Source organism: Prunus persica, chromosome G2 (assembly GCF_000346465.2).
Source record: "Prunus persica cultivar Lovell chromosome G2, Prunus_persica_NCBIv2, whole genome shotgun sequence".
NCBI lineage: Eukaryota > Viridiplantae > Streptophyta > Magnoliopsida > Rosales > Rosaceae > Prunus > Prunus persica.
In genome coordinates this window covers 13,143,509-13,215,597 of record NC_034010.1, presented here as the reverse complement: position 1 = coordinate 13,215,597, position 72,089 = coordinate 13,143,509, and the positions used below count along the sequence as shown (strand labels likewise).

Sequence of the window (72,089 nt, the reverse complement as noted above, 5' to 3'; positions counted from 1 at the left end):
ATGACCTTATAGCAGTAGGTCCCTCTCTCGATGATGAAAGAGGTTTTCTCCTTGTCATCGTCGTACATCATAATTTGATTATAGCCGGAGTAGGCATCCATGAAGCTGAGCAGCTGGTTGCCGGAAGTTGAATCCACGAGCTGGTCGATCCTCGGCAATGGGAAGTTGTCTTTAGGGCTGCTTTGTTGAGGTCGGTATAATCGACGCATACTCTCCATTTGCCCTTTTCTTGTTTTGCCACCAGAACAACGTTGGCCAGCCATTCTGAGTAGGAGACCTCTTCAATAAATTCAGCGGCTAGAAGCTTGTCGATCTCGGCTTCAATGATCGCGACTCGCTTGGGAGCGTAGTTGCGTCTCTTCTGCACCACGGGCTTGCTGGCAGGGTTGACATGAAGGCGGTGGCAGATGATGTTTGGGTCGATGCCGGGCATGTCAGATGGTGACCACGCGAACATGTCTTTGTTGTTTTGGGGGAAGGTGGTAAGCTCCACCTTCTCGTCTGGGCTTAGGCGCGAGCCGATCCGCGCTTTCTTATCTGGCTGGTTAGGATCGAGGGGTACTAACTAAACGTCTTTCTCAAGCTTCCAACCTTCTTCAAGGGAGCCTTCCGGGCGGATTCCCTCCTCTCGATCCTTCTTGTTTGGATTCTGGCGCGAGCCGATCTGCACTTCTTTGTCTGGCTGGCCAAGATCAGGGGATACTAACTCAACGTCATCCTCAGACTTCCAACCCTTTTCAGGGGAGTCTTCCGGGTTGATTCCCTCGCCTTGATCTTTCTTGTTTGGATTCTGGCGCGAGCCGATCTGCGCTTCTTTGTCTGGTTGGCCAAGATCAAGGGGTACTAACTCAACGTCATCCTCAGACTTCCAACCCTTTTCAGGGGAGTCACCCGGGCGGATTCCCTCGCCTTGATCCTGGCTCATTAATTGCTATTGTGGGGTATCAGCTCCCTTCTCGTTCGAGCTTGCTTGTCTGCTGGGAGCGCTTCGTGCCTCGTTGGCAGCTTGCATTACTAGTGTGAACTGCACCTGCTTGCTCTTCTTGAGTCCGTGAGCTGTGCATCTTCTTGCCATGGCTTGGTCACTATTGATCTGCCTGATTCCGCCTCCAGGGATGGGGTAGCGAATCTTCTGGTGTAGAGCAGATGTGATGGCCTTGATCTTGCTGATCCACGGTCGGCCCAAGATTTCGTTGTCGGGGAGATCTCGTTGATGACCATAAAGGTTTGCGAGCAGACTACTGGGGGTGAGTGGACGTCAAGGTCGATCAGTCCAACAGTGATTGATGTGGCCCCATTGAAGCCAGTGAGCGACCTTGCAAGTTTGCCAATCTTGGGCTCCAATCCCATCTTTTGGATGACAGATAGTTGCAGGATGTTGGCTGCGCTGCCCTCATCCACATGAACTCGCTCGATCATAGCTTGTTCAATCTGAATGCAGATGACTAGGGCGTCATTATGCGGCAGGTCAAGCCCGATCGAGTCTTTCTTCTGGAAACCAATGATGGGTGTATCCACGATAACTGGTACTCCTGTTGTGACTTGGGAGACATAAGTCGCCTGCGCGATCTTCCTCTTGCTCTCCTTGGTGGTCAGCCCGGACTCCTGAGAGTCAGCTAGAATGGTGTTGATTCGAATGACCTTTTGGGGAGGTTCCTTGGCAGCCGCATCACGATCCTCGATCTGTTGGATGGCCTTCTTTGCGACAAATTCTGTGCAATGACCTTCTCTGACCAGCTCCTCAAGCATTGCAATTGTTGGTGTATTGACCGTGCTTTCCGTGGAATGCGCAGTATTTACTGGTGTCCCTCTTAGAGGGGTCTCCTTTTATGGGTGGCGGTCTCCTCACCCACGGCTTGTCCTTCACTTGAGCCAGGATCTGATGAATTGGGATAGCGAACTCAGTGAAGGTCCCAATTTATGAGCTTCCCTCTCAGGGCTGCGATCTGCGCTTATCTCGGGCTTTTTGCTCGAACTGGTTGCTCTTTTGGCTTGCCTGCTTCGTCGGGTGATCAACTTGCTTGCTGGCTTTCTTTGCGGCGATTCGATCATCGTCCCAAAGTGCGTAGCGTTCTGCCGTCACGAACACTTCTGCCAAGGTTTGACTTGGTGTTATGGCCAGTTCTCGGTATAGCTCGTGCTCGGTTGGCAAGCCCTTCTTGAAAGCTGATTATGCAACTTGGTCATTGCATCCTATGATGTTAGCCTTTTCAGCCTTAAACCTTCTCAGGTAGTCTCGTAGAGACTCGTCTGGCTTCTTGCGCAGGTTGAACAGATGGTCTGCATGCTTTCTAACCGTCTTGTAGGAGGTGTACTCCTTTGTGAAGATGAAGGCCAACTCCTTGAAGTTTCCTATCAACGCGGACGGTAGAGTGTGGAACCAGTCTTGAGCTACTCCTCGCAGGGTTATCGCGAACACTTTGCACATCAGGGCATCATCTGCCTTGTACAGGATCATGGCACTCTTGAAGTGCCTCAAATGGCTCTCAGGGTCAGAGTCCCCCTTGAATGGAGTGATGGATGGAGTTGTGAACCGCTTCGGTGGGGGAGCTCGTTCCACTTTGTCGGTAAAGGGCGAGCAGTCAACTCGATCAATTTCCTTATGCAGGGCCTCCTCTACGCTTCCTTTAAGTTAGAGAGCTTGGAGTCGGTCATTTACTAGCTTCTTGACGTCCTCTGCTCGCAGGACTGGAGTCTCGGGCCGGCGTCTTCGGTGCCTCGAGCGCAACCGGCTAACTTCTTCCTCGGTTCCCAAGGGTCGATCCCCTTCGGTGTTCTGCCCGTAGGGCAGATTAGGAGATTGAACTTCTGAGGATTCCTCTACATCTTGTCGCCGCGTGTTGGTCCTCGAGCAGGTTGGTGGGCGTCGATCATCATCTTCTGCCCGCAAGGAGGGTCGCTCAAGTCGACGTCTTTGGTGTCTCGGACGTGACTGGCTAACTCCTTCCTCGGTCCCCAAGGGTCGATCCCCTTGGGTGCCCTGCTCGTGGGGCAGATTAGGAGATTGAGCTTGGAAGGATCCCTCGACAGCTTGCCGCCGCGTGTTGGCCCTCGAGCGGGTTAGTGGGCGTCGGTCGTTGCGCTCGTCACGCGACGGCTCACGAACTCGAGCTCCTTGTCGGCCCAAGCGGGCGTGGACATTAGACTGTGGGCCTAGCCTCTCGAGCACATTGGTCCTTGGTTCTAGCCCCGAATGGCTTAGAGTACGGCTCGCGGCTGTCTGCGTCTCATCTGCTCAATCTCGATCTCTCCTGTGCCGGTTTGCCCTTGTCTGACCAGCTTGGGACCTCTCGAACTGCTGCCGGCATGCTGGTGTGCCCTCCTCTCCAAGGTTAGGGCCTTGATTCAAGTTGATCTGCCTGAGTGGTTGGCCAATTAGGTTGTTCTGATCATCGACCTTCTGTGTGAGTTGATAGACCCGTGAGTTAAGGTCCACCTGACTGTGCGGGTCAAGTACAGTGTTGTGCATCGGGCCCAACGGCACGTGGGCTAGGGCTCCATTAGACACGTACACAGGTGCACATGTCAAATGTGATCGCAGAGGAGGGAGAGAATAGATCTGCTCCAAGACTGGGACGACGTCGGAGTAGCCATGGGGCTGCGCAGCAAATCCGGTAGTTGAGTGGTGTGGCTGCTGTTGTGCTCCAACAGTAGGACAGCGAGGCAGAGCAGCTCCTGTAATCGGCGCTGGCAACTGCAAGGCTGTAGAGGTCCCAGGGTCATGTGGCGGCTGTTCTGCAATTCCAGCAGCTGAAGGCGGCTGCAAAGCACTAGAGGACGACTGCAAGGCGTTGGCAGCCACGATTCCGTGCGGTTGCATTGAGGTTTCCACCACGAAACCATGAGATGGGCCCATCATGGTGGCGTTACTCTTCGTACGTCATGTACCAACCATGGTTGTTTGAAAAAAAAAAGTGTGAAAGATGGATTTGGAGCACGCTTTGAATATATCTCGCGCTCTCAATGAAAGCACCAATTTGTGGGAGCAAATTTTCGCCCCACGAGAATATTCGTCAAAGATTCCTTTGTCTTCTCTGCTTTTCTCTCTCCCTGCAAAACAGATCGGAGTAAAAGGACCACACCTGGGGGGGTGTTGGCCAAAGGCCCTCCGATGCCTAAGTCAGGTAGGGTGTTTCAAGGAAAACCGGGTGGCCGGAGCCGTGTGTGGTGGCCGGAGCCTTGTGGGAGAGAGAGAAAGAGAGGAGGTGGCTATGCAGAGTTTCAGTAGGAATTTAGACGTACCTCATCCTTGTGCGTAACCGAGTATTTATAGTGGCCTTGAAGAGGTTGGTGGGGTTGGTGTAGTTGATGAGGTTGGTGTGGTTGGTGTATTTAGGGATTATGGATTTAACCGAATCCCTAATTAAGGCGAGGATCAAGTAACCCCCAATTTGATTAGGTAATTCCCAATTAGGTTAGGTAACTCCTAATTAGGTCAAATAATTCTCAAATTGATTGGCCTAATTATTTGACCTAGGGTTTTGATTTAATTAGGTTCCCACAATTGTAAATGTGAATATATGATAAAATACCTTGTTATTTGTCAAGACAGACATCCCCAACACTGAACAACCTAAGCCAAACAAACTCAAAAAGCATCCTCAGCCATAAGTTTTGCAAACAGCTCAAATAAAATGAAAATTTGAATTTAGGGATATTGGCTTGATCTACAAAGCCCTCTGCTTTATCATCTCAGCGTCTTTGCCATACAACAGACATATCCCACACTTTTCCACAGGAAGGGGTTGGTCATAAACAGTCAATACGTTGAAGTCAACATTGACCTCAGTAACAAGTTTGTAAAACGCAGTGGGGCTTTGAGCTCCTTCTACAACTTCTTCGAAGACATTATTATACCACCACACAAACACCTCATCAAGAGAATATTCTTGGCTTTCAAACCTATAATTCAAACGATGGTTGATTTTATGGCTTTCGCCATTACTAGTTTTGAAGTTGTACTTGCATCCAATCTTCATATAACCTGTAGTAGCAGCAACAACAAGAGATAGAGCGAAACCCAAGAAATCTGTGCTAAACCAATCACGAGGAAGCTCAATCTTTATTGAAGATCCCTCACTTTGATGACTGAACCAATTTGGAATTTCATTCGCAGAACAAGTAATGGCAATGAAAGATTCCTGTACCATGAATATGGACATCATAGTTATTAAACTCGTGAAAAAAAGAGAGCAACTTCTTCAACAGAAGTGAGCTAGACAGACAAAGTGTGTGCGTGAGAGAGAGAGAGAGAGAGAGACCTCATCTGAATTATATGATGCTTCTTCAATTTTGTCTTGTTTAAACTTTGACGACGCAATTGCCAATCGCATAATTCTGAGCTGTGCATCACCCATTATGTTGTTTCGTGCATTCTCATCCAACTTTGGGCAATCAGAAAATATATGTTTCTCATGAAGCCCTCGAGAAAATATATATTCTTCCCAACCTTGTGTGATTGCAGGGCTTGAACTAGACACTGTCTTTAGTGACGTGCAAGCATGTGCTTCAAGATATTGCAGCAATGAGGGGAGCTCTGGTAAAAATTCAAGGCTCTTGCAACCGTTGAGGAACAGGCGAGACAGCTGAGCAGCTTGTTTGATGCTTGCAGGTATGTTCTTAATTTCGGTCCAACTCAGATTTAACTCTTGTAATGAGGTTAAGCGAAAGAGGTCGTCAGGGATAACCTCAAGGTTGTTGCAATAGGTCTCTCATATCAATCGCAAAAGAAGGATGGTCAAAAGGACAGATAGAGATGCATGATTTGGTGCAAGAAATGGGTAGGGAAATTGCTCGAGAACAATGCAGTAGGTTGTTCATTACAGAGGATGTCTATCAAGTATTGACAAATAATCAGGTATTTTAATTATTCACATTTACAATAAACAAATCACATTATTCCTACAAATGTAATTTTGATTAAACTTTTTTCGTTATATTATATTTATATTTATATTTTGCTCTTTATTGTCAGAGAGACGGATATGTTCAAGCCATATCCATTGACTGGTTTGAGATTGAAAGCCTACACTTGAAAGATGCAAACTTCGAAAAGATGTATCAACTGAGGTGGCTACGTGTCGGTTATTGTCATCTTCTGTGTGGCAATTCAAGTCTCCAGAAGTACCCATTAATTGTTTCCCTTGATTTTCCCAATTCTCTTAGATATCTTGACTGGTACTACAAATATCCTTTGAAATCTTTGCCATCAAAATTTTCTGCTCAAAATCTTGTTGTCCTTGAAATGTCGTACAGCCAAGTTGTGGGGCAACTTTGGAATGAAGACCAGGTATGTTATATATGCTTATTTAAGTTCTTGTATAACATGTGGACTAGAAAGTAATAATCTGCAAGCTAAGTTATTAATTCTTGTCATTTCTCTTTAATTTTGTTGTAGAGTCCTGCGAACTTAAAATGGATCAATCTTGGTTTCTCCAAACATCTAATTGAAGTCCCAAATCTATCTCGAAGTCCAAAAATTGAGCATATAAATCTGAATGGCTGTCAAAGTTTGGTTGAAATTCCTTCATATTTTCAACATCTTAGCAAGCTTACTTATCTTGACCTCGAGTGGTGCACAAATCTCAAAAATCTTCCCGAGATGCCATGCAATCTTGAATTCTTAAATTTATGTCAGACAGCAATAGAGGAATTGCCTTCATCAGTTTGGTCCCATGAAAAAATATCTCACTTAGATATTACATATTGTGAATACCTTTAAGAGTCTTCCAAGCAACACTTGTAAGCTGAAACTCTCGGGTTCTTTTAGTCTAGAGGGCTGCGAATCACTTCGTGAGTTTTGGGAGCTTCCCAGGAATACAACAGTGCTAGATTTGAGTAAGTTGTTGGCTTGTGAAAGCCTTGTGAGTCTCCCAGTGAACATTTGGAAGTTGAAATATCTGGAGAGCCTTGATCTCAGTGGTTGCTATAACTTTCAACACTTCCCAGAAATATCGGAGGCTATGGAACATCTGGAGTTTCTAAATTTATCAGGTACAGCGGTTAAAGAGCTACACCCATCAATTGGAAATCTAGTTGCGCTTCGAAAATAAGATCATTGATTCCTGTTTCCCCAAAGAAATCACATGTATCTAACATTCTTTCTACATCATTCCTCTTATAGCCTTTATGAAAACATGCTATATCAAGAAATATCTCCTTCTCATTGTCATCTAATCCATCGTAACTTACTCTCAACACCTTATGGATTTCTCCGATGGGAACTCGTTTCAGTTTTTTCCATTGAACTTCCCACTCTTGTTTGCTCTTGCAATGAAGGAATGAGGACCCCATAACTTTAAGAGCTAATGGATTGCCCTTACTATACTCTGCCACCTCTCTCGACAACTGAAGAGCTTCATCAGTTGGAGACTTATTTTTAAAAGCATGCGAATGAAAGAGCTGAAGAGCTTCATCAGAACCTAATCCCTCAACTTTGATTATCTTCGCATGGTCAACTTTTTGCTCAAGTGGGCCTGTATCTCTTGCTGTTATAATGATTCGACTTCCTTGGCAGAACTGATCATGATCACCAACAAGAACTTCTAGTTGTTTTTTAGCATTCACATCATCAAGAACAATGAGCGCCTTGGTACGCCTGAGCCTATCCTGAATATGAAGTGGTATATATAGATGGAGTGTTGATATTAAAGGAATTCTTTAATATTTCACCAAGAAGTGTATTTCGCAATTGTTTTAGTCCATCCGTTTGTTCTGATTTCTCCCTAACATTTGGAAGAAAACAACAAGCTTCAAATTTAGAGGATAACCTGTGAAATACAGCATCAGCAAGGGTGGTCTTGCCAATACCACCCATGCCCCAAATACCTACACAGCAAACACCTGGTGAATCCAAGCATAATAACGACTCAATTTTCTCAATTTTCTTTTCAATTCCAACCAGACCCTTTAAATCACTGGAAAATTTGCGATTCAACTTTGTCAAAACATCGTGAACAACTTTCTCAACAAACTCAGCCTCTGTCCTCCTGTCAAATATCATTATGAAAAAGTATATGAATCAAATTATCACAAAAATAAATTGATGCAAGTTAGAGATTTAGTATACCCGGTTTTGCTTGAATAATAAAACCCAGACATATTGGCTGCTTCCTCCAAAGCAGCCCTCCAGTTGGCCACCTCATCCCTACTGCGCTTAAGTGGACGATCTTCAAGTGCATAAGTTCCCTGCTGCTTTCGTACATGTGATGGATCTATGCGATAAAAAATGGGTATAACAATCTGTCCATAGCTTTTCTTGCATTCAAGTATATGCACTAGTTCTTTCAAACACCATGTAGAAGAAGTGTAGTCTTTTGAGAAAATGACTATTGCAATTTTAGATTTCTCGATTGCTTCTCGAAGGGTAGGTCCAATGTCGTCTCCTTTCTCAAGTCTGTTATCGATGTAGGTGTCAATGTTCTTCCGAAGTAAAGCCACGTGAAGATGGCTGGTAAAAGCATCGCGTGTGTCCTCACCTCTGAAACTAAGAAACACATCGTACATTTTTTGAAGGGGGTCAGCCAAAGGAGGAGGAGGAGGAGAAGAAAAATTCATATTCCTATCCACAACCTGAACCTCTGCATAATTACTGCTCTTTTGCATGGTAGAATCTATTCCAACTTGTTTGCTGGCTATGTCTAAGCATGTGCTCTTCAACTTTTGAGTGACCTTACCAATAATTTCACTGATAAACCTTCCTTCATACCTGGTAAGATTTAGCAAAAGTAAGATTTATTATTAGGCAACGACAAGATTAAATTGAACTAATTAATATCTTACTCAATACGAATACAGAGCTTGGTATTAAATAAGATTTGAATATTATATTAGTTCAACATGGATTCAGAAATTGCTGAACCAAAATTTTAGAATCTCACTAAATTTATTTTGTAAACATTATTAGAAATATATTTGATATTGTAAGGAGGAGTGACTGAAACACTAACAAAATGAAGAAAAGAAAAACAAAGAAATCCAAATAAGTACCCATCATTGTTGCTTAAGCCGTCCAGACCTGCAGCTTCAGTTAGACACTTTCTCCAAGACAGTATCTTTTCTTCCTTATCTTTAACTCCGTGGAAGCGCACTTCATGTGTCTGGAATGCTTCTGCAAAACTACCAGTTTGTTTCTTGACATCTTTAGAATCAACATGGTAGAAAATTGGCAAAACCATTCTCCCCAGTGTTCTTCTACACTCCATGATCTTCTCCAGCACCTCAAGACACCTTATGGAATCTGCATACCTCCTTGAGAAGATGATGACAGCGATCTTGGACTGTTCGATTACTTGCTTGAGTTCGTCTGGTATAATTTCCCCTTCTCTTAGTTCGTTCTCGTCAATAAAGACGTCGACTCAGGCTGTTTTTAACCTCCAGTAGAGGTGGTCCGTGAAGGTGTTGCGTGTGTCTTGACATCTACAGCTCAAGAACACGTCGTACATCTCATCGTCTAAGGAGAAGGATGAAGAGGATGAAAAGGTTGGAGAGGAGGGTTCAGCGGCTGTACTGGTATCCATTAATTGTTCCTGCAGAATTTATGAAGTCTTCACTTGAATGGAAACGTACAAGTTTATCACAACCAGACTAATTTAGCTAAAATCTGATCTCGCTTAATTAGTCTCTGCAACCAACTGCTTTCTAAGAAACCCCTGCTCAAGGAGGAGAAGAAGAAGAAGAATTCATATCCTATACACAACCTGCAAACGTACAAGTCAAAACATGCATTACATGTATCCAACCCTAAGATTTAAATCAAAATATAAAAATAACTAAGTACACCGTATTTGAATGACTTTAATGAAAAGAAACAGGTTAATCGGCCTAGAAATTAATTTCTACCGTAGATGATCTTTTGAAGCTGTCATTGATCATGGGATGAGCAATTAGTTCATTAAATTCGATCAATGGATATCACTACTGTCTACTTCTCCTTTCCTACTTGCTTTACAAAATTATATTGCCATACGGACTTTCTTTTGGTTCTGATTTCTTTCTTTTCAGCAATAAGTTGTGTTCTTATATATGTTTGCCCTTGTTTTTTCTTCTTCCTCTTCTCAGGGCATCGTTGGGCAGTATGCGGTACCCATATATTAGAAGAGAAATCAGTTTGGGGAACAGATGCTCCCACAAGAATTGCGTACATACATGGACACTCAGGCTGGTCTTTTGATAGAGAATTGATTCCTAAAGTGTTGTAACCTGTAAGTCTGTGGGATTGCCCCCAGATCAAGAACCAAGTTACAGAGAGATTATAAATACTATTTAAAAAAAATGGATTGTTACGAAAAACAAAAACCTGTGAAAAAGATGTGGTGCGCGACTCTTGTGTCGTCTTGCAGGATTCCATTACCCACTGTACACTTTTTTATATTGCAAAGAACCCAAATAAGTACGTTAAATTATCACTTGTATAATAATAAAATACTAATTTAACGCAACATTTTCTAACATCAATTTTGTTTTCAATTTTTTGCTTGGAGCTGACTCGACCTTTTGTGTCTTGAAATTGGTCTGATTATGTGGGAGTAAGCAAATATATGCACAGGTTGACCAAAAAAAAAAAAAGAAGCAAATATATGCACAGGTATCGAATTTCAAATGGAATTGAGTTTTTTTTTTCTTTTTTAACAATTATTTATAGTACATGGGATGGAATGGGAGAAGACTTAAAATTGAGTTTCTTTCTATAATAAAAATAGGATAAATTTTACTTTATTATCCGGAAGTTTTTCGAAATTCAAACTTTTCTACCTAAAGTTTTTTTTGTATCAACTTCGTACCAAAAGTTTCCGTCAAATACTCTGTTAAATGATGACGTAGTAATCAAAGGTCCCACGTGAATTGGCTTATATTGTGCCATGTCGACGGAAGAAAATGAAAATCCAAGTAAAATAATTAAAACAAAATAAAAACTATTTTAATAATTTTTTGTCCAAGTGGAAGTCCATGTCATTAAAAAAAAGTAGATCCCACTTTTGATACACAGACATCTAATAGATTCACTTATGTAACGGAGAAAGTAAATTAAAGATTTTCCGGGAGTGTGTGTATGTAATTGTAAATATTCCCAAAAATAGATATGAACTTGAAAATAACCCCATAATTTGAGAATCTTTTGTAATCTGTCCTTTTAAAAACAACTTGCTATTAACAAAAATGAATATATATATATATATATATATATATATATCCTGTGAAAAGATGTGTTGTGTGTGACTCTTATGTCGTCTTGGTCTGGATTCCATTACCTACTATACATTTTTTATATTGCAAAGATCCAGATAGTCTTCGTGTTTAAATTTCTTTAATTCCTCCAGTATAGACGTTACCATCTAGTTGCATATATTAAACAACCAAGTAGACACTGAAGGCGCAGACACAATCAAATAGATATTGAACATTCAAGACGTGGGAGTCCGTCTGGTTATACTCAAATTTGAATATATAATTTGAATTAATTTAAACTATTGCTTATATATTAATAAATAATAAAAAGTAGACCTTGAATGCAAATTTTTATAAGACACTAATTTTGTTTTCAACCTTTTGTCTTTGTACAAATGTGTATGTTGTGATTATTCTGGGGATGTAGGAGTAAGCAAATATATTTGCACAAGTGCCGAATTTCAAATGGAATTGAGGTTTATTTATATATTTGGTACATGGATGATGGTGTTTGGGCTCAATTTCTGCAGGCCAACCCATCTGACTATCGGGTTATTTTTAACAAAACAAACTTGGACTCTATTTGCCAAAATTGAAAAATAACCCAGGTCATTTCAAAGGAGGAGGATTAAAATAAACCAATTACCTAAAGTAATTTTCACATGATAGATTTTAATTACCACCAATGGTCAACTTTTTGCTCAAGTAGGCCTTTATGTCTTGCTGTTATAATGATTCAACTTCCTTGGCAGAACTAATCATGATCACCAACAGGAACTTCTAGTTGTTTTCGAGCATTCACATCATCAAGAACAATGACCGCCTTCGTAGGCCTGAGCCTATCTTGAATATGAGTGCCGATGTTTATATCTCTGTCCTTAATATCTCACCAACAAGTTTATTTCGCAATTGATGTAGTCCATCCGTTTGTTCTGATTTCTCCTTGACATTTGCAAGAAAACAACAAACTTCAAATTTAGAGGACTGCCTGTGAAATACATCATCGTGTCACGGGATGACTTTTTCGGAGTCTTCCTTCCGTGCCACCTTAGACTTGATCGCTTTTGAACAAGCTAAGTCAGCCTCCTTCCTACAATACAAGATTGAACCAAGCAAAGAACAATCGCAAGAGCAAGAACACAGTAAGAACGCTTAAGAAAGTTTGGAAGAATATATGCTTGTATTGCTACTCAATGCTTTACAAGTTGTGAGGTGAGGATTCACAATGTGACATCCTCCTTATATACATTCCCTATCCCACCTACCATCATGGTAGGTGGATAAGATACAATGTCACCTACCGGTATCTACCAACTACTGCCACCAACCGTAGTCTACCTACTACTGTACAACAAATCTGGACATGTGGGCTAAGAGGTCTAACATGATCAATCCAACAGGTTGGGCCTTGAACATGCGGGCCGTGACATTCTCCCCCACCTAATCCAGTAAGGTCCTCGTTGCCGCGGTAGATCCGTCTCGTTCGAATGCTTCGATGATGTCCTTATACTTCCACAAGGACTCTTGTTTCTCCCAATTGCCTTCGGACTCTGGCAGGCTCTTCCATTTGACAAAGTACTCAAAGCACCTTGGTACACTCTTGCGTCACACCTCTGCAACATCCAACAACGTTGCCCAATCTCGCTGGTTGGCACTCACATAGTGCCTTAGGTATAGCTCCAATAGCACATTCAGCCGCTCCGTCTGACCATCTGTCTGTGGGTGAAAGCTGGTAGAAAAGTTCAACTGTGAGCCAAGTAGCCTGAAGAGCTCCGTCCACAGTTTACCAGTGAAGCGAGTGTCACGGTCACTGATAATACTCTTGGGGATCCCCCAATACTTCACCACATGCTTCAGAAACAAGCTTCAGAAACAAGCGTGCAGCTTCCTCCGCATTGCAATCTACCGGTTCGGGGATGAAGGTAGCATACTTGATGAACCTGTCGACCACCACCAAAATTGAGCCACACCCTTCTGACTTGGGTAGACTCACAATGAAGTCCATGGACAAACTCTCTCATGGTCTGGTTGGAACGAGAAGTGGCTCTAGCAACCCGCTCGGCTGCTTCTGCAATGTCTTGTCTTGTTGGCATACAAGGCAAGTCCGCACGAACGAGTCTACATCTTCCCGCATCTGTGGCCAATAGTAAGCTTCACTCATCAAGGCTAATGTTCGATGAGTGCCCGGATGTCCCGCCCACTTCGAGTCATGACACTCCTTCAGTAGTTCTCGCCTCAGATTGTCCCACCTTTGAACATAGATCTTCTTCCCTGTTGCATAGAGAACCCCATAAAGTGTTGGAGGAACCCCATCTTTGACAAGCTCCAACAGACTTTTGGCTTGGGGATCATGCAACAAGACCTCTCGTATCCTCTGCATGAGAGAACTCTGGGGTTGTGTGACAGCTGCTAGTGCGGCCTTCCTGCTTAAGGCATCGGCAACGACATTTGTCATCCCTTGCTTGTACTCCAGTTTGTAGTCGAACTCTGCCAAGAAGTCTTGCCACCTAGCCTGCTTGGGTGACAACTTCTGTTGGGACTGAAAGTAGCTTGTGGCAACATTGTCAGTCTTGACCACGAACTGAGAACCAAGTAAGTAGTGCCTCAAAGTCCGCAAGCAATGCACTACGGCTCTCATCTCCTTCTTTTGAACGGTATACCTCTGCTTCGTGTCATTGAGCTTCCGACTCTCGAAAGCCAATAGGTGTCCATCCTGCATGAGTACACCACCAAAATCAAAATCTGATGCATCAGTGTGTACCTCAAAAGGTTTGCTCAGATCCGGAAGTCTCAGCACTGGTTCCTCCATAAGAGCCCTCTTCAACTCATCGAAGGCATGCTGGCATCAGGGTGTCCATTCCCACGTCTTGTTCTTCTTTAGCAAATCGGTCAAGGGGTGGGCTATGGCTGAATATCCCTTGATGAACCTGCGATAGTAGTTCACCAATCCCAGGAAAGACCACAACTCTGGTACCTTGATTGGTGGTTCCCATTAAACTTGTCCAAGAAAGGATGGAATACCTTGTTCATAAGAGTGCAAAATGTTGCAGGGGCTTTAGTCAAGCCGAACGGCATGACAAGGAACTCGTAAGACCCATATCTCATCACACATGCGGTCTTTGGTTCATCTCCCGGTGCGATCCTCACTTGATAGTATCCTGAGCGCAAGTCCAACTTGGTGAAGTACTTCGCTCCTCCCAACTGATCAAACAAATCTACAATCAAAGGGATTGGATACTTGTTTTTGATGGTCACCTTGTTTAGCGTCATGTAGTCGGTGCACAATCTCAGTGTTCCCTCCCTCTTCTTCTGGAAATGAACTAGGGCACCATAAGGGGCCTTGGACAGTTGGATGTACCCAGCGTCCAACAACTACTTTAACTGCTTCCTGAATTCCTCCAACTCAGGAGGTGTCATCCGGTACGACGCTTTGGCAGGGGGTTTGGCACCCAGTTCCAACTCAATGGCATGATCCACCTCTCTCCTAGCTGGTAAGGTTTTGGGCAGCTCCTTGGGCATGACATCTGCAAATTCTTTAAGGATTGCATACACAACTTTCAGGACTGGTTGGACTTCCTTCTCAACTACATCCATCTTCATAGTTGCAAGGAACGTTGGTTCGCCCTTCTTCCAAGACTTGGAAAATTGCATGGCTGACAAAAGCTTTGTCTCGCTTTGTTGCCTCACTATTGGCACTATGCATGGCATTGTTCCACCCTGTGCAATGCACATAGTATTGTAAAATGGGATGGGAAATGCCTTTACCTTGTCCATGAACTCCATTCCTAGCACGACATCGTAGTCATCCATCAAGATCATGGAGAAGTCAGCTACTCCCTTCCAAGTGGCAATGTGTAGCTCCACAGCACGAGCTACTCCATCAATAGGCTTGGCAGTTGAATTCACCGTCTTCATACTGCCTGCTTCCTTCGAGACTCGACACCCAAGTCTCTTTGATTCCTGCAAGGAGATAAAGTTGTGCGAAGCACCTATATCCACTAGGCAACGGGTTGTCTTGCCATTCACCATGGCGTCGACGAACATCACTCATTTAGCTTGAACCTGTGGTTGAGCTCCTTTGGCTTGCAAGGCATTGAAGCGGTGAATGGCCCTCATTCCTGCTTCCCTCTCGGCCTTCTCTTACTTCTCTTGGTTCATAGCATTCAGAGCTTTCTTTTTTGGACAATCCCGCATCATGTGCGCTCCATCGCACAAGTAGCAAGCTAGCTTCGACTTGTCTTTCCCCTTATCACCTTTGTCATTCTTCTTATAGGATGACTTGTGACCGTCAGAATTATCTCCTGACTTGCTACCCTCTTTTGGCTTGTTGCCTCCCCCATCGGATCCACTGCCACCTTTCTTTCCTTTGAACTTGGAGTCGCCTTGATCACTCCTCTTGAACTCAATAAGAGACTCAGCTGCAGCAATTGCCTCTGACAAGGTTTGGACGTGTCTCCTTTGTAACTTTAGCTCGGCCCAATTCTGTAGGCCACTCATGAAGTACATGAGCTTGTCTTCATCTGTCATGCTAGGCACCTCGAACAACAGGTTGGTGAACGTGGCGACATAGTCCTTCACACTCCCAATTTGCTTTTGCCATCTCAGCTTCTCCTTTGCCTCATACTTGGCATTCTCTGGATAGAAATGCAACATAATATCCTTCTTAAAATCATCCCAAGTCTCAAGTGTAAACATACCTTGTTCGATCTCCATAGATCGACGACGCCACCACATCAGAGCATTGTCGGCGAGAAACAACGTTGCCGTATTGATCTTGGGCTCATCATCCTCGAGCTTCAGATACTTGAAATACCTTTCGATATTCCACAAGAAAGTGTCCAGCTCCTTCGCCTTCCTCTTCCCATTATAAGATTTGGGCTTGAAAGAATCTAGCACCTTGGGTTTCTTCGGAGTCCGGGACTTGTTCAAGACAGCTTCCTTGCACAAAGCCCAATCTCCCTTCACATCCTTCACCTCGTCACGAAGCGAAGTAAGCTCCACTAAGAAGTGATCCATCTTGGTTTGAACATCTAGCTTGATGTTGTCTAACGCAGAGTTGAGGGCTCACTGGAATTGGCCTTGAAGCTCTTCCACCACAGCTTCGAAGCCCGTCTTCGTAAGGACATCCTCCTCGAGTCGCTGATCGAACTCGACCACGACAATCTCCATGTTAGAAAGCCGCTTCTCCATCATGGCTACCACATCTCTAGATTGTTCCCTCTTTGATTTTCCACCACGATCCATGTTGACCTTGGACAAGTCTGTCTCCACATCTAATCCGCTCTTCGACATGCTTCTTCGAATGATTCGAGCTTTCACTCTGATACCAACTGTCACGGGATGACTTTTTCGGAGTCATCCTTCCTTGTGGCCTTAGACTTGATTGCCTCTCGAACAAGCTAAGTCAGCCTCCTTCTTACAATACAAGATCGAACTAAGCAAAGAACAATCGCAAGAGCAAGAACATAGTAAGAACGGTTAAGAAAGTTTGGGAGAATATATGCTTGTATTGCTACTCAATGCTTTACAAGTTGTGAGGTGAGGATTCACAATGTGACATCCTCCTTATATACATTCCCTATCCCACCTACCATCATGGTAGGTGGCTAAGATACAATGTCACCTACCGGCATCTACCAACTACTGCCACCAACCGTAGTCTACCTACTACTGTACAACAAATCTAGACATGTGGGCTAAGAGGTCTAGCATGATCAATCCAACGGGTTGGGCCTTGAACATGAGGGTCGTACGGGTGGTCTTGCCAACACCACCCATGCCCCAAATGCCTACACAGCAAACATCTGGTGAATTCAAGCATAATAACGACTCAATTTTCTCAAATTTCTTTTTAATTCCAACCAGACCCTTTCAATTCCTTGACAATTTACGATTCAATTTTGTCAAAATATCTTGAACAACTTCCTCAACAAAATCGGCCTCTGTCCTCCTGGCAAATATTGTTTGGAAGACAGACAATAGTAAGTATGAATCAAATGATAAAAAGTAGGAATTGATACAAGTTAGAGATTTAGTATACTTTGTTTTGCTGGAATAAGGAAACCCAGACATATTGGATGCTTCCTCCAAAGAAGCCTTCCAGTTGGCCACCTTATCCCTAGTGTGCTTAGGTGGACGATCTTCAAGTGCATAAGTTCCCAGTTATTTTTGTACATGTGATGGATCTATGCGATAAAAAATGGGTATAAGAATCTGTCCATAGCTTTTCTTGCATTCTAATATATTCACAAGTTCTTTCAAACACCATGTGGAAGAAGCATAGTCTTTTGAGAAAATGACTAATGCAATTTTCGATTTCTCGATTGCTTCTAGAAGGGTAGGTCCAATGTCGTCTCCTTTCTCAAGTCTGTTATCTATGTATGTGTCAATGTTCTTCCCAAGTAAAGCCTTGTGAAGATGGCTGGTAAAAGCATCGCGTGTGTCCTCACGTCTGAAACTAATAAACTGTTCACCCATTTTTTATCTAATCATGTGATGGTAGGGTAAAGTTCCCCATTGACTTGAAAACCATTGTCTGGTCAACAAGTCAACTTTGTTTCGTGTATAGCGAGCCACTGCTAGCAATAAAAACCCTAGCAGACTTCTTAAAAATAGATAACTTGCGCCCCAAGTTACTTATTCTAAACAAGCGATTGTGAATTTAGATGAGGAATATCTCCCAAGTAAGTTCTTTTCCTGCCTCAGATTGGTGACGACTTTCACAATTTTTCACAATACAAAACTGGTAGTTTTGGCCAGAATAAATGAAAGGAAAGCAAACCTGTTTTAAGCAGAACTGCCTATTACAGAACTTAACAAAGAAATGTCAAGTCCAAAAAAGAGAACAGAACGTTGGACTTCATTTTCTGCCTAGGTAGCTGCCTCTGAACGAGACTGGATTGGATGTGTTTATGTTGGATTGAATTGTCATCACTTTCAATTGATGAGTTTCAGCTAGAAATCGATACTAATGTTTGAGTTTGGCAGAGCTTCGATCTATTTCAGGCCCTGGAAGACCTTTTGAACGGGCATAATTGGAGACTCTTTGGTCTGAGAAGGGCAAAAGTGGCTGGATTGATGATAATTGGGCTGGAGTTGGACTATAGTACCTGTTCAGCTTGATCATGACTTTCTGTAAATTTGTTGAGGTTTTCATATTGTAAAAACCCAGACTCTGCCTGACTTGGCTTTGTGCTAAACCATATTTGTAACGAGAGAAATCTCGCTTTGTAAAATTGTTTCTCTGAATTGAACTAAAATCAGATATTTGAATTCTAGTTGATTTGTTCTAGTGGATCAAAGAGCTTTGGTTGCTTCAGTGTCTGAGGCTTTTTGAGATCAATTGATCTTTGTGAGTTTGTCAGTTATGACTTTGAGAGTTTTTGTCTTGATTGATTTTTTCGGCTGTCCTTGAACTGTTCACCCCCTCTCCCGTTTATAGAAAAACTGATGGAGTGGGGTTTTTAATCTTTAATACTGGGCGGCATATCTTTCAAAAATATTTTCTCTTTTTAATGCCACAAAAAGGGGAGTTATTTTATTTTTTTGGTAGAGAAGAGCCATCAATAGCCAGCTTTCATGGTGGTCTTTTCCTTGCTTTTTCCTAAAAGAAATCCAACTCTTCTTGTTTCTCTATTTTGTTCATTTGTAAGAATCCAATCTGCCATAATGGTCAATTTGCTTCATATGGTGAACAATTCCCTTGCTCCCTGTTCTCTCTTGGAAATATAACTTGCTTAGGTGCAGAGCCTTTCTGCATTTTGAGAAGGGATTTTGATCTTTTTTCCCTGGCTAAAGAAATGGAGAAGTTTCTCCTATAAGAACTGTCTTCATTAACTCTCTGTCACTTCTTCCGTGATAGTTGAAAATTTTGACTTTTCCAAAGTCAAAGTCACGTGGAGCTCTCTTGAGAAAACTTTCTTTAGTAAAAAGATCTGCTGGCTTTCTTTTGGGTTTTGAAATCAAGTGATGAGAATTTTTCAGAGGCTGGGCTTAATCCAATTTTGGAGGTCTTTGATCTGCTTTGGTATTAAGTTACCATTAAATGGCAATTGTGATTGTAATTTTCGTATTTTTTGAACCTTTGCCATTTATTTTTGAAAGTATGGGCTTCTAAGTCATTTGGGCTGATTTCTGGAGATAAGGCCCATCCTTCAGTCATTTGATATGGGCCAGTGTTTAATTGGGCTGGGGTGTGGAATTTTTAGGCCCAAACAAAAACACACCGTATTTTTCTTGAAGGGGAGCTGGAAAAGGAAGAGGAGAAGAAGAAGAAGAATTCATATCCCTATCCAAAACCTACAAACTTTCAAGTCAAAACATATATATATATATGTTATTTAGAACAAGTGGCTGAATAGATTGAAGAATGAACACATCGGGAATTTACAGATTGGGTCGCATAATACCTTCTCGAAAAGGGAACGACTCCATGCCTCCAACCCACAGCAATGCTGTGACATATGGTGGATTTTGGACTTCTGAGGTTGTTTGGGGTTCCGAAAGTGCATTTAAAGAATGTATTCACACTACTACAAAAAAGCAAAAAGACGACGGTAAATCACCGTCGTGTATTCGGTTTTTCAATGGTCGTGGAATCCACCGTCATCTTTTCCCTCATAAACCACGACGCTAAATCACCGTCGTTGTTAAAATATACAACGTCATCAACAAATACAAAACGACGTCTTTGTACTGCAAAAAGATCTAAAAAAGCAGTCGAGGATGAGAATAGACGACCAACTCTCTAAAAAAACCGTCGTTAAAAAGGAAAAATATGACACATATTAACAGAACAAGGCCGCAAGATAGACATACAACGACGAACATTAAAATAAGACGCCGTTAAATATCATTTTCACGACAATAAAAAATATGACGTCTTTAAATACATTAGAAGACGACGTTATTGATACCTACTACGTCGCCTATATAAAAACATCCGTCGTAAAATAAATTTTCCACTTCGATTTTTCTATAAAAGATGACGTGGAAATAGTTGTCAGTGTCATTATTTACGACCTATGTATTTATAGAGTAGACGTTGAACAACGAAACAACGTCGGTTACAAATATATGAGAGTCGTATTACAAAATTTATACGTCCTATTTTCAGAAACAAACAACGATGATAAATATTAGACGTTGTTAAATAAAACAACGTCGAAAACAAATAAAAACAGACGTGTTTAGTCTGCTAAAGTTCTAAAAAATAGTCGAGGATGAGAATAGACGACCAACTCAAACAAATCACCGTCGTTAAAAAGGAAAAATATGACACATATTAAAAGAACAAGGCCGCAAGATAGACGTATAACGACGACAACTAAAACACTATGCCGTTAAATATAATTTTCACGACAAGAAAAAATATGACGTCTTTAAATACATGAGAAGACAACGTTATTGAAATCTACTACGTCTCTTATTTACAAACAACCGTCGTGAAATAAATTTTCCACTTCGATTTTTCTAAAAAAGATGACGTGGAAATAGTTGTTAGTGTCATTATTTACGACGTATGTATTTATATAGTTGACGTTGAAATGTGAAACAACGTCGGTGGCATTTATATTGTCGACGTTGTATTTATATGTATTCATTACTCACGACGCACTTATTAATATAGATGACGTTGAACTTCTAAACAACGTCGGTTCTAAATAAATGAGAGCCGTATTACAGAACATATAGATGGCGTTGATTATGATGAGAGCCGTATTACAAATAACGTCGTTTAATTAATATTAGATGGCGGTTATAATGAATTACCGTCGGAATTCATTTCGTTCCTCTTCGTTTATAAAAGAACTTGCGACGTGGAAAATGTATGATGACGTCGTATTTTTTAACGTTCAGATTATATATCTCGTTTTTTAGACGTCGGTATTATGGGATTGGAGTCGTGTTATTTTGAATTACATGGTGGTTCTTAATCCTTCCCCGACGTGATATCCTGAATAATTGCTTCACAATAGCGTCGTGGTTCTTCATTGTTACGTTGCTTTAAGACGTCGGTAAATATGCTGAATAACTGGTTCACAATAACGTCATGTTTTATTTGAACGTAGAAAGTGAAGAAATCACATTACAATATATTACAAAATTAATGTCATACACTGCCAATTACATAAGCATCATTCAATCCATATATCTTCACGCCCATCTCGAATATTTTGACCGCCTAACTCACCCACCAGTTCATCAAATGTGTCAACATTTGGCATCCCTCTAGTAAATGGCTTACACTCAATTATCACATCACCTAAGACTTCATCACCAATAACATCATTATATTCTCTATTAGGCATTGATAACACTACCGACCAACCACGATGCATCGGGTCGTCAACAAAAAATATTTGTTTGACTTGAGAAGCCAAAATAAATTGGTCATTCCTATGTCCAATTTTACTCAAATCTACAAGGGTAAATCGAAGTTCGTCGACTACAAGACCAGAACTATCTATCCAATCACACCTAAAGACTGGGATTGTAAACTTTTGGTAGTCAAGGTCCCAAATTTCTTGAATGACACCATAGAAACCCATATTTGAGAGAATTGGGTTTTTATCCTTGGCACTAGCAACTTGCATGGTATGTGCAAGTAAATAAACTCCACTATTTTGAGTTGTCCGCACATCATCTTGTGCCTTGATATTGAATTTAATACCTTTAATAAGATAGCTCCTATATAATGGCACTGCCATGTTTGGACCAGCTGCTAGCCACCTTAAATTTTTTGATACGCCATGATTGTCTTCCTCAAGTTCACTTTAAACCTGCAAATTAATCATATCTTAATTCAATCTAACATAGAAATAAGAAGAAAATTAAAAGAGAAATATGTTATTCAACAACATATACCTTGAAGCGTAGCCATTGAATGAAAGTGCTATTGTACTTATCCTGCAGCCACTTTGTTCTCTTTCTAAATTTTGGATAAGCAGTCTTGATGTGGATCATATGTTGCCTACATGACACGAAAAATTCAAGCATTACGGTCCCAAATATAGAAGATAAACATAAGAAATAATTTAAAATGGAAACTTAAAGAATAAAACTCATACGTACTCGATATAAGGTAGGACTTCCTCCGTATTCTCCAAGACATATAGATGTGCTTGATTCAACAGGTCCTGATCAACTACGCTCACTGTGCAACCTGATAATGGCTTTGAAAGTCCCATCTTTTGGCTTGAGGGCACTCCAACTGTACTAACATCAGATAAATGCTGAGTACAAAACTCTACCGCTTCTTCAGCTATATACCGCTCAGCAATGCAACCTTCGGGACGAGTACGATTCTGAACATACCCCTTCAGCACTTTCATATATCTTTCAAACGGATACATCCACCTAAAATATACTGGCCCACATAGACGAACTTCTCTGACAAGATGTACTACTAGATGAACCATGATATCAAAGAATGAAGGGGGAAAGTACTTCTCAAGCAAACACAGAGTAACTACTACATCTTCTTCCAACTTATCTAGCTTGGAAACATCAACAGTCTTTGCACATATATCATTGAAGAAGAAGCACAAACGAGTTATTGCATACCTTGCAGGCTTCTCCAAAACAGAACGAATTGCCACAGGGAGCAATTGTTGCATTAAGGTATGACAATCATGTGATTTAAGGCCAAGAAGTCTTGAATCTTGTAAAGATACAAGATTTTTAATATTTGAAGAATAACCTTCAGGGACCTTCATACCATAGAAAGAATTGCAAACCTCTCTCTTCTCTGCTCTTGACAAATTCCAAGGCCCAGGAGGCAAACGAGTACGTCTTTCTCCATACTCGGGTTGCAAATCAGTTTTGACCCCCATGTTCAATAAATCTAATCGAGCAGAAATCCCATCTTTATTTTTTCCAGGGATCTCCAGCAATGTACCAATAATACTATCGCAAACATTCTTCTCAATGTGCATAACATCTAGGGCATGCCTCACAGGAAGGTATTTCAAATACTCGAGATCAAAGAATATTGATTTCTTCTTCCAACAAACTCTGTCACCATTTTCAACCATATGCAGCACTTCTTCTCCGGTTAATGGCTCTGGAGGTATGCCATATTCAGGTTTCCCATTAAAAGCTGCACGTTGCCTCCTATATGGATGATTGATTGGTAACCATTTTCTATGCCCAATGTAACAAATTTTGTGGCCATTTTTCAACCTGTGACTAGGTGTATCATCGCCGCATATTGGACAAGCTTTATATCCTTTAACAACACAACCAGATAAGTTTCCATAGGCTGGGAAATCATTAATTGTCCACATTAATGCAGCTCTGAGTGTAAAGTATTCTCCATTATGTGCATCATACACTCCTCTAATCCCATCCCACAAAGATTTTAAATCATCAATCAAAAGCTCCAAGTAGACGTCTATATCATTTCCGGGTTGTTTAGGACCGAAAATCAATAAGGTTAAGATCATGAACTTTCGTTTCATGCACAGCCATGGAGGGAGATTATATGTAACTAAGATAACCGGCCAACAACTATATCTGCTACTTAGAGAACTGTGGGGATTGAATCCATCAGATGAAAGAGCCAATCTCAAGTTTCTCGGCTCATTACCAAACTCAGGCCATTTATTATCAAGAAGTTTCCAAGACGGGGAATCCGCCGGATGAGACATCTGACCGTCAATTGATTTTCTAGCAGCATGCCAAGTCAAACTCTTAGCTGTCTCATGTGATTGAAACATCCTTTTAAACCTTGGAATTGGAGGAAAATACCACACCACCTTCGCTGGCACACCCTCTTTCAAGATTGAATCTTTGCCTTCCTTCCACCTTGAGATACCACAAGTAGGACAATTAGTTGAATCCTCATACTCCTTCCTATACAAGATGCAATCATTGGGGCATGCGTGCATTTTCTCATAACTCAGCCCCAATGCACACAAAGTCTTTTTAGCCTCATACATAGAGGTTGGTATTGTATTTCCTTCTGGAAGCAAATCGCCTTGAAGTATCAATAATTCTGTAAAACAGACATCACTCATCCCATGTTTTGCCTTCAAATTATACAACTTCACTAATGCCGATAACTTCGTGTACTTTCTACAACCAGGGTACACTGGTTGATCTCCATCCCCAATCACATTGGCAAACTCATACGGATCGGAACCAAAATCACCAAAATCATTATCATCCATATTAATTTCTTCAGACACAAAACTGTACCTACTATGGCCATCATCTTCTTCAACATTTCTACTAGCATTAGTAGTTGCTTCCCAAGGTTCTCCGTGAAATGTCCAATTCTTATAGCTCTGGTCAATTCCATTAAAGTATAAGTGATCCCTTATAATTCCAACCCCAAACAACTTCAAATTAACACATTTAACACATGGACAACGGATATGTGTTGTAGTTAGAAGATTTTCTACAGCAAAGTTCAAAAATGCTTCCACCCCAAACTCATATGCCTTCGATCTTCTATCCGAGTGCATCCATGACTTATCCATCTCCGACACAATAACCTATTATCTATAATAAAGTGAAAATACAGGCAATGACCATCACTATAGCAGATTATTCAAAGATCTAATAGCAAGTAATACACAACAAAGACGACGGGTTTTAAATAAAAAACAGACGTATTTGGCATATATAGACGACGGATTTTCAATAGACGTCGTCTAATATAAGTAATACAAACGACGGTTTATGAAAAAATCGTCGTGTATAAGTAATACAACGACGGTTTTTTCATATACCGTCGTGTAATCGTCATCGTATGCCTAAAAAGGCGTCGTGTCTCAGTTTATTTTCAAGAACCCAAAACCCATTAAGAACACAACATATATATGAAACAAGCAAGAAACCAACATATACATGAAACCAAGCATGAAAAAATAAATCCATTCCCAATTCAACATAACATAGGGTGATTAAAAGATCCGACAAAATTAAATCCATTCCCAATTCAACATAACAGATAATGTAATCCATGAACCCATACCTATAAGCACATTATTAACAGATCGCAAAGCATATACGTAAAATCCTTTAACAAAACAACCTAATATCATTCAATGAATTTACAAGGGGAAGATAGGGTTTGTACTTACAGGTTAGACGAGCTCACAGATTCGACGGAGCCTGGAGAGTGCAACTTTTAATTAGAGCAGAAGTGAGAGAGCGAATGTTATGTTGCGCGAAATATGAAAATTTTAGGGTTCAGGGTTAGAAGTATAAGAATAAGAGCCAAATATAAAAAAATTTAGGGCGCGCGAAAATTTTTAGAGCGCACGCTCTTTAAAACGTCGAAAGAAAAACCATGGCGAAAGTTCTACAAGAACCGACGTAAATGTAATAGTCCACGACGGAAACACTGAACGTAACGCCGTTTATTTTGATGCTTCATTTTTCAGATTAATTTTAAATTTATTTTGAATATTTTGATATAAAGACGACTGAAAAACCACGTCGGTGTTAAGAAATTGAAAACGTTGTAAATTATAATAGACGACTTACATATTAAAATGACGTCGTTTAAAGTAGAAACCATGTCGGATATTTTACTGAACGACGTAACATATGTATTCCACGACTCAACCACCGTCGTTAACAATTAATACCCTAAACTCTTAAAACTAAATTATATAATTTTAAAAATTAAGTTTATAAAAGGGTTTATGGTTTTACAGCCTAATATATACCCTAGACTACCCAAAAATTATACTTTAAAAATAAACCCCAATAAATAACAACCCTAATCTCTAAACCCTATACTCTAAACCCTAAACCATAAAACTAGAAGTGATTTTATGACTCATCAAAACAATTTTGTTTTGGATGGTCATTTTAAATTTTTGTTATTCAAAATGAATTTTTTCAAGGTTTAGGGGGAAGAAAATATATCAATGACTTCATAGGAGTTGACTTTGCATTTTTCTGATTTATTTTAAATTTATTTTGAATATTTTGATATAAAAATAATAAAATATTCTTATCACAACAACAAACCACGTCGGTGTTAATAAATTGTAGACGTTGTAAATTGTAATAGACGACTAAGTTGTTAAAATGACGTCGTTTAAATGAGAAACCATGGCGGATATTTAACTATCCGACGTAAAATATATATTCCACGACTTAACCGCTGTCGTTACAAAGTACTACCCTGAACCCTTAAGAAATTGAAGACGTTGTAAACCATAAACGACTCAATTGTTCAAAGAACGTCGTCTAAATATCCTTTTAAGTCGGATTTGTTTAAAACGAAACAACAAAAAACGACGGTTTTTTACTTTATTAGGTCGTTGGAAAAGTATTACACGTCGGTTACGCAATTTGTATGTTTGTTTTTTTTTTAATTTAAGAAAACCTCAACAAATTTTTACATTATATATTATAGACAAAATTTGTACATTATACATAAATATCAAGTGTTCAATAATTCCCCTATTCCAGGTGAAGGCAAACAAACTCTGCCCATTCATTCCGGACTTCATCAATTGCTTCTTGGGGGTATGGCGCTTCCTGTTTTCCCTTGGCATACTGCATAAACAATGACTATTAGGGTTTATAAATAAAAAGAAATTCAATCACAGACGACGATATTTTTGATAACCGACGTACTATATCTATTCAACGACGGTAATTTTACATGACCGTCGTTGATAATACAAAAAACGACGTAAAATGTATGAAGGTAATTTCTTCTTACCTTCTTCTCAAACCCCAAGGAAGGATCCATGATGATGTCCCTCATGAAGCGCATCACATAATACCCGCATTCGACACTGCTGGGTTGCTTTGGTGTGCCTGACAGAGTTTTCCAAATTACTGCCTTACGGCCTGATCAGGCTATGTGAGAATTATAAATTTTTATAGCACTGTTCACGATGTTTTTGGCCTCTTCATCGACCACAAAATTTCCTGGCAGAGGATCCAGAAAATAGACGGTTTCTCTCTTTGCTCTTACAATCAGCAAGATCCAATGACGGCTGCACAAAATTAATATAAAAACGACGGTTATTTACAAAAATGACGTATTATAATATTTCACACGACGAAATAAAGTAGAAATCGACGACATTATACATTTATCACGACGATAAATAACTACCGACGTGGTTAGTAGTTTCAAACGACTCAATAAAATAAAACACCGACGTGGTTAGTTTATACGCTGTCATTTATTGAAAATCATAAAAACAAAATCCTGTTAAGGAGACTAACCCTGGATTGTAAGGCATCAGGAAAATCTGTTCACCGTCAGTCCTCTGAAGTCGAGCTGCTACCAGGCGTGATCTGTCAGCTATTGTGCCAGAGCTGGCACTAACTGTAGCAGGGTTGATAAAGCCAACCATGCTGCACATATTTGCTTGTTTCAAAACATCGTGTAAGTACCTAAATATATAAAATAATATAAACAAGTCAGCACAAAAAAACATACGACGGTTATGTATAACAAAACGACGTATTATAAAATTTCACACGACGTACTGAAATAGACAACGACGTTATAATATATTTATCACGACGGTACATACTAACGATGTGGTTAGTTAGTTAAGACGACGCAATAAATAAACCAACGACGTATTATTTTAGAATGACAAACCTCATATATACAGCAATGACAGTAGCTCCTATTTCTTCCATGCCTGCAAATTATGTAATATCTTCAGGCAGGAGGAAGGTATCGCGCTCTAGACCAAACACCTCCTTATCAATTGTAAAATGCAGGGTCTTATCTTGAGGCACGAGTGTCGTTTCCACATAACGACAAAGGGATTTTAAAGAAGATGGCGCCTCCATATTTGAATAATCAACAACTTTAATAACCTGTTTAAAGAAATAAAAAAAATGACGTGGTAATTCAATAAAAACGACGGTTTAAGGAATAAAACGTCGTCTGAAAAGAATTTAAACGACGGTGAAAAAACCGTCGTGGTGAATAATTTATTACGTCTTAGAAAAAAATTCCGCCGTCTAAGTTGTAAACAAACGACGGTTTAAAGAAAAATATCGACGTCTGTAATTTTGAAAAACAAATAAAAAAGGCAAAGTTATGTGAACATACCTGGTCGTCATCTTCTTTCTCCTTTTCATCTTGTTTTTCTTCTTTCTTCTCTTCATCTATTACGTCGGGAATGACTAACTCCGTCGTCTAAAAACCACAAAGTTTTAAAAATAACAACGTTTAATGGCGTGTAAAACAAGTAAACTAAATACGACGTGGTATTGAAATACAAACGACGGTTTATTTTTAAAATCGTCGTGGTATGTATTTCAAACGACGGTTTTATTAATAATAACGACGTCTAATGGTTTTAAAAAAACAGAGAATTCAAAGTTCAGATATGTTACCTTTTCTTCCTGATGTTTCCCATTTTTGGCAGTATCATCCTCAAAATGTAGGGATCTCACATCACCTCCAGAGCAGCTTGCTTTGTCAGACATTGGATTTTTGGGACTTTGGCTAATTCTGGGTTTAAGCATGCTTGGATCAAAATTGGGAATTAATTGGGAAAGCTGACTCAGGAAATGCTCCCTCTCAGCCTCTACCAATTGTTTCGTTCTAGCCTCCATCCTTAAAGCCTCTTCCCTTGCCTTAGCTTCCATCTTTTTAGTCTCTTCTTGAAGGAGAACTCTTAAACTGTCCTTCAAACGGTCGTCAAAGCTCACTCTCTGTGGTTTGGGTAAATTGAAATATTGCCTTGGTGAGATCCCAGCACCTACTCCTCTCACTCTGCCTGGATGCTCAGGGCCCAAAGCCATGGTCAGCACATCATTGCTGCCAGATACAGTGACTTTGCCTTCCGAGACTTGTTTTTGCAATTCATCCTAAAACAAAGATATATAAAAAAGTAAGAACAAAAACACATGATGGTTATTTATATACAAACGACGTATTATATAATTTCACACGACGCAATAACATATAAATCGACGTTATTATAATTTATCACGACGGTCGTTATACCGACGTGGTTAGTTTTTAAAACGACGAAATGAATAAACCACCGACGTCTTATGCTTTATTTACAGATAACAGAGGGATGATTCAATATTCACACCTTTAACGACCTTGTTTAAAATATTTCGACGTAGTAATTTAATACAAACGACGCGAAAATGAACCACCGACATCTTATGCTATAATTACAGAAAACAGAGTAGTGATTCCTGATTTAGACCTTTAATGACGTTTTTTTAAAAATTTCGACGTGGTAATATCATTCACACGACGCAAAATATAACATAAGACGTAATAAGAATTATTCACAGTTTAATAAAAATTTAAAACAGAGTGAGTAGGCTTACAATTAATTTTGCTTTCTCTGCCACCTTTGGATCCGAGATGTTACCATGTTTGTCCTGTCTAGCTCTCTTCCATAAGGTAGATCGATCAATTTCTACCCCAGGCATGGTTTCCTCCAATTGATCCTCCAAACCAGCATATCCTTTTCGAGACAATCGATGATTGTACTCAAGTTTCTCCCTAATCTGTGCATGTTGAGAATGCACAGACTCAAAATCTTTGGATAACCTTGAAGCTACAAAGGCATCCCATTGTGCTTTCTCTATGAATTTATATGTTTCAGGGGGTTGGCTTAATCTCTCCCTGTCATTGGTGTATGGAAGGATATAATGCCTCGTTAGTGTAGACTTGAAATCCTTCCAATTCTTGGCAGCAGAAGCTAACACAGAGTTCTTGCCCCCTTGACCTACCATAAAAGCAATGTCAACTGCTTCCCAAATCTGCTCCTTTATATCCTTGGGGATTTGAGCCCATTTCATGTCCACAAGTGGAACTCTGGAGCGTGCCAACACACCAATGTAGGACTGCATCTCACTATGTGCTTGGCCAATTCCTTTCCCCCTTTTATTGTACTCAACAATTGGCCTCATTTTCTGAAGTTTTCTCTTCACAACACGAGGCATTGTGCTCATACCTCGACCAGACTTTGAATCATCAGAGATTGTTGTCGTGCTGGTTGGTTCTGTCTCAGCAGATGATGAAGCAAACTTCATCTTCTTCGAAGACTTCATCTTCTTCGAAGACTTCTCTTGAGGAGGTACCATTCCAAGCTCCTTACCTCCATTTTTCTTGGAGCCAGAATCCTTACTTTGGTCTTGGTGAGAAACCATTTTTACAGACAAAACTGCAAGTGAAAATATTTCAGGAAAAGATTAAGAACACAAACGACGGTTATTAATAAAATACGACGTATGATATGATTTTAAACGACGCAATGAAATAATCTCAGACGTAATAAATGTTTAAAACCAAGGTAATTAAACAACGGCGAAATAATTAACTATAAACGACAAAATATTTATATAACGTCGTGGTATTGATGTTCACACGACGTCAGTAGTACTATACCGTCGTCTATATAAGGATCCAAAACCCTTCTTTCTTTCTCTGTGAATGTTTGATTGCAGATTTGATTTTTCTGAACCATGGTTTTTGTTTTCTAATATGATAAAATACAAGGCCAAGAAAGAAAGTTTTGGAATCTTATATAGACGACGGTATTTTAATATGACGTCGTGGTATTAACATTCACACGACGTAAAACAATAAGATACTGTCGTCTATATTAGATACCAACCCTACTTTCTTTTTCTTTATATTTTATCAAATTAGGGAAAAACAAAAACCATTGTTCAGAGAAATCAAACCTGCAATTAAACAAGCAAATAAAAAAAAGACTATAATTTTAAAAACAACTTTGTCAATTTTCAGACGACGCTAGAACGACTGACGAACCGTCGTGGTCTACATATTTAACCACGTAAATAAGAAGCTACCGTCGTCTTATTTAGTTGAGGTAGTTGTCTTCAAAGTTGGAAACTTTCCCTCTTTGTCTGTATATTTTATCGAACTTGAAAAAAAGTAAAATGATTTTGGCCAGAAAAAAGGTAAAAAGATTTTTCAAACAAAAAACGTATGAGCATGCAAAACAGCAACCAAAATAGTGAAAATGAAAGCTTACCTTTTGCGTGCAATGAAAGCAAGAGGAAGACGATCGATGTTTAAGTTCAGAGACGACGAAGAAGACGAGAGGAAGACGATGAGATACTCTGACAGTGCTCTGACAAGGAAAAAAGTCTAAAAGTTTTCTCCGGGAGATTGAAATTTTTAATCGGGTTTGGAAACAGTGCATGTGTAAGTCAGGTAGACGAAAAGTTGCTTACATATAAAACCATTTCAAAAAAATAATACGGCGGTTGCATATAACTACGACGTATAAATTACAAAATACGACGGTAAATTTAACTTCGGACGTGGTAAATAAGTACGACTGTAGTGTTGTAGGTACCGTCATAGTAAACTCAAAAATTAAAGTACATAAGTAATAACTCGCGTCATGGTAGATCATTTAACACGTCGTTTTTATTAATGTACCGACGTGGATTTCTGTAATATACGTCGGTCATACCGACGTTGATTTTACAATTTAAACGGCGGTTTTTTTGTAAGGACCGCCGTTGGTTTTAAAAATTTATTCTATAAATTTGTCGCTTTCATTCATTTTCGGTTTACATTTAGGGTTCCAAGTTCTTCCTCTCTCAGAGACACTGTCTCTCACATCTCAAAGACAATAATTTGGATGTCTTTCTCAAAGAGAAATTGAGCTTACTCGCATCAAATCGATGTCCACAAGAAGAAGCTTGTCAACTAGCCTTCTCACTTCCTTGATCAAGCCTGATAGGACACTTAGTGCTTCTGAATACTCATTGCTTTCCATCAAAAGAGATGCAAACCTGGCCTCCACTCGCTGTCGAAGGAAAGTTCGCTTCTCAGGGAAATCTGAAGATCATATGTGCCTGATCCTCTGCTTGATTTTCTTGGCTAAAAAGATCCGTCAGATTTGTGATAGCCTCTTCCTTTATCCGTAGAGCTTCAGAAGAAGAAGATGGGTTTCAAGAATGCGATAAAGAATAGAAATGGCTTCAGAATGCGATAAAGCATGAGCAATCGAATGCTTTGAACTATACAAGTCCTGCAGAAAGATAAAGGACCAAACTGTTAAAGAAACTGAAACTGTTAAAGAAACCCTAAACTAACACGACGCAATATTTGTTTTGCGACGTGGAATCTTTTCATTTAACGTCGTTAGGTTTAATATAACCGACGTGGATTTGAATTTTTAAATTATGAATAGAAATTTTTTTCCCGTGACCTTACAGTTTATTTTTCAATTACAGTGCGTTATAAATAGAGTTTTTTTTCCGGAGGAAATTTAAAATGAAGGAAATTAATGTTCTGGAATATGTAAAGTTTCTTTTTTGGATGACAGATTTAAATAAAATAAGAATATAAAAACAACGACTGTTTTTTATTACTGTCGTCGTTTTTCGTCGTCTTAAGTAAGACTAAGACGACGTAATATATTTGATGAGCGACGTTGATTTGTTTTTTAAACGTCGTTAGGTATAATATAACTGTCGTTGAAAATTGTCTCTCTGATTGCAAATTTGCAACGACGTTAGGTATAATATTTGTAGATACACAAACGCACACACATCATCAACTTCCAAAAAATTGTCTCTCTGATTGCAAATCTGTGTCATCTGTTAAGATTATGATATGGAACAGAGTTCCATCTGGTAAGATTTCGTAACCCTTGGGATCTCAGAAAAATCTGATTATGTCGGCGGTTTTCTATATAAACCGTCGTGGTTATTTCAATTCTTGTCATTAAGTAGATCTACCGACGTAGGATAAGAAAATAAAGGAAAAAATTGTTAACAAAAATTCTTATTAAGACGACGGTTTAAATTAAATGTACGACGTATAAAATGAATAAATACGACGTTAAATTTTATAGTACGATTTAAAGATAACGTCGTAGAACTATACGAGAATGACGTCGATATATTTATATTTTCCGTCGTTGTACATTAATTTAATACGGCGATATTTTGTATTTTAAAGCCGTGGATTTCTTTGTAATTATACGGCGTCACATACGAAAACCTCGTCGTTTTATTTTATGAGTAAAAACGGCGGCTTTTATTGAAATCGTCATCTTTACTTTCTACGTCGGTCGATTCATAACTTCTGCCGTTCTTTGTTGGCTTTGATTTTACACTGCGGAAATCTGTTTCAAATAGACGTCGGTTTTTTAATTAGGTACGTCGTTGTTTTTGAACAGCCATTTGAATCTCCATTTTTTAGTTGTCTAAGGTGGTATTACACGACGGTGTTTTTAGAACCGTCGTCTTTTTAAAAACCACGACGGTTTTCACTTAGACCGTCGTTGTTTTCTGGTCGTCTTTTTCACTTTTTGTAGTAGTGTCAAGTTACAAACTTTCCGTTTCTTTTTTGTTAAGTTTCCAATAATTCCCTAGGGCAGTCCAATGGGTGAGAACAATGTATTTAGTCAGCCGTCATGCATGGTCGAACGAAACTCAATTTTTATCAAATAATTCAAAGATAATTTTTCTCTAAATTCTTGGGGGATTCCAGATTACTGTTTTTTAGGATTTTCACTTGAAAATCTATTTTCTTGTGCTACATCAAGTGGTATCAGAGCGGGTCTCTCCTATCTCGGTATTTTTGGCTTATCATGGGAGATAGTGAAATGGCTATCCCAATTACTCGAGCGGACTTGGATGCTCAAAATGTATGAATCGACAATTTAGCCAATCAACTTGGGGAGATGCGTGAGTTGTTATTACAAGCTATTGGTGGCAACAATAGAAGAGAAGATAGAAATAACAATAGAAGAGAAGACGAAGATAACAAATAAGGAGACAACAACCAAGGAGACAATGGTGGAAGAAATTATAGGAGACAACATGTTCCAGAGAGCGAGTCGGAGTCTGAAGAAGAACTTGAAGAAACACCACCGGTTAACAATCCACCTCATTGTAACCACAACAATTTTGGTAATTATTGAATTAAAGCCAAAATCCCAAATTTTTGGAGAAACCTGAAAATTGAAGATCTCTTAGATTGATTGGTAGAAGTGGAGAGGTTCTTTGAAATTATGGAGGTTCCAGAGAACAAAATGGTGAAGTTTTCCGTCTGAAAGTCACAACGACTGTATGGTGGGATCTATTGTAGAATTCACTATAGAGACAAGGAAAGCAACGGGTTCGTACGTGGCGAAAGATGAAGTAGTTTATGATGGATTGGTTCCTACCTGTTGATTATGAACAAGTTCTGTACAGCATGTACATCGGTTGTGTGCAAGGAAATCGTTCAGTTTCTGAATATACCGAAGAATTTATGTGTCTAGTGGAGCATAATCATTTGACTGAGACTGAAAACCAAAAGGTTACAAGGTATATTACTGGCATGAAAATTTCCATTCAAGAAAAAATTGGTTTGCAGAATATGTGGACTTTGCAGGAGGCGATTAATATAGCGTTAAAGGCTGAGTTGTTGGAGAATGAGAAACACCAAATTAATTACCGCAGGGGGAACACGACAGCTCATTAAAAAAATGTTTTCCTACTTTTCCAAGTGACAAGGGAAAAACACAGTAGCAAAATTTCATAGGATCGTCAAAGTCGTGGAACCTCCAAAGTAAAAGCAGCAATGAAGGCAGCAACTAGATTTCCAATAAAGTGCAGACCTGGAACCAGCCCCAGAATGAGAACCCATATGCTAAGCCCACGACTGATATTTGTCACCGATGCCACAAACCAGGGCATCGTTTCAACCTTTGTCCCGAGCAAAGGCATGCTAATTTTATAGAAGATGTCAATGATGATGAAGAAGATGACGAAGTTGTAGACGATGATTATGTAAAGGCTGAGTTTGCAATTGAGGAGGGAATGGAAAGGCTTACTGTGGTTTTACAGTGAGTTATTTTGGCACCAAAAGGGGAAGGGTAGCAACATAGTATTTTCCGTTCTTTTTGTTCAATCAAAAATAAAATTTGGGATGTGATCGTAGACAATGGGAGTTGCAAGAATTTTGTGTCAAAAAAATTGGTGGAGTATTTGCAGCTACGAACAGAGCCACATATTAGCCCTTATTCACTGGGTTGGGTTAAAATAAACCTTCAGTTCGTGTTGTTGAGACTTGTCGTGTGCCACTCTCCATTGGTAAGCATTACAGAGATGACGTTGTATGTAATGTTATTGATATAGATGCATGTCATATCTAGTTGGGGCGACCTTGGCAATTTGATGTGGATGCAACCTTTAACGGTCCAGATAATGTGATCTTGTTTTCCTAGAACAACCACAACATTGAGATGGTTACTATAGTGCCCTAAAAAAAAAAAATTGACTCCAAAACTAAGAGATCTAGTTTTCTTAATCTAATCAGCAGCGAGAAAGAGTTAGATGAGGTAATAAAAGAAGCAAATTATTTTTGCCTCATGGTGTTGAAAGAGCTGGTGAAGGCTAGCAAAAACAAAATGTAATTCCTCCTGAAGTGCAACAGATTTTGACTAAATTTCAGGAACTGATTTTTGACAAGTTGCCAAACGAGCTGCTGCCTTTGAGAGATATACAACACCACATTGATTTGGTACCTGGGGCTAGTCTACCAAATCTGCCACATTATCGCTTGAGCCCTAGGGAAATACAGATTTTCCATCCCGCAATTGGAAGATATGTTGGATGTGCTCGAAGGCTCTATGGTGTTTTCCAAAACAGATTTACGCAGCGGATACCATTAGATTAGCATCAGGTCCGGCGGCGAGTGGAAAACAACGTTTAAGAGCAGGGAAGGGTTATACGAATGGCTGGTGATGCCGTTTGAATTGTCAAATGCGCCTAGCACCTTCATGAGGCTTATGAATCAGGTTCTTGGACCATTTATTGGCTCTTTTAGCATGGTTTATTTTGATGGTATTTTAATTTACAGCACACAAAAGAAGAGCATCCAATGCATTTGAGACAAGTAGTAGGAGTTTTGAAAGAAAATAAGCTATATATGAATCTGAAGAAATGTACTTTTTGCACAAATAAGCTACTATTTTTGGATTTTGTGGTTGGTAAGAATTGTATTCAGGTGGATGATGAGAAGATTAAAGCAATTCTTGAATGGCCAACTCCAAAAACAGTCTCTAAAGTTTGAAGTTTCCATGGTTTGGCCACTTTTTACAGGAGGTATGGAGGCATTTCAATTCCATTGTCGCACCTATTACTGAATGTTCGAAAAAGAGCGGGTTCAATTAGGGAGAAGAGCAAGAAAAAAGTTTTGCTCTTGTAAAAGAAAAACTTTGCACTGCTCCGGTTCTAGCTCTTCCAAATTTTGAGAAGGTGTTCGAAGTTGAATGTGATGCCAGTGGTGTAGGAGTGGGAGCCGTGCTCTCTCAAGATAAAAGGCCAATTGCTTTCTTCTTTGAAAAGTTGAGCGATGCTCGCCAAAAGTGGAGTACTTATGACCAAGAATTTTATGTTGTTATTCAGGTTTTGAAACAATGGGAGCACTATCTCATTCAGAAGGAATGTTTTTGTTTGTTTACAAATCATCAAGCTTTGAAATATATTAATAGCCAGAAACATATTGATCAAATGCATGCCAGATGCGTGACTTTTTTGCATAAATTTTCATTTGTTGTCATGCATACTTCTGGTACCTCAAATCGTGTGGTTGACATGCTGAGTAGAAGAGCTTTTTTGTTAGTTGCTCTTACTCAAAAAATTGTGGGGTACTAGTGTTTAAAAAATTTATATGAAAATGAGGATGATTTCAAGGAATTATGGGCTAAATGTGCTATTCATGAGCCAATGGCAGATTTCTTTCTTAATGAAGGGTATTTGTTCAAGGGCAACCAGTTATGCATTCCTGTTTCCTCCTTAAAGGAGAAGCTCATTCGGGATTTGCACTGAGGAGGGTTGAGTGGCCATTTAGGCCGTGATAAAACAGTAGCAGGATTAGAGGGGAGATTTTATTGGCCACAATTGAAGCATGGTGTTGGAACAATTGTGCACATATTTTATTAGCCACAATTGATGCGTGATGTTGGAACAATTATGCACAAATGTTATATTTGTTAGGTTTCGAAGGGATAGGAACAAAACACTAGATTCTACATGCCTTTACCAGTTCCTAATGATATTTGGCAGGATATTGCTATGCATTTTGTCCTTTATTTGCCTCGAACTCAGAGAGGTGTGGATTTCGTTTTTGTGGTGGTTGATCTGTTCTAAAAAGTGGCGCATTTCATAGCCTGCAAGAAGACTGCTGATGCATCCAATGTAGCCAAGCTGTTTTTCAGGGAAGGTTGTTCGCTTGCATGGAGTACCTACATTTATAACTTCTGGCTGTGGCACAAAAATTTTGAGCCATTTTTGGATCACTTTGTGGAGAATGTTTGGGACTACTTTGAACCGTAGTAGCACTGTCCATCCCCAAACTAACGGCCACACTGAGGTTACAAATCAAACATTGGGAAATATGGTGCGAAGCATTTGTGGAGAGAAGTCGAAACAATGGGATTATGCACTGACATAGGTGGAGTTTACATATAACAGTGCAATTCATAGTGCAATCAGGAAGTCACCACTTTCCATTGTTTATACAACCGTGCCTAATCATGTTGTAGATTTAGTGAAGTTTCCTAAAGGCTAGAAAACCGGTGTTGCAGTGGGAAATTTGGCTGAAGAAGTGATGGTTGTTAGTGATGGAGTGAAGCAGAAACTCGAGCAAACTAATACTAAGTACAAAACCGCTACAGATAAGCATAGGCGAGTTAAAGTGTTTCAAGAAGGCGACTCTATAATGGTGTTTCTACAGAAGGAGAGGTTCCTTGTTAGTACTTATAGCAATGACACCACGAGTCCAACTCACAGCTTTGCTATGACATATGGTGGATTTTGGGCTTCTAAGGTTATTTGGGCTTCCCAAAGCTCATTTAAAGAATGTATTCAAGAAGGCACCTCTGTAATGGTATTCTAAGGAAGGAGAGGTTCCCTGTTGGTACTTATAGCAAGTTGAAACCCAAGAAATATGGTCCCTTCAAGGTGCTGAAGCGAATCAATGACAATGTCTATGTTATTGAATTACCGGAGTACATGGGAATTTCCAATACCTTTAACGTTGCTGATTTGTATGAGTTTCGTGAGGATGAAGCTCTTTATCCTGAGCATAACTCGGGGTCAAGTTCCTCTGAGGTGGAAGGGCTGATGTAGAACAAATGGCTAAATGGATTGAAGAAGAATTGGAGCGAAGAAGAAAAAAGGACGCAGCGGGAATTTAAAGATTTGGCATCCGAGCTCCTATTGGGTTGCATAATAACTTCTCGAAAAGGGAACGATGCCACAAGTCCAACTCACAGCAAAGCTATGATATATGGTGGATTTTGAGCTTAGGTCGTTTGGGCGTCCAAAAGTGCATTTAAAGAATGTATTCAAGTTACAAACTTTCCGTTTCTTTTCTGTTAAATTTTCAATAACTCCCCAGGGCAGTCCAATGGGTGAGATCGATGTATTTAGTCAGCCGTCATGCTTGGTTGAACGGAACTCAATTTTATCAAATAATTCAAAGAGAATTTCTCTCTAAATTCTCGGTAGATTCCAGATTACTATTCTTTAGGAATTCGCTTGAAAATCTATTTGCTTGTGCTGCGTCAATAAGAGAGATTGTAATTTAGAGACAGTACCTCTTCTTGATCAAGAAAGAACCTGCAGAGTATTAATCTCCTTATTAGCAAATATTCAGAAAGAAGTGATAGTATGATTATAAAGACGTTGCACCTCAGGATCGATTCAAGGATGAGATCTAGTGAGGAGTGGTTGAGATTATATAGCTATATCATGTGTTGCCAATTGTGGTTGACTATACGCATAAGTAAACGATCCAGGATATATATACCACTAGATATAAATAATAATAAAAACTTGAAAGATAAAATTAGAAATAAAAGCAGAACGGAAAAAAAATAGAAATTAGAAACAAAAAAAAAAAGGAAAAAGAAAAAGTTGTGATGAATTCTCCAAGCATTCAAACTTTCAAGCCATCCAATTCCGACAAAAAAAAACTATATCATGTTTTAGCAATTGTACTAAAAGTAGAATGGAAAAACAACGGAAATTAAGAAAAGAGAAAAATAATATATATATATATATATATATTTTGAGGACCTTCCCTATTGAAAGAGACGATAGCATATTAAACTCAGACACACAACATGAATGCTAGGACTCGAACCCAGGACCTTTCCTGAAGGAGTAAATACTCTAAACCACTATACTAATGGGTCCTTTGTGAAAAATAATTTTTATTAACAAAAAAAAGGGTTGTTTTTGTTCTGAATGACGGAGAGTGTATATATCTACTAAAAGCTTGGGGCAATGTTTATAATTGCCAATATTGGTACCGAATACAATTTTTATTTTCATTATTAAAAAAAATTTGGGTTTGAAAAAAAAACAGTGAATATTGAGTTGTCTGATTACAGATCAAATAACTAAGTAAATTTTTATGTCCCCATAATTGGTGGAAAAAAGTTTGAAAATGACAGTATGGTATGTTTTCTAATTCGTAATTGAATTAGGAGGAATTGAATTGAGGATGAATTGAATTGATGAGGAGTTGGATTGAGGAGAATAAGATTCCGGATTCCTATTGAAGTTGTTTACTAAACCATATGGAATTGTGGTAGGAGTGGTACTAATTACTAAAATGTCCTCGTTGTTTAATTAAAGTATATGGTAAATTTGAAATTTTGAAAATTGTGTGAGACATAATGGGTAAAAAAGATGAATTCCTAAGGGGTTAGTTATCGAGGAATTAGAATACTACCTCTCACCCAAGAATTGAATTTTATGTGGGCCCCACTTACGTTTCAATTCCTTAATGTGAAGTAAACGCAGGAATCCTGCACATGTGGAAATCAATTCTTGATGAGAATTCCAATTCCTGATTAATAAACACACCATTAAAGTTGACCCAGAAATTCCATGATAAGACAATCTTTCATTGACTCTGTTTTTGCACTAATTGTGAGGCCGTTGCTTTGCTACAAAAAAGCCCCTAAACTCCAAAATGATGCTGACCAAGGTGCCAATATATTTAACCTTACTATAGATCTGTGTTTTCAAAAATATCTACTCTTTTATGCCCACAGTCTTTTATAGGATCAATGAATGAAATAAAGATATTATTAAGAACCAAGTCAAAACCAAGTTTGTATGTGATATTGAGTCGATTTGGTTATCATTCTTATTGGGTTGTGTGGCCAGTCAGGCAGAAAGGTACGAGGACATTATGATGAAAATGAAAATTGATGGGGGTGTGTGTAGTGGCGTTCTTGAATCTTCATCATCCTCAATCCTTATCGCAATGACATGCAATGATGTTTTAGGTTTGATAACTTTTTCACAATGACACGATTGGATTCCGGCCTGAAATTGTGTTTCTACTATTTTATGGAACTGTTGAAACTTTAAAATGGCTTCCCTTTTAGTTTTGAGAAGGGAACCCCAAGTCATGTGAGTGCAATCATCTGTATGTAGACGTTTACTGTATGCAAAATAATCTTGAACCAATTTAGCACTTAAACCACACCTTAACACAAATTTGACAATTAAACAATAGAACGATTAGAGATAAGACTTACTTGAATTAGCCATAATCAGATATACAAGATGATATTGTCTTCTCAGTATTCCAAAATGTCAAGGCTTTCAATAGGACAAGCATACAGAATATGAACGTGTGAATATGAGAGCAGAGACCAAGCCTTTTATACAAGTTGCTTTACAACTGACTCTCCTATTAAGAGACAACTGCTAGCCAAAACGTGGAGATAATGGATGATATCCACCTCCTGTAATAGTTATTCCATTTAATCATTATCTGAATAAAAGTCTCATAATATCTTAATTTTGTTGTAAAAGTCTTGATATGGAGCCCACATTACTGTTCATTACTGTTCATTTGGCGGCTTTGATAGAGTTTGTCTGTCACGGGTGAACAGTGATGAATAGTGATGAATAGTGATTATTTCAGCCTATAAATAAGAAGAGAAACGGAAAGAAGAAGTGTAGAAAAAAAAAAAGAGAAAGGAAGAGAAAGAAAGAAAAGAGAGAAGAGAAAGCAGAGAGAAATTCTCCTAGAGAGAAAATTCAGTGAGCCACATATGTTGTAAACACTAAAGTTGTAGCCATATTATTTTATAGTGAAAGGTTACTGCTGCTGCTCTCCGAGGACGTAGGCATAGCCGAACCTCGTTAAAAGCTGTGTCTTATCTATTTTACGTGCAGCTCAATATCCGCATATATTCCAGGTTATTTTATAACACGTTATCAGCACGATAGTCTCTCCTTTTATTTCTGAAATTTTTCCAACTCAACACTATATAATATACTATATCTATCTGCTTCTCTATTACTAACCATTAACAAAAATGGACCCTTGGTAATACTAAACATATTATCAGTGGGAGACCGTTACTAATACTAACTTTTTCTTATTTTATTCGGTGGTGGTTTTAACCCCACATTTAATTTTATTTATGGTATGGTGTAGGCTTATTACCCATACGGCAATATTTATTTAAAGGGTGGTGCGGGTTTATCGTCCACGCCTTTACTTTTATTTAAATGAATGGAGCAGAATTAGTGCCCATTCAAGCACATTTACTTTACCGCACATTTACTAACAATTAACAAAAATGGACCCTTGGTAATACTAAACATATTATCAGTGGGAGACCGTTACTAATACTAACTTTTCTTATTTTATTCGGTGGTGGTTTTAACCCCACATTTAATTTTATTTAAGGAATGGTGCGGGTTTATCGTCCATACCAGCAAATTCATAACACTTTACTTTTATCTTCAATTAATATACATGAATAATGAGGACCTGAAATTCCTATTAATAAGTGGCTTAATATTCAATTAATATACCTGAATAATGAGGACCTGAAATTCCTATTAATAAGTGGCTTAATATTCAATTAATATACCTGAATAATGAGGACCTGAAATTCCTATTAATAAGTGGCTTAATATTCCAGATCTCGAGCCTAAAGTTTTGGATGGCAAATTTGGCAAAACTAGAGTTTGCTGCCTTGGACCTTTCCGGGGACAACTATTTATCATGGGTCCTGGATGCCAAAATTCATCTACGAGCCAATGGCCTCGGACAAACAATTGTAGATGAGAATGATGCTTCGCCTGAAGAGAATGCAAAGGCCATGATTTTTCTTCGCCGCCACATCCATCAAGCGCTGAAGAGCGAATATGTGGTGGTTGATGAACCGTTGGTTCTGTGGAAAGCTATAGGTGAAAGATACGATCACCAGAAGACGATGACTCTCCCAAGAGCTAGATACGAATGGACCCACTTGAGATTTCAAGATTTCAAGTCAGTGTCCGAGTATAACTCTGCTATGCACAGAATTACCTCATTAATGAGGCTATGTGGGGAAAATATATCTGAGGAGGATATGCTCGAAAAAACTCTGAGCACTTTTCATGCTTCAAATGTCCTCCTTCAACAGCAATACAGACATAGCAGTTTCAAGAAGTACTCGGAACTTGTATCTTGCCTCTTGTTAGCTGAGCAGAATAATGAGCTCTTATTAAAGAATCACCAATCTCGCCCAACGGGCTCAGCACCACTTCCTGAAATAAATGTTGCATCTCAGGAAGTGAATGCCACTTCATCTCGTGGCAGTATCCACAAACGTGGGCGAGGGGGCAAGCGTGGCCACTGGCAAGGAAGTAGAAAAAATCGTGGTGCTCGTTCAGAGGGTTTAGGTCCAAGGAGCGGTCCATCCATGAATGGCAAAAATGCATCCCGTAATAAGGGAAAGGCACAGATGAGCCATGTGCCTAGAAATGTTGAAAGCCCTTGTCACAGATGTGGTGCAAGGGGACATTGGATGCGCGCATGTCGTACACCCAGGCATTTGGCGGATCTCTATCAAGCTTCACTTAAGAACAGGAAAGTGGAGATAAATTACATTGATCATGCTCCGCCAGCCACAGATGGCTCATCAGAAATATCACGTAAGCTAAACAATACGCATCTAGATGTTTCTGATTTTGTTACTGAAAAAGGGAATGAAGGTTATGAGTCCGAATTAGATTAAATTCCTTAATGTACTATTTGTATTAGCTGAAGTGTTGTTTAAATTTCAATCCAATAAAAGTGGTAATGTTGTCTTCTTTATTAAGTCCGAATTAGATTAAATTCCTTAATGTACTATTTGTATTAGCTGAAGTGTTGTTTAAATAAAAGTGGTAATGTTGTCTTCTTTATATATTCCAGCTCATTTTACTTATTTGGTGGCATGGATGTAAATTATGGATGCCCTCAAAACAAAGGCTATGGCAGAGATATTTGTCTTGCAGACAGCGCAACTACTCATACGATCTTTCAAGATCGGAAGTATTTCTCAAAATTAATGCTTACAAAAGCAAAGGTAACAACCATATCAGGTCCTGCAGATCTGATCGAAGGTTCAGGAATAGCCCAAACTATGTTACCGAATGGAACAATATTGTCCATTCCAGATGCTTTGTATTCATCTAACTCCAGAAGGAATCTGTTGAGTTTCAAAGATATACGTTTGAATGGCTACCATGTTGAAACAAAGAAAGAGGAAAACATGGAATATCTTTGTATTACCTCCAGTGATACCCAAAAGCGTATACTGGAACAGCTTTGTGAGCTCTCATCAGGGTTGTATTACACAACCATACGGACAATTGAGGCACATAGTGTCATGGACCAAGAGTCTACTGACTCAAATGCTTTTAAGCTTTGGCATGACAGATTGGGTCATCCTGGATCCACCATGACGCGTAGGATCATCACCAACTCTAAAGGACATCCCTTGTTGACTAAACACATTATGTTATCAAGCGACATCTTTTGCCAAGCTTGTTCACAAGGGAAGTTGGTGATCAGACCATCACAACCAAAGGTTGATGTTGAGTCTCCATCATTTTTGCAGAGAATTCAAGGGGACATTTGTGGACCCATTCATCCCCCATGTGGACCATTTCGGTACTTTATGGTCTTGGTGGACGCATCTACCGATGGTCACATGTTTGTCTTTTATCTACTCGGAATATGGCATTTGCTAGGCTTTTGGCTCAGATAATTAAATTACGAGCCCAATTCCCAGATTATCCCATTAAGTCAATCAGACTCGATAATGCTGGTGAATTTACATCTCAGACTTTTGATGACTACTGCATGTCATTAGGCATTGATATTGAACATCCTGTTCCCCATGTGCATACTCAAAATGGCTTGGCAGAAGCTTTAATTAAACGCCTTCAATTGATAGCACGCACTTTGCTAATGAAAACAAAGTTGCCAGTTTCTGCTTGGGGATATGCCATTTTACATGCAGCATCGCTTGTGCGATTGAGGCCAGTCGCCAATAATCAAGGTTCTCCAATACAACTCGTATTGGGAAATCAACCAAACATTTCACATTTAAGAATTTTTGGGTGTGCGGTATATGTGCCTATTGCACCATCGCAACGTACTAAGATGGGCCCTCAACGCAGATTGGGAATTTATGTTGGTGTTGATTCACCATCTATCATCAGATACTTGGAACCCCTGACGGGTGATATTTTTACCGCACGATTTGCGGATTGTGATTTTGATGAGACAATCTTCCCACCTTTAGGTGGAGAAAAATCTGTGTCTAAAGAACAAGGCAAACTCATTCCTGAAAAACGATATGAATTATCCTGGAATGTATCCACATTGTCTCATCTCGATCCTCATACTGCTCAATGCGAAAACGAAGTGAGAAGGATCGTTCACCTCCAAAGTATTGCAAATCAGATGCCAGATGCATTTAATGATGCAGCAAAGGTGACGAAATCTCATATCCCAGCTGCAAATGCACCCGCACGGATTGATGTCCATAATGGACAAAGCAATGTGCCAGCAAATGGTTCATCTGCTGCACGCCTAAAACGTGGCAGACCATTAGGCTCAAAGGATTCAGTTCCTCGAAAGAGGAAGTTGATGGACAAAATGAATCCAAATGAAATAAATAGAGAGCCCACAATTCATAATTCAAATGCCCCCAAAGAGGGACAGGTACTTCTTGACAAGGAAAACGTCATTGGTGAAACAAGTGCCCCTGGAGTGGCAACCGTACCTGAAAGTCAAGAAATCTCCATAAATTATACGTCCACTAATGAATTGTGGAGTAGAAATGAGATGATCATCGATGATATATTTGCATTCTCAGTGGCTGCTGAAATCATAAAAGATGATGATATTAAACCACGCTCTATTAATGAATGTACACAGAGGCAAGATTGGCCCAAGTGGAAGGATGCAATCCAGGCAGAATTAAATTCTTTGGAAAAGAGGAGTGTTTTTGGACATATTAGTCCAACTCCACCCAATGTAAACCCTGTAGGTTACAAGTGGTTATTTACAAGAAAGCGCAATGAGAAAAATGAGATCTCAAGGTATAAAGCGCGACTCGTTGCGCAAGGTTTTTCACAAAGGCCTGGAATTGATTATGTGGAAACGTACTCTCCAGTAATGGACACAATTACATTCCGTTACCTAATAAGTTTGGCGGTTTCAGAAAAACTTGAAATGAGACTCATGGATGTTATTACCGCATATTTGTATGGAGAATTGGATACAGATATATACATGAAAGTTCCAGAAGGATTCAGGTTGCCTGAAGCAGCCAGAAACACACCACGGGGCATGTTCTCAGTTAAATTGAGAAGATCATTATATGGGCTAAAACAATCTGGACGAATGTGGTACAATCGTCTCAGTAAGTATTTACTGAAGGAAGGATACACAAATGATCCTGTTTGCCCATGTGTGTTTATTAAGAAATCAAAGTCTGGATTTGCGATAGTGGCAGTATATGTCGACGACATGAATCTAATTGGAACTTCTGCAGAGCTTCAAAAGACTGTTGATTATCTCAAACGTGAGTTTGAGATGAAGGATCTTGGAAAGACAAAATATTGTCTTGGCTTGCAGATTGAGCACAGTGCTAATGGAATTTTGGTGCATCAATCAACTTATACTGAGAAAGTATTGAAACGGTTTGGCATGGATAAAGCCCATCCACTTAGCACTCCAATGGTCGTTCGATCGCTTGACACTAAGAAAGACCCATATCGTCCAAAAGGGAATGATGAAATGGTCCTTGGTCCAGAAGTACCATATCTTAGTGCAATAGGTGCTTTATTGTACCTAGCACAATGTACCAGACCAGACATATCATTCTCAGTAAATCTGTTAGCAAGGTACAGTTCTGCTCCAACAAGGCGACACTGGACCGGCATCAAACATGTTCTACGATACCTTCGTGGGACAACAGACATGGGGTTATTCTATTCCAGTGAATCGACCAACGCCCAGAGTATTATTGGTTATGCTGATGCAGGATATCTCTCTGATCCACATCAAGGACGATCACAGACTGGGTATGTATTTACATGTGGAGGAACTGCGATCTCATGGCGTTCAACAAAACAAACATTAGTGGCCACATCTTCCAATCACTCAGAAATACTTGCCCTCCATGAAGCCAGTCGTGAATGCGTTTGGTTAAGATCGGTAATCCATCACATCCGAGGCACATATGCCCTACCCTCAACAACAGACACTCCAACAATTCTGAATGAGGACAATGCAGCTTGTATTGCTCAGATTACAGGAGGATATATCAAGGGTGACAGGACCAAACACATATCACCAAAGTTTTTCTATACACATGAGCTCCAGAAGAGTCAAGAAATCAAAGTCAGACAAATCCGCTCAAGTGATAACCTGGCAGATCTCTTCACTAAATCATTGCCGAAATATACATTCCAAAAGTTAGTACATGGCATCGGATTACGACAACTCTGCAAGCAATCAAGTTGGAGCATGCAAAATCAGGGGGAGCATTCAAGAGTCCTCTAACATAGGACATATGCACGTTGTACTCTTTTTCCTTCGCTTAGATTTTCCCACTGGGTTTTTCCAAGCAAGGTTTTAATGAGGCAACCAATCTAGGGACATGTGGTCTCCAAGGGGGAGTGTTGTAAAAGTCTTGATATGGAGCCCACATTACTGTTCATTACTGTTCATTTGGCGGCTTTGATAGAGTTTGTCTGTCACGGGTGAACAGTGATGAATAGTGATGAATAGTGATTATTTCAGCCTATAAATAAGAAGAGAAACGGAAAGAAGAAGTGTAGAAAAAAAAAAGAGAAAGGAAGAGAAAGAAAGAAAAGAGAGAAGAGAAAGCAGAGAGAAATTCTCCTAGAGAGAAAATTCAGTGAGCCACATATGTTGTAAACACTAAAGTTGTAGCCATATTATTTTATAGTGAAAGGTTACTGCTGCTGCTCTCCGAGGACGTAGGCATAGCCGAACCTCGTTAAAAGCTGTGTTTTATCTATTTTACGTGCAGCTCAATATCCGCATATATTCCAAGTTATTTTATAACAAATTTAAAGATAACTCTATTTATTATTTATATGACACCTCATAATAATGAAAAGGCAAACTCACAAAATATATGGAAAAACTTACATTCTCCCACATGAGTGTAGCCAATTCATCAAACAAAAAGTATCATATTGAATAATCAACAGTGATCACTGAGTTATATGAAATTATAGATTACTTTTGACAACTAACCATACTAATATAAAGAGCTGAACTTTAGAAAACTTGACACACTTAAATTGTACCAGCTCTCTAAAATCACAAACTGATCACATCATAATGTAAATGTTGCAGACAAGGAATAAGAAGTGTGAGTCTCGGTACCATGGGACTCCCAAATTTCGTTGGTCTTATGATGTCATGAACATCATTCAATTTCAACATAACTTTGCAAAGACTTCATAAACACAACACTTGAACAAGAAGAATATTAAAATATTCAAAGGTGAAGAATTACCTTTCTCCCACATTCAAAACAGATCAATTGAGCTTGCAGACCCATTTGTGGCACTAATCTTTGAAATCCAGTCACATGCAAAGGTTTTGTTAAAGGATCTGCTATCATATGTAAAGTGCCAAGATGCTCAATATCAATGACTCCATCTCTGACCTTGTCCTGAAGCGTCAAGTACTTGATATCCAACAACCTTGAAGCATCAGACCTTTTATATTTTTGGCAAAGAACACAGCTGAACTTTTATCACAATATAGCTTCAATAACCTCTCTATACTCATGACAATTTTCATACTGTGAATCAAATTCTTTAACCAAACACAATGCCTTGCAGCTTCAAAGCATCCAATATATTCAGATTCCATTGTAGACATTGATTTGGTAGTTTGCTTCTTCCTTATCTATGAAACTGCACCACCAGCTAAGATAAATATATAGTCACTTGTTGACATTCTGTCATCAACACAGCCTCCCAAAGCAGCATATAATAGCAAACTAAATCAAGTGAATCCACATAATGATAACACAACACATATGATTTAGTCTTTTGCAAATATTTGAGAACCTTTTTGCTTGCATTCCAATGACCAATACCAGGATTTGATTGAAACCTTCCTAGTACACTTAGTGCGAATGCCAAATCTGGTCTAGTACAAACTTGAGCATACATCACACTACCTACCAAGGAAGCATAAGGCTTATCTTTCATAGCCTCAATTTCAAACTCTGTCACAGGACATTGATGAGTGGAAAATTTATCACCCTTACCAATTGGAACATCACCACCACTACAACTTTCCATGTTGAACCTCTTAAGAACTCTGTCAATATCATTGTTATGAGATAACCCCAAAACTCTTCTTGACCTATCTCTAACAATCTCAATGCCCAAAACAAAGTGAGCCTCACCTAAATCCTTCATATCAAAACTACTGGAGAGCATACTCTTAGTATCTTGAAGCAATTGAACATTTGAACTTGCCAAGAGTATATTATCTACATAAAGAACCGGAAAAATAAAATTGGACTTCACCATTTTCATGTAGATGCAGTTATCAAATCTGTTTTCAACAAAACCATATGAAGTCACAACCTGATCAAACCTTAAATACCACTATCGAGAAGCCTGTTTAAGTCCATATATGGACTTATTTAACTTACATACAAAGTTCTCTTTTCCCCTTTCAATGAATCCTGGTGGTTGCTTCATGAAAATATCTTCTTTGAGAAAACCATTGAGGAAAGCAGTCTTCATATCCATTTGGTGTAATTTAATATTGAAGTGGGCTGTGAGAGCCATAATAATTCTAAAAGAATCTTTGGTTGACATGGGAGAGAAAGTTTCAGAGTAATCTAAACCTTCTCTTTGTGTAAACCCCTTTGCAACTAGCCTTGCCTTCAACCTTTCAACTCTTCCTTGAGAATCCCTTTTAGTCTTGTAAACCCACTTGCAGCCTATTGGTTTGACACCAGCAATAGGCTCAATCAAAGTCCAGACACCATTCTTGTCCATAGAAGCTAATTCTTTTTCCATAGCACCTTGCCAAAGAGTTGACTGAGAACTTTTCATGTCTTCTTTATAAGAAACAGGATCATCATGATCTCCAATGTTAAATTCAACTTCCTATAAATACACCATATAATCACTAGGAATTTCAGATCTCCTCGGTTGTTGAGATCTTCAAAGTGCAGGCTCAAGATTAGCTGGTTCTGCTTGTACTTCTAGTTCTGCTCCCTCAACTGGTTGTTCAAATACTTGTGGATGTGGGACATTATTTGTAACTATCTCAAATGTTGAACAAGGAATTGGAACTGGAATTGAGAATGAATTTCCAGAGGATGCAATTGAAGTTTTATCCATTTCTTCAAAAATATAAGAATTTTTGGACTGTGAGGAAGATGTGCTGAAATCCTCAATAAACTTAGCGTTATTAGTCTTTGCAATTCTTGTATGCGAAGTAGGACAATAAAACTTAAATCCTTTAGACTTCTAACAATAACCAACAAAGTAACAACTAGTGGTTCTCATATCAAGCTTCTTTTCTGTTGGATGATAAATCCTAGCTTCAGATTTGCAGCCCCATGTATGAAAATGATTGAAGCTTGGTTTTCTACCTGTCCATATCTCAAATGGTGTGGAAGGAATTGACTTACTTGGTACTCTATTCAAAATGTAATTAGTTGTCTTTATGGCTTCGCCCCACAGAAATTCTGGTAACTGAGAATGAGACAACACACTTCTAACCATATCCTTCAGTGTCCTATTTCTCCTCTCTGCCACTCCATTTTGATGTGGAGTTCCAGGTGTGGTATATTGTGCTACAATGCCTTGCTCTTGAAAAACAATAGCAAAAAGACCCTTTTGTTGTCCAGCCTCTGTATGCCTGCCAAAATATTCTCCACCATGATCTGACCTTGCAACTTTAATGGTTTGATCCAACTAATTTTCAACTTCTAATTTAAAAACTTTGAAACAGTTTAAAACTTGTGATTTTTCAAAAATCAAGTACAAATATGAATATCTAGAAAAATCATCTATAAAGAGAACAAAATAGAAATTTCCACATATTGTCCTTGTTGGAAATGGACCACAAACATCTGTATGTATTATCTCTAACAAGTTACTGCTTCTAGTTGAGTTTATTTTCCTTGTGCTTGTGGTTTTCCCTTTAAAACAATCAATACAAGTTTCAAAATCATTAATCCAAATATGGCAATATCTGTCTTTTCATTAATCTTTCCATTCTATCCTTTCATATACGTCTTAATCTTCAATGCCCAAGCATAGACGATCTGTCATTATTGAGCATTCTCTTAGAAACACTCAGGAAAATAAGTACACTGAAGCTGCCACAAGTCACCATTAAGAAAAGCATAACCAAGTAATTTATCAAACTGATTTTTGTGAAAAATACGAATACTTTCGATATCTCCAATATAAGAAAAACCATCCTTAACAAGCTTTGAAACTGAAAGTAAATTCCTTCTCATTGAAGGTACATAAAGAATATTGTTCAAGACTAACATAAAACTAGATGACAACTCTAACTTAACATTATCAACATACTCTACTTCTACTTTTGTTCCATTTCCAACAAAGACTTTGTAGATCTCTCTATTTTGGTCCTTCTGGCTTTTGAATCCCAGCAAGGAATTAGTGATATGAACGGTGCAACCAGTGTCAAACCACCATGAATTTTGTGGAATAGAAATCAAATTTGTTTCAACAGTAACGAAAACATCAACAATTTGAATACCTTTCTTAATGAGCCATGCCTTAAACCCAGGGCAATCTTTTCTCACATGCTCAGCAGATTTGCAAAAGAAACATTTTTTGAAAATGTCTTTATTAGGTTTAAGACCAGAACTAGTGGTAGCAGTAGAGTTTTGAGCAGGCACAAGAGAGTTATTAGCATTTTTCTTTGAATTGGAATATGAACCTGTTTTAGGTGCACTAGTCTTCTGATTGGGATTTCCAGATTTATTGAATGTAGCTGCTTTATTTCCTTTCCCAGCATGAACCAAATTGACAACTTTAGCTTTGCCCTTTTTTAATCTCTCCTCCTCTTGACAACAAATAGCAATAAGTTCACAGTCCAAGTCTCTTTCTGGGTATTATAGTTGATCTTCACTTGTTCATAATTGAAAGACAAGGAATTGAGAGCCATATGAACAAGGAATTGATCAGTAATCTGCAAATCCAAATTGTTTAGCTTGTTTGCCACATTAACAAGTTTGAGGAGATGCTCTCTCATGCTCCCAGTTCCATCAAACTTGGTTGAAGTGAGAGTAGTAAGATAAGAACTAGATTCAGCTTTGTCAGACCTCTTAAACTTTTCCTCCACAGCTTCCATATAATCCTTGGCAAGATCACAGCCTGGAATGCCACCTCTAATGTGCTCTTCCACTAAATTTTGCATTATAAGCAAATACATATAATTTGCTCTCTCCCACTTCTTAAAAGCATCCTTTTCTTCTTGACTACTGACATCAGTCAAGGCTACTAGTTAGGCTTCTTAAAAGCTATGGTGAACTCAAGTAATCCTAAATTCATATCAATTTGTTGCTTCCATGTCTTGAAGTTGGTCCTATTCAGTTTCTCAATGTTAATAAGGTTTAACATATTGAAACCTGCCATTAATTATAGTAACAGCAATTGTGACTAAAACTGAATCTAAATGCTTTTAGTCATACTTAAGTTATAGAAACTGATCACACGTTTAGGCAAGAAATCACTCTATAAATGCAATGAACTATCAAAACAAAAATTTGCATAGCCAAGCATAAAGCACAAGAATTAGCACAAATTCAACACCTTTGGGTGAGATTAAATAATACTACCAAGTTTTTCATGACTCACTAGACATTAGTTTATAGTCAAACCCAGTAGACAACTTCTTTGAAAGAAAATCTACCTATTAATGTTTATAAACTACAAATTAAGTATCATAATTGATTTTAAATAACAAAGGATCAGGTAAACCACTTTGGCAGTTTACCCATCCAATCCCAAAATCAACCCTGTACATAATCTTGTTAATTTAATTAAATCCATAAAATTCATCAAAAACCATTAGACAAATCAATTGAGACTGAATTTGATTCTTGATGATTATTGATCGAATTGAATAATCAGCAAGTAGCATCACAAGTGCTTCGAAATATAATGATATAAAATTTACAAGTATAATCATTAATGCTTCAATTTTGATTAACTTTAACCAAAGTAGATGAGTTTAAGGCTTAATTGATGGCTCTGATACCACATGTAGATGTTTACTGTATGCAAAATATTCTTGAACCAATTTAGCACTTAAACCACACCTTAACACAAATTTGACAATTAAACAATAGAACGGTTAGAGATAAGACTTACTTGAATCAGCCATAATCAGATATACAAGATGATATTCTCCTCCCAGTATTCCAAAATGTCAAGGCTTTCAATAGGACAAACATACAGAATATGAACGTGTGAATATGAGAGCAGAGACCAAACCTTTTATACAAGTTGCTTTACAATTGACTCTCCTATTAAGAGACAACTGCTAGCCAAAACATGGAGATAATGGATGATATCCACCTCCTGTAACAGTTATTCCTTTTAATCATTATCTGAATAAAAGTCTCATAATATCTTAATTTAAATATAACTCTATTTATTATTTATATGACACCTCATAATAATGAAAAGGCAAACTCACAAAATATATGGAAAAATTTACATTCTCCCACATGAGTGTAGCCAATTCATCAAACAAAAAGTATCATATTGAATTATCAACAATGATCACTGAGTTATATGAATTTATAGATGACAACTAACCATACTGATATAAAGAGCTGAACTTTAGAAAACTTGACACATTTAAATTGTACCAGCACTCTAAAATCACAAAATGATCATATCATAATGTAAATGTTGCAGACATGGAATAAGATGTGCGAGTCTCTGTACCATGGGACTCCCAAATTTCTTTGGTCTTATGATTTCATGAATAATATTCAAATATTCAAATGCCATGTGATCTGTAGCACCCGAGTCAATAATTCATGCAGGCTTTGGAGAGGACATATGAAAAGCAGAAACTTTGGTGGTGGCGATAGAAACACGAGCCGGGGTAGCTGGTTTAGTAGGATTGGCCGCATGCTTCTGTGAGTCTGCAAGGAGGGAGAGAATCAGTTCTGACATCGCAGTGAAAGTAAGATTTGATATAAGTGTGTGTTTTTGGTTAAGGAGTTGATTTGAGAATTTGAGGACTTTGATGTATGAATTTGATTTGAGAGGTGTATGATTTGTATTTGAGGAATTTGGGTTTGAGGAATTTGATTTAGGATTTGGGTTTGAATTTGAGGGTTTAGAGATAACCTAGGATCAATTTCTCTGATACCATGCTAAAATATGAATATGGTTTGAATACTTTAGGTTAACTGTATTCTTCTCCATAAGGAGGTATGTATAGGAGTTTACAGGAGTGCTTTACAAGGAAATAGATACGATAATCACTTTAGGACAATATCTCCTAATTATATAAGGATATGTCAACTTTATAAAATAAGGAAGTAAATCACCTAATTAATCAATGAAATAAATGTCCTAATTAATCAAGGAATTAAATCAACAAAAGTATCACTACCTAAAAGTTTAATCTAATTAACTGATATGTTCTAGAAAAAGAAACATTTATTTAATTTACCAAATATTTATGTATTTCAATTGTCATGATGTTTGTTTTGAAAGAGTAATGTGAAAAGTTTGTAAAATTGAAGGGTTTATGTGAAAATACGAATAGACCTGGCCGAGATTATATGTAATTTAATCTTTGTTGTCAAGTTTTCATTTGGAGAAGAACTTTCATGACAATCAAGAAATTTTGGGAAAAAAAGGGGTTAATTCAGTTTGGTACCCTGCAGTTGTACCCTTAAGACATGTTAGTCCGTGCGTTCTTAATTTTAACGACCTACCTCTACTTAGAAAATTTATTGCAATGTGGCTTTGCTGTTATCTTGACCGTCAAAAAGTCTGTTAAGTCCATTTTTTTGCCTAAGTGGAAATTAATGATGAGTTTGGTGCGATTGATTTTTCGGTTTTGATTAAGTTTCTCTTGTTCTTCTCCTGCTTCCTCTCTCTCTCTCTCTCTCTCTCTCTCTCTCTCTCTCTCTCTCTCTCTCTCTCTCTCTCTCTCTCTCTCTCTCTCTCTCTATCCCTTTGATTATTTCCTTCTCTCTTTTTTGTCTATCTTCCTCACATTCACACATACCAATAGCACATGCACCATTGCACATGCATCATTCACCCTATGTTTTTCTTCTTCTTTTGTGTCTCGTTGTATGGGTCTCGACAGATCTATTTGGGTTTTATTTTGAAGGAAAATTTTTGTATCTTATTTCTTTTTTAGGAATGAATTTAGCCACAACATATAGCACATAAACATTCATAATGGTAGATTGATTATGCTTATTCTAGTTGAGCTAAGTTTTTTTCATCTTAACCCAAGTATCTTATGATCTAATCTCTTTGTGCACATAATAGAAAAAGAGAGAAAAGATTAAGTTTTTACTCTTGATGACTATTTCTTAGAGATGCCAAGAATGAACACCTTTGTGAAAAGGCCTTGTCATCTTCCTCTTCTTACAAGCTCATCAACCCAAAATTCCAAGAGTGAAGTCCTCTATCTCACCACACCAAAATGGACTAGAGATGAAGATAAATCAACCTGGAGAACTTAGGTTCTAGTTTTTCTCTAGGTTGGACTGATTTTTGGCTAAGAAAGATAAGAGGGGAGGATGTCTGTCCTACACATCAAAAACCCAAGTTATCTCTATGGCCAGCCTTGGGAGGGGATAGGCCTCACTTTGGGTATTTTGCATTTTCTTTTAAATCATATTTAAAAGCCTAATCCAATTCCTTACGTTAAAGTTAATTCCGTAATTAACACTTAATTATGAATTATAACTTAATCATTAAATTACACTTATAATCTAACTATTTGACTCAGTCAATTGCTTTGGTCAAATATGTTGACTTTAACTTTGACCGTTGACTTTGACTTTGACTATTAACTTTTGACTCCTAGTTTCTTTTCTTTTCATTTGTTCCTTTAATCACATTTCTCGGTGTGCGATCTGTAAGTTCCTTTTAGCAAGATAGTGGGTTTACTCAACTTCTCTTAGTTGACTTGTGTATTAAATCTCACTATTTAATTCTTCCTATTAATGAAGGTCAATTATAATTGAACCTTTTAGGACTTCCAGAAATCATGGTTGACGCCTAGCAGCATGTCATGGTTATTCAAGCTAAATAGAGTGTAGGGAAGAACATATTCAAATTGGAATGACCATGCAATTGAATTATTCTCTTATAGAATACTCCTTATTCACATTATTAGATAATGAAATCTAATATCAATTATCCTAATGTGAATAAGTCCTTTATATGATTATCTGAGTAAGATTTGAAGACCTCTTTAAGGTAGGTTTGTCCATGCACTCTCAAATTTAACAATCGTGTACCCTAATCCTTTTAATTTTTTGAAATATGGTTTCGGCCGTCAAAATTGTTAATTGTTTATGTGGCAGGCTTGGGTCCCACCATTTTGCTTCTTTCGATATGAGTTGAAGGGTATTTTCAAGCAATTGGTGTCTTCCCCAAGTAATTTTGTTAAAAAACTATGGCACACTTTTTGCAAGTTTGGGCAGGAATACACTTATTGTCCACAAAATATACCCTTCAACTGACTTCAAAAGAAAAGAATACGTGGGACCCAGGCCAGCCACGTACAAGATTGTTAAAATTGAGAGTGCATGGACAAACATGCCTTAAGGGTGAGAGTTCGGGATACTAAAGTGAAATTAACCATTTTTTTAATTTTTAGTTTTCATTACTAATTTATTCATTTACCCAGGTATTTTGTTTCTCTGAGAAGGTTTTAACGAGATAGCCGTTAACATGCTAGTTCTTACCATGTAATGTTCCAATGAAATACCATCATTTCTTAAATTTTTTTTTTTTTAAAAAAAAGCATTTAAAAAATAGGGCCCATATATGCTACATCGACATTTAACATATTTTCTAAAAATTAAGTTAATATCGGAACTACATTGTAACAAATTTTAAATGTTAGGGTACCTCATTGTTAAAATTGAAATCGCAATGAAAAACATGTCTTAAGAGTATAGTTGCAGGGTAGCAAAATGAAATTAACCCCAAAAAAAAAAAATTGCCATTTATTTATGGATTAATTACAGTTTAGTACCTGTGGTTACACCCTTAAGACATGCTAGTCTCTATCTTTTCAATTTTAACAATCACATACCTTGGTCTTTTAAATTTGTTACAATGTGAATCTCTCCGTTAATTGCCTACATGGCACTTGGATCCCACATTATTTATTTTTCAGAAAAAAGTTGAAGAAAAAGAGAGAAAAAATATTGGGACCCACTGACTCAAACACCTCTCTCATCACAGCAGCTCTCCCTCGCATCTCCCACCCTCCCTACAGCAAGCCACCCCTCCCCTCACCACAACTCTCTCTCTCTCTCTCTCTCTCTCTCTCTCTCTCTCTCCCACAATTTCGAGCCCACCCTTATCCCCCACCAAAAAAATCAGAAAGACAAAAGCACACTTTTAATTCCAATTCCAATCCGATCAAACCCCAAAACCCAAAAAATAAATAAATTGTATTTTCGGGAGCTGAGACTTAGAAAAAATATCGGAGATGGCAAACAAAGTCCCTTCTCACACACGCACCCTGACATCCCCATGCTCCCTTCTTTTCAGCCCTCAATCCTTTCTCGCGTGTCAACTTCGCCGCTAAGATCGGGCCTGAATTTGTTAGTAACAAGAAGCTCCATTTAGAACTGCCAAATTGACTATTATTGAAGTAGCTACTACAATTATTCATTCTTGAGCAAATGTTATAAACTATATATATATATATAAAGGGGAGAGAGAGAGAGGCATAGATTAAATAACAACATTTTTAATAAGTAGAATGTTGAAAATATAACCCGTGCATAAATACAATTTTGTCAAATGGAAGGAAAAGAGCAGTACTAGCTTCCAAAGTGGAAAAAAAATATTGAAAATAGAAACATAAGAAGAAAATGATAATTTATTCATAACCCATCTACACTTCCAATATGAATGAACATCCACGGAAACTTTAGAAGCAAATTCACCTTTGGCACTATCCTATTAACAGCATGAGGCAGATCCAAGGGTTCGAGTTGCCATTTGCCATAAAGTTCGATAGTTCCTTTTGAAAAGATATGCGATTGTTAAAAGACCAAGGTATGTGATTGTTACAAATTTAAAAGACTGAGGTACGTGATTATTAAAATTGAAAAAATAGGGATTAAAATGCCTTAAAAGTGTAACCACATGGTCTAAACTGTAATTAACCCTTTTTTTTATATAGTTGAAAAAGATGTGTGGTGGTGGTATAAAAATAAAATGCCATTGATATATATCTGTTTTGAACTTATTGCTAAATTTCACCATCTGAATGTCAACAAACATTATTAATTTGGAGCTTTATTCATTAACTTATTACAGCTTGAAAGCCTTACTTCATTAAGAATCTCTCACAAGCTCTTATTCCAATCTCATTAAGAATCTCTCACAAGCTCTTATTCCAATCTTTATGGGATAATTTGGTTGAATCTTACAGAATCTGTCAGGCGAGAGACCGAAAATCTCATCCAAATGAAGTTAGTTGCCAAATGGCTCAAGACAAAATCTAGCTAGGAAATTTTTTTTTTCCATTATATATATATTTTTTAATTATTAAGAAAACTTCGATCCTAGTCAATGGTAAATTCATTCAAATGAATGGAGTTGGCAAAGGCGTCCTCGTTTGTTAAAAGACAAAATTTGTAAAACAAATCAAGAGATTTGATGATGCACCATGGAAAGTTGATTTTATCATAATCTAGTGTATTGATGCTAAAAATTGGATCAACAATCAGAGAGTCCAAATAGATTGAATTCATGAATATTTCCCTACTTGGACTGATGGGTTTCAGCGTTATGATCAAGTGTGTATCTTTGGATTCGGTTGAGCTCTTTTATTTGGTCTTTATATATATGGTGTGAGATTCTCTTTCCAAAGCACGTATAAGATTTCGATATGGCCCCAAAGGATGCTTTTTCATAAGATGATAACTTCTTATTATTGACTGTAATAAAGAAATAAGAAAGGTCTTAACTTACACAACAAAGGTCTCAGGTTCTATGACATATTGGTTGTGTGTGTGCGGGAAAAACCCTTATAATGATCTTAGGTTTCAATCCTCATGACACCTTAATTTGGCAATGTTTGTGTGTGAGAACCTCCGCCCCCTCGACGGCGCCAACCAAATACTCATGGCCTGTTTGGAAGTGCTTTGAACTGACTAAAAGCGGTTTTTAACAACCAAAAACACTTTAATTCCTTATGAAAATTTTAATGTTTTTATAACAAAATTGCTTTTGCTAGAAGCAATTATGAACATAAGTGCTTTTTAAAGAAGTACTCCCAAACGAACTCAGTTTAAGGGGGATTAGTTTTAAGCCAAGACTATAATGAGTGGAAAGTTATAAGGGGTAAGTTATAAGGGGTTCACTTTATAGCCATCAGATTAATCCAAGGGCTGGGGAGAATTGAGATAAAGTTTCACAATTGGGTAGGTGAGGAACCCAAACCCGAATTGAATATCCAGCACGTCCAAAAAGAAGAAGAAGAGGGAAACACGTCCGAAAAAGAAGAAGAAGAGGCAAGTTTGAAGTTTGAACAGAAAGAACTCATCTCTCTAAAACACAGAGGTCTGAGATACCCAATGAAGGCAACGGCTAACGACAGTTGAAGGCAACGATTCGCCACTCCGTTCTCCAGACCCCGAAAAAGTATTTATTTGGAGTAGAAGGGGCAAAGGTGTGGATTCCAAATCAGTGAAGGGGCGAAGCAGTGGAAGGGGAAGGGGAGAAGCTGTATTCGTTGGAAGTGGTAGGTTCCATTTGTGGAGCAAAGAAACAGAAAGACCACACACAGACACCTTGCAATAACCAGCATTTGGTGAGTAATTTATGGAATTTGAGTTTAGGGTTAGAGTAATGGTTTTCCCCAATTTGTACCATAAATTTTGTTGGATTTGGCATCTCTTCGTTGTGCTTCAGTTGCATGTTAATTTTTGCTTAGGTATATGTTAAAAAAAGAATGAAAATCAAGTCAATAACAAGTGAATAACATGTCAATAATGATATGAATAAGATAATGGTGTTGAATTGGAGGAGGCCCTCAAAACCTTCCACATTTGAAGCAGTGCATAGTGCAGATTAAGAAGAGGCGCTAGAATATATATATATATATATTTTATGAAGTAAATATGATTTCCTTTGTTACTAAATTTGCCTGAGAAACATTTGAATAGATAATAATAAACTCATGAATAGAACTGCAAAGCATTTGATGAGTAATGTAAGGAATTTGAGTTTAGGGTTAGAGTAATGGTTTTCCCCAATTTGTACCATCAATGTTGTTGGATTTGGCATCTCTTATTTGTGCTTCAATTGCATGTTAATTTTTGCTTGGGTATATGTTAAAAAACGAATGAAAATAAAGTCAATCACATGTCAATAACATCTCAATAACATGTCAATAACATGTTAGTAATGATATGAATAAGATAATGGTGTTAAATTGGAGGAGGCGCTCAAAACCTTCCACATTTGAAGCAGTGCAGAGTGAAGAGTACCTCTCTGGCACTAGAATTTATATATTTTGTGAAATAAATATTATTTCATTTGTTACTAAATTTGCCTATGAGAAATGAGAACAGATAATAATAAACTCATGAATAAAAGTGCAAAGCATTTGAAATGAAGGTTGATCTATGACGATTGTGGGTGACTGAAGAAAAAGGTAGAAAGAAAGAAGGATGTGGCAATTGCTTAGCAAGCAGATAGCAGAGTACATGCTTTGCTTTGCTTCCTTCCACTATATTTCTTATTTATTTATTTTGGGTTGTGTATGAGATGACAATAATTGTCATGTGTGTGAAGTGCAGAACTTGCCTACATTGCACTCACACGAGTATGGATCCATAAATAAAACAGGTATTTGCACAAAAATTGTCATATTGCTTTGATGATGTTAAAGCCTGTGATGAGTAAACCCTATGCTCATGTACTTTGTAAAAGTTGTAATGTGCCTGGTTGACTAGTTGTGATTGTGCAAATACGTGGTAGTATATATGTTCACGTTATTTCACATTGTATTTGAGGAAATGGGATCCAACGTGGAGCTGGTATGGCCAGAGGCAGAGGTATATTCGTCACGGGTGAACAACTGCTCACATGCAAATTCATCTCTAGCTGCAATTCGAGCGAAGTTGAGTGCGGAACAATTAGAACAATTCAAGACATCATGCTTTGGCCATCTTCTGACTATAGATAAGATTCAGTTTAGCGGGCAGATTGTGCATGGGGTTGTGTTGCGTAGAGTAGCGGGGCAGGGTGTGAAAGACTTGGATGGACTGAGTTTCTTATTAGGGTGTGACGCTGCTCAGTTCACTCGTCAGGATTTCTGTTTGATCACAGGGTTTCGTTTTGGGGAAGTGCCTGAAGTTTCCAGTGGAGAGAGTGATGAAATCAGACTTCAGAAAAGATATTTTATAGACGAAGGAATTACATGCAATGCTTTAGAAGAAGCATTTGTGAGGTGCACAGAGGAAGATGACATCTACAAGCTAGCTCTTGTTTACTTTGCTGAGTTAGTGGTTTTGGGAAGGGACAAACATTTGAACATCAATCTAAATTACCTGACCCTTGTAGAGGACTTGGATGCGTTCAACAGGTATCCGTGGGGTTCGGTGTCCTTTGACAAAACCCAAGACAGTCTATTTTCTGCACCAACAAAGTATGTGAAAAGCTTGGAAAATGAAGAGGGAAGAGGGAAGGGGAAAAGTAAGGTAACGGGAACAAGCCGGAGAAATGAGAAGGGCAAGAAGGATAAGCATGGTGAAGCGCAAAGGAGTGGCTGGAGTTTTAAAGGTTTCACGTATGCTTTCCAGGTACATGGTAATAATGTTCATGTCAGTTATGTTTTGTTTTTCTTTAAAACATAAATAATGACTTTGTCCTGTGAATTGTGTAGATTTGGGTATATGAATTAATTCCTAGAATGGCGGACCTGAATTACTGCAAGGTTGTTGATCCGACCGCTGTCCCGCGTATTTTGCGATGGAGAACTACTACGTCTGTTCCAGAGATGAGAAAGTTGAACAATTATTTTTTCCAGAGCAAAGAGGTTTGGTTTGCAGCCCTTGGAGCTATTGATAAGATTGAATGAAATTATGAAGTAGAATGATTTAATATGACTCTTGTCTGTATTCTGAAACAGTCAGTTCAGTTGCGGGCGCTATGTCCGAGTGAAGAGGAAATGAGACAGCCATATTGGAGTTGGCCACAGGATCGCCCTGCTGTTGTCTCGGCAGAGTCAATTCCTTCTTCATGTGGTGATCTTGATGAGTTGAACAAGGTGGTAAGCTTGTTGAGGTCCGAGTTGTTTCAAGTAAAGCGGGAAAAAGACGTCCTTCACTTAAAGGTCATACGGATGGAAAAACTGTTGGACCAATGTTTAGGTCCTCAGTTTGAGCAGGAAGTAAGGAGGGACCTAGCTTTACTGAAACAAAGGACGAATCGTTGTGTCGTCTCACATCTATTTAAGGGATATAGGGAAATGGATGACATTCAATGGGATGAAGGGCCAAGTAACAGAAATGAGGGAGACGAAAAGGAAGATGAAGGGATTGAAGGGGGTGAAGGGCCAAATAATAGAAATGAGGGAGCACATAAGGAAGAGGAGGGGATTGAAGGGGGTGAAGTGCAAGGAAAACCAAGTGAGGTAGAGGAAGGGCAAAGGAAAAGAAGTGAAGGAGAGCAAGTGCAAGTAAAAAGTAGCAAAGGAGAGGAAGCCCAAAGACAGAGCAGTGAGGGAGAGGAAGTGAAAAGAAAAAGCAGTAAGGGAGAGAAACTGCAAAGGAAAAAAAGGGAGGGCAAGGAAGTGAAAACACAAACAAGTGAGGAAAAGGAAGTGCAAAGAAACCAATGTGAGAAAGAAGATAATGAAGTTATGTTGCTTGGGGGTGACATTGGCGAGAGCACGGAGGGGACACTGCTTGAGTTTACTGTCGGGAAGATTGATTTGGATGAACCTACAGTTGTGCTATCTCAGTTCAACGTGTGGTTGAATGATAAAGGTAAAGCTCTGGCACAAGGGGTCCAATTACGGAAAAGGAAGAGGATCATTCCTTTGTGGAAGATCGTTGAAGGCAGTGAATTGGTTCCAAAAACTGGGGCACAGACAACCGGACTGAAGATGTTAGACCCAATGAAGGCGATTCCGCATGATGATCTGGTGAAATTGCTGAAACTTTGTTGGGAATGGCGCCAGGACCCAAAGTAAGTCCCTTGCAATTATAAGATAGAAGCATGACTGTATATAATTTTTTATATACAGTGTTCTAAAACTGTTTTATATTCATAGTTTGGGTGATGCAATTTGGCAACGTGGGAAGCTGAGATTGAATTCTTCGCTTCCCTCGTGAAAGCTGATGGTTGGTTGGAAGGAGATGTAAGTGTAATTGATTATGCATTTGTTTTAATGTACATACATTATGAGATTGACAAGAAAAACATGTTGCAGCACATTGATTTGGGGTTGTATCTCATCCGGAAGCGACAACAACAATTGGAGACAGATTCGGTAGAAGTAGCGGACTGGACAACGACCGATGTTTTTTTTATGGTATGTCATCGGCCCTGACCAAGTGCCGTTAATAATTACACATTTTCCATACACACACTAGTGGAGCTGTTTAACCATTGATTGTTTTGTATTTCACAGAATCACATTCGTACTTGCTTTGCGGATAATAAAAGAAAAAAACAGCAGCTTGGGTGGAAAATCAGAAAAGTTTACTAAACGTTGTAAATGGGAAGGTTCTTCCGTGTGGGTTGGATTGGCAGACCGTCTATAAGGTGTATACCCCATTTATGTTGACGAAGTACAAGCATTGGGTGGCTGTAATGATTGATCTGGTATTGTGTGAAATCAAAGTGTATGATTCAAAGCTTTCACTAATTCCAGATGACATCGTAAAGGAAGAACTCGGCCCGCTATCAATTACGCTTCCAAATCTTCTCAACACCATCGACTTTTATGAAGAAGGTGTTTATGCAAACAATTGCAGCCAAGATTGGTGGTGTCCGTGGCCAATAGAGCGTGTGGATGTTCCACAACAGTCTAATGAGTAAGCACAACTTGCAATTTAATTTTATTACTTTCAATTGTCAATTACGTTAGAATGTCATTAGTTGAATTGATCGAGTTCTTGTTTTGCTTCAGAGGCGATTGTGGCATGTTTGTGTTAAAGTACATTGAGCTTTTCAGCGCTGAGCTTCCGTTAGCTACTTGCACCTCGCACAACATGCCTTTTTTTTCGGTTGAAATTGGCTGCGGAGATAACAAGGGGAGATGCTTACTTCCCATGATATTGGTTGAAGATGACAAATGGTATATGAGAAGGTTTTGGGAATGTCCATTCTCAAACTAATGTAAATACACAATAGAGACGTACAGGTCCTTATCGAATTCTACCGCTAACTCCTTCATGACATTTACATGTTTGTTAACCAAACTGCATTGAATTGGAATTTTAAGACTGCATATGTGAATTGGGATTTGAAGATGGCTTTTTAAATGTATTACATCATTGCAAAGTGATATGTCATTGTTGATGCAAGCCACCATTAATCGCAATGTGTTGCATCATAATAGGTGTCTAAACATGCGAAAGGTTTTCCGCAGCTCAATAGCATAAAAGTAGAAACAAAGACAATATACACAAAATGAACAACAATTCACAAACGCACCGACAAGCAATACACACACAACAGACAAACAATATACACAAACTTGGCCTGCCATATACAGAGAATAGATATGCAATATACACACAGTAGACATGCAATATACACACAATAGACATGCAATATACACACAATACTCCCTTAACACACACAATAGACATGCCCTTGCCCACAATAATGATGCAATATACTTCAGTCCCCAAGTACACCAACCATAGGGAAGTCGTATTGAATAGGATATTAAACTTAACAGTTGTTCTTCCTACAAAAAGAAAGAATAAGGTCCGTTTCCCCCCTTCATTCTTACTTGAGTGATACTTGTGGCCCCAATAAACATTCAATTTTGGGGCAATGATATTCCATATACATGCAGCAAACTATCAATAAACCTTCAATAAACATTCAATATCGTTTCTATAACATGCGAAATACATGCAGTTACCAAATATTACAAAATGGGTTTAGGGTCTCATTGGTGGTGCGTGCAACATGTCTTGTGCGGGAGAACTTTCACAATCTTTTAAACCGTGCAGTTAAATGATCATTAAAAGAACAAATAAAATGACAATTGATACAACTAATAAAACTAATACCAAGTCCTTAATGGACTTCAGCATGTTCAGCACTCTAGCATCATACGTGTCATCTTGATGTTCTGCTTCAGCGGAGGTTACATCAACCCATTCGAATCCATTGCAACTGGTGGCTCCCTAATTGCAGGCATCATATATGGAATATAATTCTGTCAGAGTTAGACATAGGTTTTTTTTTCACCCACATACATATTCTTTAAATTAAAACTTACGTAGGAGGTTAGACACTTCAAGAATGGCTTCCCTCGATTTTTGTCAGATTTTGAAACCCGAAGCACCATTGTAGCTCCACAATACTGACACCTCTTTGTTTGAGCGGGAGATGAAGACGAAGACATGTTGAATCTTCTCAGTTGTACCTCTTCTCACTCAGATCTTCTCACTGAAACCTCTTCGGACTCATACCTTTTCACTCATAGTTGTCATTCATACCCCTTCACTCATAACCCTAAACTTGTCACTCAGCTCTCTCTCATCTCTGCCCAAATCGAGTTATATTTAATTTTTTTGGGATCATTTGGTGGGTTGGTCACGATGTCGACACCTGTACCGTCAGCATTGTGACATCTTTTAGCCCGAAAAGCAATATAAACTACTTCACTACCAAATATATTTTCTGAATAATGACGGGACACTGCTTCAATTTTATTAATTTATTTATATTTTATTAAGGCAACTAGTTGGATAAGAATCCGTCATTATTGGTTCCATTTTAATAACATTACTAGGGGTAGTTGGGTGTGGGAAAATGAAAAAGTATATGATGGGACCTTCTGTCACTAGTCAGTAATCCATCACATTTGTATCAATGAATTTGATAGTGGGATAAACCCAAAAATGGCTATGCAAATAGCCATTTAATTAACTTTTTGACTGTCTGACTCTGTATGCCTCGTTATGACGTTTTCCCTTCTTTTGTCTTAAGTTTTAATTCACTGGGGTTCAGTTTCTTTCAAAAGGGTCAACTTGGAAAAACCCCAACTGGAAACACCTTTTCAAAACACTATAAACAGAGGCTAAAACAAAACGTGTACCCCAAATATTATCATTTATCCCCTCTGCCACTCCTCAAATCGTTCCATTCCAAAAACTTTTCAATGAATTCGAAACACTTCACTACAGTCGGAGGAAAGAGAAGGAAGCATGTCCATTTCGATATGCCCGAAGCCTTCATCCCGGAGTCTGCTTGGTTTCAAGTCATGTTATACGTGGCAACCGAATCATCGGAAGATCTCTTCCGTATGGCATCTGTGTGCCGATTATTCCGAACTTTGGCAAACAGTCCACAAGTGTGGAACACCATTTCAATGGCAAAGTACCCATACCATCCTATCTGGTACCGTGCCAGACCTGCGGTCCAGCATTTCTTGCAACAATGCAGGGCTTGCGATAACCCTGAGTCCATATTTAGAGAAGCATTCGAAGGTTTTTTCAGGCACGGTAAGGTGGAAGCGTTGTATGGGATGCGCATTGCAGCCACGACAGGCCATATGGAAGCGGCATATGTAGTTGGACTACTTGGTATGTCCGGAATTGGTCAGTCAAAAGAGGATGCATTACAATTCTTGTGTTCTTTGAATCAACGTAACAACATTGATATGAAAGGAACCAGGGATGCTTTGACAGGAAGATTTCGCGGAGCATTTGTTGCAAGACATATCGTAGATATGTTTGACTATGGGAAGATTAAGTTCAATCGGTGCAGCGCTTGTAACAACAATGAATGGTATTTTGTTATTCCAGGCTGGCCTAGTGAAGACAAGATAAATCCTGCGTTGTGGACTTGTTGCAACCGATGCAAATGGCACCGTGAGAGTATTTTTTGGTGCAAACTGATGCGTGAGTATGTTGTGCGAGGGAATCAGGTATTTTTGCATTAGTTTTAGTACGAATTTACGGTTTTGATGCATTGTGGACTTGCTTCTCTTCACTTCTAGGTTGGCTGGCTACGTTATACCTATCTCAGTTTAAATGTTGTTCAAATGTTGGTATTTTGTCATAAACCGTTTTATATATAAATGTATAATATTTATTATATAGCGGAATGATTACTTACATCATAGACGGCTAGGAATGACATTTTACGGACACAGATATTTTGCTCACCGACCCCAATCTTCATATTTGGTAAACGAAAAGTCATGCATGGAGTAAATAGGTGTCTTTTCACCAGTGCTTGGGAATGACATTTTCCCACTTAGCATATCCGAAAGGATTTGGTTACACGTTTCTTAACCTAGGGGGTTGAACAGTGAATGACGTAGACTATTTTTTTGTGTGGAAGGAGTTCAATGGATGACTTGTATATTTCCATATTATGTTTCAAAACATCCCTTCAACCTAAAAAATAAAAAAATTAACAAATTGAAGAATAGAGAAACCGATGAGCACTACAAATGGCCTATTCGCACGGAAAATAAAATTGTTTTCAACAAGTTGGACTAAATATAATTAACAAATGGACAGCCTAAAAAGTAATATCATAATAATTATAATAATTGTGGATAAATAATAATAAAATACTAATGTAGCATAACCATTAAACAGGGAATGCAGTAGGAAGATGAAATCGCAATAAGTTCGTAGAAATTTTCGGATCGTTTTTCTAATTTTTGTGTATTTAGTTATGAATTTTCCAAGAAAAAAGGTAATAAAATAATAATTTATGGTAAAATGGGAGGATGTGGCCATGTTCGGCAACGTACACTTGTGCAAGTAGTCAAAAGTGACAGGCTGAGATCGCGCCAGGTGTCATATTCTTGTTAATTTTGGATTCTTTTGTTAAAAAATCTTTGAAACTAGGTAATAAATAGTAGGAAAATCGTAAAAATGGCCCAAAAATTACTCCGGCCTCCTTTTGACGTCCTAAAACTAGGAGAACCTATAAATCATTCGTCTCGCAATGAAATAATCCAAATTGTATTACATAACTCACTGTCCTCTTAACCCTAAGTATTGATGTTTGTTAACTTCAACTTGAATAACCTACTTCAACAAGCATCTCCCGTTAATGTTGGGAATTAATTTTACAAATGCGTAACAATGAATCGGAGAATTCAGCAACGGAGATGGAGTGTCAATGAGTTCGTAGCAATTTTCGGAAATAATTTTGAATTTTTCTGTATTTAGTTATGAATTTTCCAAGAAAAAAGGTAATAAAATAATCATTTAGGGTAAAATGGGAGGATGTGGCCATGTTGACTGACGTACACTTGTGCAAGTAGTGAAAAGTGACGGGCTGAGATCGCGCCAGGTGTCATATTCTTGTTAATTTTGGATTCTTTTGTTCAAAAATCTTTGAAACTAGGTAAAAAATAGTAGGAAAATCCTAAAAATGCCCCCAAAATTACTCCGGCCTACTTGTGACGTCATAAAACTAGGAGAACCTATAAATCATTCGTCTCGCAATGAAATAATCCAAATTGTGTTACATAACTCACTTTCCTCTTAACCCTAACTATTGATGTTTGTTAACTTCAACAAGCATCTCCCGTTAATGTTGGGAATTAATTTTACAAATGCGTAACAATGAATCGGAGAATTCAGCAACGGAGATGGAGTGTCAATGAGTTCGTAGCAATTTTTGGATAATTTTTTTATTTTGTGTGTAATTAGTTCTTATTTTTGTAAGGAAAAGTAATAAAATAATAATTTAGGATAAAATGGGAGGGTGTGGCCATGTTGACTGACGTACACTTGTGCAAGTAGTCATCAGTGACGGGCTGAGATCGCGCCAGGTGTCCTCTTGCTATTATTTTGGCTTTTTTAGTGCAACAATCTGTGGACATAGGTAATAAATTCTACGAAAATCCAAAAAATGCCCGGAAAATGAGAAAATGAAAATTATTTGTACATAACTCACTTTCCTCTTAACCCAAATTCACGTTAACACGTATATTTCGGATAATATTAGAAATATAATTTCTAATAATACAATATTTAGTTTCACTATATACAATAATATGTTTTGTTATAATAATGTACATAAATAATAATTGCACATGCTTTGAAGCCATCATTGCAACTACACCTAGAGCTTTGAAGATGTCAGTTCGTATTCAATAAGTTGTCCACATGCAACTGCACCTAGAGTTTTCAACACGTCAGAGGTATTCAATAAGTTGTCCACATGCAACTGCACCTAGAGTTATTAACACTTCACAGGTATTCAATAAGTTGTCCATATGACGCCGCATTGGGAATCAGTAATATATTTTCAATCATGTCAAATCACATAAATAATGCCATACTTTTTCTCAATAACCTCACACAAGTGAAGCAATTTTAAAACCCTTAGTGAATATTTGTCCTAGTCTATATGAGTGATTATATAATCAGTTGCATAATATTTTTTTCACAGTATATGTTAACTTTGAGAGGGATTCCATAAACATAAAATATAAAGAAAGCAAGAAATAGTAGGAAATGAACCAGTACAAAAACAATATATAAAGTGTACATAATAATTCCATAACCTTGTCACAAACGCACTCACAAAAGCTTTTCCATAAACCTTGTCCTAACATATAATAAATAAAGGCAACATTGCATATGATGCAACCATGTCCAAATCTGATAAGTGATCAAAAACAAATGGACATGGCAGCAACATATGACTGAAGTAGATGGGCTCTTTGCATCTTCTGTTTTCGTAATTAAAGACATCAAAATATTAAGGTTTAAATCTTCCATAGTAGTTAGCATCAAAATAGCTTTGAAGCAGAGTGTAACGAAAATTCCAATTCCACTTATTTGCCTCTGCTCCAACACGAGAACCAAAATGGTTACTTCCCTTGCTGAGTATATTTGGTGACGTCGGAAACGGTAATAGATGACCAATCAAACCCGGGTACGACGAGTTTTGCATAGGATCGGAAGTAGTCGAATCCAGCTTGCATCACACGCTTCTTTGACTCCACTGCATTAGATGAGTTCTTGTATTTTTGAACAGCTACACTCCGAAGTCGTTTGTGTCTACGCTTCATGCGCTGCAACTTCGCCCTATCCAGATTGGCCTGCCTTTTGTCATCTTCAATTTGGCCTTCCACAAATTCCAAACGTGCCCTTGCCCTTTGGATTTCATCACCAAGTTGAAGATGCCTGTCCTTCCAAAAAGCAACAACTCTTTCAGACTCAAAACTTCCAACAAAATGGTCATTCTGTCTAGCAATGTGACATTGCTTGTCTGGTGACTCACTTGCGTGTCGAAGCCGGTCTTTGTTTGGAGGGGTGTTTATTATGCTCACATCAAACTTGGTTGTGCTTATGCTCATTCTTTGGGGGGAATGAGTTTGTTTGCTTGAGAGAGTATCGGTAGATGGAGACAGATTCGGTGGAGGAGTGAGTTTTGTGTGGAAGGAGATTTTATATGAAAGGGGTGATAGTAATACCAAGAAAAGGGTTCCCGCCAAAAAATATTTGGTTGACAAAGTAGAAATTATTTTTTGGTCTGATACAATCTAAGTTTAATCCTAACTAGTTTGGTTGAGTTAACTTAGTAGATGTCACTTCCATTGACTTTCTTTCAACCACTATCAGTGGTGTAAGGAGAGTGTGAGGTTGACATGCTTGAAAAGCAAAAGCTGACACCTATTTTTAAAAAATTCCCGCCAAAAAGTACATATGTTGACTACACACAAGCTTTGGTATGTTGGTCTATAAACCTATGTTCCCTTTCTCAAACGAAATTGCATATGCAATCCTCATCCTCCCAAAACAAAGAGGATTATTCAAGCATGTCAACCTCTTCAGGCGCCAACAACACAATGGAACATGACAAATTGGAGTCGCAGGTTCTATTTCCACATTGTACTCGCCGACCCCTTCCTTTTTCAACATCATTTGGGAGTGAGGGGGACTCCGATGATCCATTAGAGGCAATACATGCAGTCAGTGGCAAGCTGGATTATAAATCCAGACTGATCAATTCATGGCACGAGAAATGTGTTGAAGACGAGGCAATTTTGGCTGATCTTAACATTAGGGTGAACAAAGCGTTATCCCAAAAGAACAAGTACTTGAAGCTGAGTCATAGCAGGAAGCTGAAAGCTGAGGAGTTGGATACAGTAATGAATGATGAAATGAAAGGTCGTTTGATGAACCATATGCGATGCGAACAGCACCATACTGAACTGGAGTTGGCATTCAATGAAGGATTTGACAAATTCCGAGCATTTGCGGCAACTACTCATACAAGTTATGATTGGAACTATGTGTCCCCTGATGCTGTGAGAGAGATACTAGACGATGGGGGTGACATGAATGAGCATAAGCACGTCAAAGCTGCTCGGAAGAAGCCGACCGATACGACTAAGTGATTGCGGCTACCGCTGTTCAGTTGGTTGAGGGTGACCGTGGTATTGCACATATACTCCCTTAATGTCATTATCTAACTTAAAATAACACAAATATCAGTTTCATTTGCTTGATATATAATTATTGGGACTATGTATTGCAAGTCATCATGTGTTATAATGTCTAACATTATATTTTGCAAATATGGAAATATTATTCAAGAAGCAGTCAATATCACAGAAAGCCGGGAATCAGTAAATGCTCATTATCATGTCCATTTACATTAAAGAGCTGGAGTACTAATGTGTTAAAAAAAAACTGACACGTGAGTCATAAGTAACATAACATGTGCTATACATTGTTTACTGAATGGTTTATGGTTTATTTGTATATAATAAAATTCCAAATATTGCTGAAGATTTATTTCGTGTATATCACTAGGGATATGAGTGGCCAAAAGCATGTGAGACCTGCTAAGAAGAAGCTGACGAGTACGACCCAGTGATTGTGGCTACCGTTGTTCAGTTGGTTGGGGAGATCGTGGTATTGCTATGAGGAAGCACATAATATGTTTTGCAATCAAATGTTCTTTTGTGTGTGGAATTATGAGTATTTATGTAAGTTAGTGTACCCTTTAATATTTTTCACCTAAGTATCGAAATGCAGTTTTTGAATGTTATGTTTTTTTTTTTACCCGCTGCTTTCTATTTGCTCTGTTCCAACAAAGTGCTTCAAGTATCCTTCACTTACAAAAGTGTACAAAATCGTGCCCCTAATAACCAGTCGGAAAAAGTGGCTACTGCTGGAAATTAT

At 38.4% G+C, this 72,089-nt stretch overlaps 4 protein-coding genes and 1 pseudogene across 4 annotated transcripts; 3 read left to right on the top strand and 2 right to left on the bottom strand.

Annotated features, from left to right (window-relative positions):
* Window positions 4,569–5,691, bottom strand: LOC109947609 (disease resistance-like protein CSA1). Its single transcript, XM_020558168.1, has 2 exons — window positions 5,262–5,691; window positions 4,569–5,141 (listed from the first exon to the last, which is right to left on the bottom strand). The coding sequence occupies exons 1-2, from the start codon at window positions 5,355–5,357 to the stop codon at window positions 4,668–4,670; spliced, it is 570 nt and encodes a 189-aa protein (XP_020413757.1). The 5' UTR covers window positions 5,358–5,691; the 3' UTR covers window positions 4,569–4,667.
* On the top strand, window positions 5,733–6,731 carry LOC109947535 (protein SUPPRESSOR OF npr1-1, CONSTITUTIVE 1-like). The gene is made up of 3 exons (XM_020557955.1): window positions 5,733–5,857; window positions 5,975–6,289; window positions 6,398–6,731. Exons 1-3 carry the CDS (start codon window positions 5,756–5,758, stop codon window positions 6,719–6,721), a joined length of 741 nt encoding a protein of 246 aa, XP_020413544.1. The 5' UTR covers window positions 5,733–5,755; the 3' UTR covers window positions 6,722–6,731.
* On the bottom strand, window positions 6,628–9,678 carry LOC109947534 (annotated as a pseudogene).
* Window positions 60,655–62,640, top strand: LOC109947345. Its single transcript, XM_020557290.1, has 4 exons — window positions 60,655–61,529; window positions 61,613–61,765; window positions 61,859–62,228; window positions 62,618–62,640. The coding sequence occupies exons 1-4, from the start codon at window positions 60,711–60,713 to the stop codon at window positions 62,638–62,640; spliced, it is 1,365 nt and encodes a 454-aa protein (XP_020412879.1). The 5' UTR covers window positions 60,655–60,710.
* On the top strand, window positions 66,140–66,862 carry LOC109947344. The gene has a single exon (XM_020557289.1). The coding sequence runs from the start codon at window positions 66,140–66,142 to the stop codon at window positions 66,860–66,862; it is 723 nt and encodes a 240-aa protein (XP_020412878.1).

Bases quoted from the DNA above. Each gene is read 5' to 3' on its own strand.
- LOC109947609 (XM_020558168.1), bottom strand. From the start codon at position 5,357: ATGGGTGATGCACAGCTCAGAATTATGCGATTGGCAATTGCGTCGTCA. The intron at 5,142-5,261 runs GTCTCTCTCTCT...TTCATGGTACAG, and splicing joins CATCATATAATTCAGATGAG to GAATCTTTCATTGCCATTAC.
- LOC109947535 (XM_020557955.1), top strand. From the start codon at position 5,756: ATGCATGATTTGGTGCAAGAAATGGGTAGGGAAATTGCTCGAGAACAA. The intron at 5,858-5,974 runs GTATTTTAATTA...CTTTATTGTCAG, and splicing joins AAGTATTGACAAATAATCAG to AGAGACGGATATGTTCAAGC. The intron at 6,290-6,397 runs GTATGTTATATA...ATTTTGTTGTAG, and splicing joins AACTTTGGAATGAAGACCAG to AGTCCTGCGAACTTAAAATG.
- LOC109947345 (XM_020557290.1), top strand. From the start codon at position 60,711: ATGTTCACGTTATTTCACATTGTATTTGAGGAAATGGGATCCAACGTG. The intron at 61,530-61,612 runs GTACATGGTAAT...TGAATTGTGTAG, and splicing joins GTTTCACGTATGCTTTCCAG to ATTTGGGTATATGAATTAAT. The intron at 62,229-62,617 runs GTAACAGAAATG...GACATTGGCGAG, and splicing joins TCAATGGGATGAAGGGCCAA to AGCACGGAGGGGACACTGCT.
- LOC109947344 (XM_020557289.1), top strand. From the start codon at position 66,140: ATGCCCGAAGCCTTCATCCCGGAGTCTGCTTGGTTTCAAGTCATGTTA.